Below are 69088 nucleotides of genomic sequence, written 5' to 3'. Positions count from 1 at the left end.
ATCTATATAGTGCTTTCTGGCACTATGAACGCCAGACAATAAGAAGAGAGCTTCTAATTAGCTTAGTCGCAGCATGATTTCTTGATGTCCTGAACCAAAGCGTGTGGTGTCTTCAGCAATGGGACTGTCACATCTGGTTCTGGCATGCAACCGAGAGCTGTGTGGTAGTGTGGTTTGTGGGGCCTCAGACACTTTCCTAACAACCTGTAACGAGGCAATTCGGGCTTGGTTTGTAAACATGGACAGAAGAATATGACGTTTTAAGAAAGTACCACTTAGGTGGGTGTGGTGGCCTGGGGGGGGCACACCCTTAATGCCAGCCTTTGGAAGGAAGAGGCAGGTGGATCGCTGTGAGTTCCGGGTTACCTTTATCTACATAGTGTGTTCCAGGCCAGCCTGGGCTACAGAGTGAGACCTTGTTTCAAAAAAAGAAAATGTTAGCAACAATCAACACAGGGTGAAAGATCCCAACGCTTGTATCAGTTGTTTCTTCAGAACAGCAACATTAGATATAGTTGCATGGATAGGAGACACTAGCCAGCCCATCTAGTCCTCCATAAGCCATGCAGCCATCCCCCACCACCACCTGTGGGCACTCCAGTGCTTCCACGGCGTCTTCTGTGCACCTCCTGGCCCCAGTGGGCGAGGTGGGGCAAGCTTGCCCTTGCCTGAGTGGCAGGAATGAAAACTGTGTGCTCTTGCTTGCTGTACCTGCTGCTCAAGCTGGCTTCTCAGGTATGACAGGCCCTGGGCTGGTGCTGTGACTCCATCAGCCACACGTGGCCTTTGATGGGGCCCTGGGCTGAGTACATTCTTTCAGGGGAGAAATGCGCACAGCATACTCTGAAGAAGTCACTGCTTCCTCCTAGGACAAACGTAGTGCTTTTCACCTACACCAAGGTATCATTCACTCCTTCTTTCACACTATTGGTGTGCGTGTGGTGGTAGGTCAGGCTTTCACACCTCCCAGAGACTCTCAAACACACAGCTGGCTGTCAGTTTTCTCCCCGGGAACTCTGTCTCAATCCTGCCACATTTGCTTTGAAGTGACTGTGACAACGATGAAGACGAAGACGAGGGCCCCACTGTCTGCTTTAGCACCTTTCAACCTAACTGACACGCTAGCCTGTCATTCAAATCTTGAGCACCTGTTGGGAGCATAGCACAGAGGTCCTTGCACCCACAGATCTCCAGAGAAACCAGGAATGTTAAACATACAGGATTGTCTTTCCAGTGAGAAAGATGAAAAACCTGTTCTTCCATCCAGAAAGCGTAGAGTCGGAAGTGATTAGCAGTCTGGTGATCTGTGTCATCTGTTGGGCCAGGTCATGTCAAGCTCCTACAACCAGGACTGGAGGTGACTAGTAATCTAAATGACCCTGATAGCCAGAGGTTCCCCCAAGCTCCCCCAACCCAGACCAGAGGTGGCTAACAGACCAAATGACCTCCGTGCTATCTGTATGACCGAGACCAGGACAGACCCTTAGGCCTTAAGCTAGAATAGGTAGCCTATCTAGAACCAGTCTTCTTAGAGGGAATGACATGTTCCCTGAGTTGAGTTTCAACGTAATTATGTTTCTTTGTGCACCACAGATTGTATTACACCAGGAAACTTTTTTGTTTTTTCAAATTGTACTGAACTAAATACATTGGGAATAAACCGCCTGTTATTAGACTCCCTGAAGTTTGATCCAGGTTGACAAAGTCACTCTGCACCAGGTTTTGTGGGGTTCACTTCCCTGTATGACACCTGCAGAGACCCCCCGACACAAGCACCTTTCACTTTAATTGACTGTGCTAGTCTGTGTCATTTAGATCTTCCATAACCTCTCCTACCTCATGAAGAGAATGTTTCACCAGGAGCTCAGCAAAACCTTCATCTCAACCCAGAAGTTCCTGCTTGTATTAGTCAGGGTTCTCTAGAGTAACAGAACTTATAGAATGATACATATATCTAGCTAATGCAACAATGGCTGGATGTGAACAGAAAGTCCAAGAATCCAGTAGTTGCTGAGTCCACGAGGCTTGGATGTCTCAGCTGGTCTTCGGTATACTCTGGAATCTCAAGGAAGTAGGCTCTAATTCCAGTAAAGAAGTGGACTTGTTGGTAAGGTGAGAGCAAGCAGGCAAAGAGCAAAAGCTTCCTTCTTCCATGTCCTCACATAGGCTTCCAGCAGATGTGGCCCAGATTAGAGGTGTGTCTTCCCACCTCAAGGTCTAGATCCAGATTAAAGGTGAATCTTCTCCCAACTCAAAAGATCTGGAGTAAAGGTGTGTCTTCCCACCTCAAGACCCATAGTGGACCTTCCTACATCAAATTAAGCAAAAATCCCTCACAGGTGTACCCTGAATTAATTTTTTCCTTAACTTTCAGGTATGCACAGTCCCAGCTGCCCCAGTGAACTGAGCAGCACACACAGCCTGTCCTTCCGGTATTGACTTCCAGTCCCTGTCATCCGTGGGGACCTTAGCCTGCAAAAACCCACCTCATCTGAGCCAGGCCCTCAGTGGATTGGTTTTCTGTAGGACCCTAGGCCCCGTTTTGGGTAGCTGTTGCCTTGCTTGCTGACCTTGACCTTGATGTCCTCCCTATGCTAATTCCCTGCCAGTTTCCACCCTCCTGAATGCTGAAGGGAAGTTCCTAGTTTGTGTATCCTGCCTATTGGTCGTTAACAGCTTAGATGCAAGATTGTAAAACATCGGTAGGAACTTCTGCCCCCCAGGGTTCTCCCATTGTGCTTTAAGCCTGTATTTAAGGCTTCCTCCCTCCTTCAATAAACGGCATTAGGCATTCTGCTGAGGCGAATGACCCGTTGTTTCTTGTCTCTGTTTTTTTTATCTACAGCCCCTCCCTCGGACATGGTGAATGGGTGGTGGTAGCGCAGGCGTTACCGCTACTGTTTTCTTCATATTGCCTGAGTTTCTGCAACCTTTGTCTCAAGGAGGGATGGGTGCTTCTGTCACCCAGTTCCTGTGCTTCTGTGCACTCAGAGTCCACCAATCCCCTATTCCACAACCTCACACATCAGGCTGGAAGAGCATCCATTCCTGTTAAAATGCCTTCCCCAATTCCAGCAGCTCAGCCGCTGAGCGTTCCTGTCACTAGGTAAGAGCTCCACCCACGTGCTAAACCATGGGTTTTCCCTCCCTCTGTCTTAAAGGTTGGACCTGAGGGATATCTTCCACACTTTTAGTTTGCTTTCTGCCTCCTCACTGTCTGACTCTCCCCACGGGTTCCAAGTTTTTGTTTATGTGTGTGCATGCTTTGCTGTGTGTGCACCATGTAAGTGCAGTGCCTGTGGCGACCGGAAGAGGGTGTCAGATCCCTAGAAGCTGGAGTTACAGGAGGTTGTGAGCCACTGATGTGGGTGCTCGGAACCAAAGCCAGGCCCTCTGTAAGAGCAGCAAAGAATCTTAACCCCTAGGCTGTATCTCCAGCCCTGATAAATGTAACTTTTAAACGTGGCATTGTATGAGAGGATGTATTGTATGAGAGAATAAATTTTTTTTTTTTTTTTTTTTTTTTGGTTTTTCGAGACAGGGTTTCTCTGTGTAGCTTTGCGCCTTTCCTGGAACTCACTTGGTAGTCCAGGCTGGCCTCGAACTCACAGAGATCCGCCTGGCTCTGCCTCCCGAGTGCTGGGATTAAAGGCGTGCGCCACCACCGCCCGGCTGAGAATAAATTTTTAAAAAGAAAAGAAAAAAAAAGTTAAAGTGGCCACCATGCAGACCAAAGACTGAGAGGTGGGCTCCATTAACCCTGGGCGGGGTTGGGGGAAGAATTGTTCCCAGGGACAGGTGCAAAAGGGAGGGGCAGACATATAAGGAGACAGCGCAGCAGCCTCCCATCAAAGCCCAGACAGACTGTTCCTGATGTCCCAGCAGAGGGCACTCTGGACACACCAGGAACATCACAGAGTCACAGAGGTCAAGAGCTGGGAAGAGGAGCATAGAGCCAAGGAGCCCACCTGCAGTTTTCAATGCACCCCAGGACCTAGTTTTAGGGTGTTAAGATCCAGGAACCCATCAGCAACCCGAGGAGACAGAACTCCATTCCTGACCCTACCCATGAGCCAGAATGTCCCTAGCCTTAATACTGAGGTCAGTTCCCTGTCCTTGTCAGGGTTAGTCTTACCCTGGTCCCTGGACTTGCTAATTGCTTGGGAAACTGCCGGCTCTCATGGGAGGGACCCAGCACATGACCGATGGATGCCTCAATCTGGAGGCCTCAAAGCTGACACCTGAAGGCAGCTAGGTAAAGAGAAAGATTATAGCGAAAATTATCTCACAGATAGGAAGAAACCATGAGTACATAGATATCCATTGCTGGGCAACCAACCATCAGATATGATGACTTCATACTGCTGTTACAATAAATATGCCTTTAATTTCTAGTTACTATTTTACCTGCCACATTGACCCATCAAGAGACAAGCTCCAGGGCTGGAGAGATGGCTCAGAGGTTAAGAGCACTGAATGCTCTTCCAGAGGTCCTGAGTTCAATTCCCAGCACCCACGTGGTGGGTCACAACCATCTGCAATGAGATCTGGCACCCTCTTCTGTATACATAATAAATAAATAAAACTTTTTTTTAAAAAAAGAGAGACAAGGTCCTGCTATATAACTTGGGGTGACCTCATACTCACAGTCCTCCTACCTCACACCCCCAGGACTGGGATTACAGGTGTGCACCACCTTTACCAAAAGTACTAGTTACTTATTAATTCCTGAAGACTTCTGATTTGGGGCAGACACCTCCTTCTTGCTCTGAACAAACTGGATAGCAGCCCTTATAACTCTGGGTCCACAGTCACCCAGCCTTTATTGACAACTACCACAGGGGCTATCAAAGCTGGGCCTGTGACTAAGCTGTGTTCAGACCTACACTCTCAGGAGGCCTGGGGGAGGCTAAGAATCGGCTCTGGACCCTCAGCCACCATGATCATACCCTAGCCCAGCGGGAGCCTCAACCATAAGAGGTGTCTCAGTTCAGGAGAGGGGGAAGTGTGTCCAGAGCTCTATCCGCTCCATCTTGATAAAGGGAAGGTCAAAGTTTAGGGTGGGGCTGCCTGGAGGTGTGAGGAATCCCGAGAAAGCTGTTCGACTTTTACACAGAAGAGAGGGTGCCTCCGGGTGTGAGTCCCTGCCAGAATACAGGGTGAGGAGAGGAGACAGAGATCCAGCATGGTGGAGAGGTGCTGTCCTTCACAGAACTGCGCTGGGCTAGGGCAAGGGACGGCCTCATACAGAAGTACAGCCTCCACTATCTCTCCTACAGAACTAACAGGACCATCGAGCAAATCGCATCAAGCAAATCCCATCTTTTCCTCTCAACCGTGTTTCTGGGGGACCTCAGAGTAAACTGACTCTCCTCATGTGAGAGTCACTCATGTTTGGCAATTAAAGATGGAGTACCAACACTAGCTTGGGAACTGTTAGCCAAAAAAAATGATGCACAGGCCCAGAGGTGACCTCTAAATAAAAGATCCTTGCAGTCAGGATAAGGACAGTGACCCCCCACTCAATCCAGAGTGAAGTCACCCCACTGGTGTGAAGTGATGTTTTTTCGTGGGTTGGTTCGTAGTTTTTTCCTTGATGACTAAGGAAAGATGCCGTGTTTGTGGGACATTTGTGTAGCTTCAGGCTAGTGTCTGTTCGAGTACTTTGCCCTTGCTTTGGTTTCTTTGTTTATTTCAGAGCTGGAGTTGTTAGGTAAGTATCCCTTGTTCTGGGAGCTTGCCACCCTGTACAGTCACCTTATCTATTTTTTTTTAATGGGGTTATTTGTTTTTCCACTAGTGAGTTGAGAGAGTTCTTTATGTTTGTGAGTCTTGGTTAATTAATTAACTAACTAATTAATTAATGTATACATTCATGTTTGTGTGTGTTTATATGTGTGCAGGTGCAATGTACATATGTGCTCATACATGTGGGGACCAGAGGTGCTCCTCAGGAGTCGCCCATCTTGTTTTGTGGTTTGTTTGGTTTTTTGTTTGTTTGTTTTTTGTTGTTGTTGTTTGTTTGCTTGTTTAATTTTCTTTGTAGGGCTGGAGAGATGGCTCAACAGTTAAGAGCACTGACTGCTCTTCCAGAGGATCCAGGTTCAATTCCCAGCACCCACATGGCAGTTCACAACTGTCTGTAACTCCAGTTCCAGGGCTTCTCACACCCTCACGCAGACACACACACGCAGGCAAAGAACCAATGCACATAAAATAAAAATAAAGTACTAAAAAAATATTTACTTTGGTGTGTGTGTGTGTGTGTGTGTGTGTGTGTGTGTGTGTGTGTGTGTACCTGAGAAATCCAGAAGAGGGTGTCAGATACCCTGGAGCTGGAGTTACAGATGGTTGCGAGCTGCTGAAGGTAGGTGCTGGGGACCAAATTTGAGTACCCTGGAAGAGTAGCAAGTGTAGGGTTACAGGACAGCTTTTGGGAACTGGTTATCTCTTCCCATCAAGTCAGACCTGAGAATTGAATCCAGGTCTTCAGGCTTAGCAGCAAGCACCTTTTATCCATGGAGCCCAGAGAAACAGTCTGTTTAGGGCTTCCTCACTCCTACTCCTTGGGCCCTGAAGCCAGAAGAGAAACATGAGGAAACCAGAACGTGTGCCTCTAGAGTATGAAATTTATAGTGATACGCAAATATATCTGGATCCTGACACTGGACAGTCAGAGTTACCAAAGTCCCTGGCCAGATGTCCCCCAAATCCCCATGAGGTCAAATCTCCTTCAGAAATCCCATCTGAACTTCCCGGGTAGGTTGGAAGGTGGGTTCCACCCACTACAACTTGCAGCCTGCCCCTCCCAAGCCTGACTCTTTACCTGTCCCTGCCTCACCCTCCAAGGGACTCACTGTGTGTCCTGCCTCACCCTCCAAGGGACTCACTGTGTGTCCCTGCCTCACCCTCCAAGGGACTCACTGTGTGTCCTGCCTCACCCTCCAAGGGACTCACTGAGTGTCCTGCCTCACCCTCCAAAGGACTCACTTTGTGTCCCTGCCTCACCCTCCAAGGGACTCACTGAGTGTCCTGCCTCACCCTCCAAGGGACTCACTGTGTGTCCTGCCTCACCCTCCAAGGGACTCACTTTGTGTCCCTGCCTCACCCTCCAAGGGACTCACTTTGTGTCCCTGCCTCACCCTCCAAGGGACTCACTGAGTGTCCTGCCTCACCCTCCAAGTGCTGTAGCAGGAGGGTGGGGCAGCTGACCACAGGCTGAGAGGGAGTGGAGCAGACACTAGCCTCCTCAGAGCATAGGAAAGGATGACTAGGTAGCTGCTCTGCCTCCGAAGTATCCCTCCCTCCTACCTTATAGAAAGTGCCTGTGCCTGATGGTACAGTTGCAGAGTCCCTGCTAGTGGGTCTGTGGGGTTCCTTCCTGACTATGGAGGCTTCAGTGGGGGCAAAGAAGCAGGAAAGCCTTCTCCTGTGCCTGGCTTCCAAAGGGTTAAATAGCAAGGCTGAGCCTGTCTAGGTATTTCTGTGCTGTACCTAGTGGGAATGCTGACCAGTCAGGAGAGTGGTGTAGAATCCCCATCCTGGTGGGGAAAAAGAGAGCCCAGAAAGAGAGAAGGTCATGCCTGGAGGTATGTGTTTACTAAGGGAGAGCCATACTGTATGAAACAGTGGCTTCAGCCTGGGTCTTGCACTGGCCACCTCATTTCACAACGCAGCATTTGGCTTCCCTGTGAATGCCAGTGCAGAGGCAGGAGGACTCAGCTCCTGGATACAGACACCATCCTGAGGTACAGGCTGATCAAAGTAGATGGAGATGGGACAGGGTTCAGTGGGTAAAATGCTTTCTGAGCAAGCACTGAGGACCTGAGTTTGGATCCCCAGAAACCCAGTAAATACCAGGTCGGCCTGGTGACCCTGCTGTAATTCCAGCCTCAGGAAGCAAAAACCAAGTATCCCCCAGGGCAAGCTAAGGTTATCAAAACTAGCCTTACCAGTGAGCTCTGGTTTTGATTAAGAGAGTCTGCTTCAAAGAATAAGGTAGAAGAGCCATGAGTCCAACACCACCCTCAGGCCTCCACACCACATGTGCGCAGCAGGTGTGCCCACACAAATGTGCACTCATACACGAGAAACAGGCATGCAAACATGAAAATGGACAGAGTCGGCCTGGAGAGATGACTCAGTGCTTAAGAGCACTGCTACTCTTCCAGAGGACCCAGGTTCAGTTCCCAGCACCCACATGGTGGAGGCTCACAGCCACCTGAAGGTCTAGTCCAAGGGGAATCCGATGTCCTCTTCTGGCTTGGCTCTGAGGCCAGTCTTCTCTGGTTAGGGCATCCCTGAGAGTTGAGACTGACAGATTCTTCGGCCCAACCTCGCCCCCAACTTAGAGAAAGTGAGGACAAAGAGTCTTGATTCTGTCTCCTCCATTTCCCAAGTATTCACCAGAGAGTGTCCACAATCTGTGGCTTCCAACATGACAGAAAGCCAGATCACCTTTGATCCTGGGCTCTTTGTCCCTTGGGAATCACGAATGGGCCACACTAACATTATCTTTGTGCTCAGCCTAAGGCTGGTTGGAGAAAAGAAACAGACCCCTGTTCCAAGTTCAGATGGGGAATAGAAGGGGTAAAAGAAGTTACAAAATGAGAGAATGACCCTTCCAGGTAGTATGAATACTAGTTTTTGTTTGTTTGTTTTGTTTTTTTTTCTTTTGGAGACAAGGCTTCTCTGTGTAACAGCCCTGGCTGTCCTGGAACTGGCTCTGTAGACCAGGCTGGCCTCGAATTCACAGAGATCCCCCTGCCTCTGCCTCCTGAGTGCTGGGATTAAAGGTGTGCACCACTGCCACCATGCTTACTTTTTCTTTTAAATTTATTTTATTTTACTTATTTATTGTTATTATTCAGGGTCAGTATGTGTGTGTGTGTACACGGCCTGAGGATGGTAGCCAGACAACGACTTTCAGGAGTCAGTGCTCACCTTCCATCCTAGGTTCTGGGGATCACACTCCCAGGTTCAGGCTTGTTTTTGCAACAAACATTTTCTCCTACCGAGCCATCCGGTCAGCTCAAAACCAGTACTAAAGAGTGCTGTGAAATATTACTTTAACTATGTAAAGATGTGTTACATTTGTTTATGTTGTAGAATATTAATTTAACTATGTAAAGGTATGTTACATTTGTTTAACAATGTAAAGATGTGTTGCTTTGCCTGCCTAAGGCACCTGATTGGTCTAATAAAAAGCTGAACGGCCAATAGCTAGGCAGTAGAGGGACAGGCGGGGCTGGCGGACAGAGAGAATAAATAGGAGGAGGAATCTAGAGAGGAGAGAGAAGAGAGAGGAGAGAACCAGTGAGAAAGAAAGGGAGGCACCTGGGGCCACCAGACAGACAGACACAGAGTAGGACACACAGAATGAAAGAAAGGTAAAAAGCCCAAGTCAAAGCGTAGATGGAGAGAAACAGGTTAATTTAAGTTGTAAGGGCTAATGGGACAAGCATAATAAGCTAAGGGCGAGTATTCATAACTAATAAGTCTCTGTGTCATGATTTGGGAGCTGGTTGGCAGTCAAAAGAAAGCCTGATACAAAAGCGTATAAATGAGAGGGGCTAGCCTAGGGTAGCGATCAAGGTGCCCTACTAAAGGTGCCAGCTGGACTAAATCTTGAAAAACTGATGAGACTTCTCTTTGGCTAAGAACTTCAGAACCAGAGCAGCCAAGGTCCTAAAAGGGACCAGATGGATCAGAGAGGGGGCTGAAGTATCTGTTTCACACAAATGCATGTGTGTGACCCTGGAGTTCTGGGAGTGGAAGGATGAATCTGCAGAAGGCAGCAGTGCTTCTGGAGGACACTGGGGGTCCTCACAGCTCACACGTAAGGATCCCCATGTACAGAGCCAAAGTCCAGGCTCTAACTGACCTTGGTTATTGGCCCCTGGAACAGAGGTCTCCTAAGGCCTGGAGAAAGGGAATGCCAGGAAGAGGCGATCCCAACCACTGACAGGACTGAGGAAGACAGAGAACAGAGTAAAGGTCACACGTACCTGTGTAAAGTGACCCAGCAAGGCTGTCCAGGCCTGATAAGGACACTAAAAGAGGTTTCACCATCTAGAGGCCTGATCAAAGAAGAGCAAGAAGGAGCCAGAGCTGGTCAGCGAGGAGAGGGAACTGTAGAGGACAGGAGGAAGTGAGCAAGGCCTGTAAACTGGGGAAGGAGCGAATATGGAGGCTTAAGGGCTGGGTGAGTTGGGGAGGAGGGGTTGGCCTTGGGGAAGGGTGTAGAATCTTGACTGTAGGGCAGACGGGATCCAGAAGCACCTGCAGCTTTTCCACTGGCTGTAAGAACAGAACTAAAGTTCCAGGAAAGGCGCAAAGCTACACAGAGAAACCTTGTCTCGAAAAACAAACAAACAAAAAGAACAGAACTAAAAAAAAGGCCAGAACCAGTTTCCTGGCGCAGCTGCCATCAAGGTACTCCCATCTCTGCTAGGAGAAAGATGGGCCAAGGACATCGCTGGTGCTGAATATCCCATGCAGAAGCAAGGGAAGGAAGTTAATGAAGCCTTCATTCTGCACATAGGCTCACACCCTCGCTCACACATCCTGAGGCTGTCATGGATGGGATACCCATCTTGGCAGAGCCCCTGGGGTCCTCCATGCAGGGAGGAGGTTTAGAGCCTGAAAGAAGACAGCTTAGGGTAGATCCAGTTTAGGCTAACTGTGCCATGAACATACACAATGTGTTTGTGTCTTTCCACGTTATCAGAATGTGTTGACTGTTCACAGACTCACATACAGTAACAGGGTCATTGACTTTACTCCTGGAGTCAGCTGGATTCTTGACCACACCAATTCTAAGTCCTTCATCACACTCCAGTGTTTGGGGTGGCATGGGGCCCACACGTGCCGCAGCACTCAGGTGGGTGTCGCAGGACAGCTTTAGGAGTTGGTCCCGGCCCTCTATTTTGTTTTGAGGCAGGATCATGTCTGCTGCTTCTCCAAATGCTTCAGGCTAGCTGGTCCCCAACCTTCTGCTTCTGGGTAAGCTTTCTGTCTCTGTCTCACATCTGGCCACAGTTTGAGTGCTGGGATTACAGATGTCCACTTTTGTTTTTAATTACATTTATTTATTTGCATAGATACAGATCAGAAACAACTTCTGAGAGATCAATCTCTGTTCTCCCTTTCTTCCATGTGGGTCCCAGGGGATTGAAGTCAGGACAAATCTCTGTCACCCGCCAGTCCCACAGCCGCTCAGACCCAACCAAGTAAACACAGAGACTTATATTGCTTACAAACTGTATGGCTGTGGCAGGCTTCTTGCTAACTGTTCTTATATCTTAAATCAACCCATATCTATTAATCTATACCTTGCCATGTGGCTTGTGGCTTACCGGCATCTTCACATGCTGCTTGTCATGGCGGCGGCTGGCAGTGTCTCCCTCCTCAGCCTTCCACTTCCCAGAATTCTCTCAATTCTCCTCTCTGTTAGTCCCGCCTATACTTCCTGCCTGGCCACTGGCCAATCAGTGTCTTATTTATTGACCAATCAGAGCAATTTGACGTACAGACCATCCCATAGCAGAAGTCATTGGTTTTGGCCATAAGTGTTTTTACCCTCTGAGTCATCTTATGGGTCCAACATTCAGCTTTTTAACTTTGTATGTGGCTGAGAAGCAGTTAAGAGCACTGGCTGCTTTTTTAGAGGACCCAGGTCCAATTTTCAGCAGCCACATGGTGCCTGACAACCAGCTGTAACTCTAGTGTCAGGGGTTCCGATGACACCCTCTTCCAGCCTTCAAAGGCAGCAGGCATGCAAGTGGTATGTAGACAAAACACCCATACACATAAAATAAAAATAAATTTTATTAAGAGACCAAAACAAAGGCGTGGGGGGGGGAGGGGAGAGAGTGTGAGAGAGAGAGAGAGAGACTTGGAACAAGATGCTGAGTCATTCTACCTTAGCTTTTTTTTTTTTTTAAAGATTTATTTATTTATTATGTATACAATGTTCTGTCTGCATGTATGTCTGTCTGCAGGCCAGAAGAGGGCACCAGATCTCATTACAGATGGTTGTGAGCCACCATGTGGTTGTTGGGAATTGAACTCAGGACCTCTGGAAGAGCAGTTACTGCTCTTAACCTCTGAGCCATCTCTCCAGCCCCTTTTTTTTTTTTTTTTTTTTTTTTTGGTTTTTCGAGACAGGGTTTCTCTGTGTAGCTTTGCGCCTTTCCTGGAGCTCACTCTGTAGACCAGGCTAGCCTCGAACTCACAAAGATCCTCCTGCCTCTGCCTCCCGAGTGCTGGGAGGTATGTGCCACCACCGCCCGGCTGCATTATTTTTAATTGTGTGGGATGCTGGTGACTGTGCCTAGGGCCTCACACTGCTAGTCACGTAATGCACCCCTGAACTATATCTATCTCCAGAGCCTACTTTAGCATTTTTACTCCAAATTTTGGCTCTGCGCAAAATAGAGAACTCAGAGCAGGGCATGGCCTGCTTCTCTGTATAGAACTGTTTTAAAACTCTGGGGTTGGCTGGACTCAGTGGTACAGGAGGCTGAGGCGGAAGGATCATGGGTGAACGAAAATTCCAAACCAGTTAGCCAGACCCCAACTCAAAAAAAAAAGAAAAAAGAAAAAGAAAGAAAGAAAAAAGAAGAAAGAAAAGGAAAAGGAAGAAAGGAGAAGAAATGGGATGAATATGGAAGGCAGTAGAGGGAAGGAGGAGAGGGTTTCATATTTCCGTGTATGTGTGTGTAAGTGTGGGGTGCTCAGAAAAACGCCCTTCACAGGTAACAGGATTCAGCATAGCTCCATGCAGCCTGACCCTTGATCTTCAACACCCCGTAAAGGAGCGTCGTAAGGTAAAAGGTGGTTTCCAAGGCCTCTTTGCACCCTTCAGGTCCCGTGCCCTTGCTGAGCTGTGGCGTGTGCCCTCTGCACCAGCTTGTTCACTGGTGGTGAACTGGATTGATCCTGTGGTGTGCTGAAAGGCGGTGCTGCTATGAAGGCAGCTTAGTCATAGACGTTTGCAGGTGGATCCATATCCACTTGGGAGACACCAGGACGTTACTGGCCCCTGGTCCTCTCCTCTCAAGACAGTTATCAAGGGGTTTAGAAAGTGCTGCCTGCCAGTTTCCAGGTGATGTAATAGCTAGAGAGAATTCCACTGACCTACCTGTGCCATTGGTCACTGCCCGCCCCTCCCCTGCAGCTTTCCGCCACCTCCAGCCAGGCTGTCCCTGGGAAGTGGGTGAAAGGAAATGCCAAGGCCAATGCAAAGGCCTCTTGCCACCTCCCAGGGGGCGGTGCCCCTCCTTGATGCTTGGGGCTGGAGCATAAGGAGGAAGCAGTTTCAGTCACCCAGGCAGGGTGGCAGGTGGGCTGAGAGAGGGCTGGCAGCGTGCCAGCCACAGGCTCCGTTCTCTTCCCATCCAGGCTGTGGTCTCAAGGTGGCAGTAAGGCTGTGGCGATACGATCCTGGTAGCTGAGAATGCCCCAGGCTCTGGAGCAAGCAGATGGCAGATGGGCCTGGGTAGTCCTGCTGGCCTCCCTGGTGACCCAGGCCCTCACCGTGGGCTTCCCTTCTTGCATTGGCGTTTTCTTCACTGATCTGCAGCGTGACTTCCAGGCCACCAACAGTGAGACCTCATGGTTTCCCTCTATCATGGGGGCCATGATCCACGGTGGGGGTGAGCAGCTTGAACAGGGGGTGAAGGAAGAGGGATGAAGGGTCTGTTGGGGGCCCTGGGTGGGGGTGCGATCTTCCTGACTCTGAGGCCATCGGCTTCACCTCCTGGATACATTCCCGAGATTTACTTGATTTGATCAGGGCCTGACACACCGGCTGGGATCCAGCTGCCCTGAGTCCTGTTCCTTGAAGTCTGGGCTGCATTAGCGATGGGAAAGCGGAGTGAGGCACAAACCAGGCAATACTCCAGAGTCCTCTTAGTGACTGATCTGAGGCATTCAATAACAGGTTGAGTGACAGCTGATACTGGGACCAACAGACCCAGGTTGGGCCATCTTTCAGGACCTTTCCTTCCCTAGAATAAGGAGAAAACAGCTAGCATACTGCCCAGCTCCCACGTGATGTGGCAAGAGAGACCTCATGGGTCCTGGAGCTAGTATGATCTAGAAAACATATGGGGCTGTGGATTATTAGTATGTTAGAGATCCTCACTGTAGCTTCAAGATAGGAAAGGACAAACCATAAGCAGGGGGCACAGGAAAAGCCCCATCTCTCCCTGAGGGTCCACCGAAGAATCTGGAGCTTAGAGAGAAGACAGATCCCACCCTCCCCTTCTCCTTGCTCTCCAGGTGGCACCAGTGATCTCTCTCTAGCACCTGAGAGGGTTACTGGAGAGACAGGGACCTCAAAGGAGGCTTGATCAATGAAAGCAGAGCCACTATCCGCAGGGACACACACACACACACACACACACACACACACACACACGCGCGCGCGCGCGCGCGCGCATTTGTTTGCCTCTGCTGATCCCAGCTCCCTGGCAACCTTTCTGCCGCTCCCTCCACCGGCCTGAAGGTTACTCTAGATATTTCCCTCACACTGAGAAAAAGGAAATTCTGGAGGGGTGGGGGATTATCAGAATCCATGATGACCCCTGAATTGACCACAGAAGTGTGGACTTAGGATCAGAAGGAAAAGCCAAGTCTGGCCTAGAATGTGTGGCCTCTGGCCTTCAGGGCTAGAGTTCTGTACAGTGGAGATCTCAGATGGATCTTTGTCATGCAGGCTGAGGAGGGACGTGGATTAGAGACTGGAGACTAGGCATCGTGTGGAAACCCCAATTCACCAGCCGGCTTTGGTCTCACTGTCCTGTCACAGACATACCTGCAACTTCTGTGGTGTGAGCGTCCCACCTGTCCATCTCCTCACCTACATAAGTGTGTTAAGCCTGTTGCTTACCCAGAGTATTGGAGAGTAGAGGGAAGCCAGCACCAGGTGCAAGGCCCACAGACACTGAGGAGGGATCTGAAGGCAGGAACAGTGCCCGGCTGGGCAGAGGGTACAGGCTCAAGATCCCCACCCCAGCTCCACTCCCTCCTCATCTGTGACTCAGAGCTCTTCCCAAGGTCTTCTTCCTGAGTCAGGAAAAGTCCCAGAGGTGGGGAAGACACATGGGCTGGCAGTCACACCCACTCAAAGCCTTTTACATTCTGCAGTGACAAGAGCAGGCTGCTCGGCAGCCTTGGCATGACTGTATGCGAGACTGTAGACCAGACCGTTGCTCTCTCTGTTGTTCTCAGACCTACACTTGCTCACACCACACTTCCTCCCAACAAAGATACACACACACATGTGCTGTGTGCGCACACTCTTTCTCTGCCCTTCGGGAAAGTTACCACAAGAAACTCCATCGAATGTGTTTCCTGGGGGCAGGCTGCTCAAAGAATGTGGGCCTGCCAGATCTCTAGGAACAGCTGGCCAGTCTGGCTGGTTTCTATTTGCCAGGATGTGGAGCTAGTGAGAAAGCAGCTGGGGGTGAGACAGGTCTTTCTCCATGTGGAGCCGATTGTTGAAGTATGGATTCAGGGAGCTCCAGGCTGGATTGCTTTGGGGGGGTCACCTTCCCTCCTTCCTTCCTCCCTCCTCCCTCCCTCCTTCCTCCCTTCTTTTTCTCTCCGTGTCCTCTCTGTATCTCTCAGACTCTTCCGGCTTCCAGCCTCTCTGTGTGTCTCTCTCTCCCTCTCTCAATATGTCTCCCCTCTTTCAATCTTTCTCTCTCTCCCAATCTCAATCTCTCTCTCTCTCCTCTCAATCTCTCTGTCTCTCTCTGTCTCTCTCTCTCTCTCTCTGTGTCCAAAAGAAAGAGCCCAAGGGCTACATGCTGAACATGCTCTCTCCCCCTGAGCTGCATCCCCAGCCCTAGGTGCATGGATTGGGCAGTGGCTAGAATCATTGAGAGAGGGAAGAGGGAATCTGGCCTGATTTTCTCCCTAACACTCCAAAGGTCAGAGCAAGGAAGTGCAGAGTAGTCCAGGACCCCAGTGAAATGCAGGAGGTTGGAAGGAGAAGGGTCCGATCTTCCAGAAGACCGTGGGGTGAAAGTGAGGACTGGAGGTGCATGCTGAGATCAAGTGCTCTAGAAGGGTTCTTTCTGGGGCAAACCCCAAGCAAGGGTGTGATGCTCGCATAGATCATGATCCCAAATGATTAGACCCACATGGAATTGTTCTCTGCTTGGGTAGTGAAGGGCTTTGTTTGCCCTTTAGACGTCCTCACGGTGGTCACACATCACCTAGTCTAACCCCTCATTCCATAGGGGAGGAAACTGAGGCAGGAAGGAGTATCAAGCCTTACTGGGGCCACATGGCCAGACTGTGGCAGCATAGAGACCAGAGCCAAGCTAGCAGGTTTTAGTTATCTCTGAAGCCCGGTGGCTAGTTCTACTAGAACCCCTCTCCCAGCCCTACTGTGCCTGACTGCAGACCTCCTCACCCAGTGCCACTCGTCTTGTCTACAGGACCCCTGTGCAGCATCCTGATAAAACGTTTCGGCTGCCGAGTGACCGTGATGCTGGGGGGCATGCTGTCCAGCCTGGGCATGGTGGCCAGCTCCTTCTCTGGCTCACTCAGCCAGTTCTTCCTCACAGCAGGATTAATCACAGGTAACTGTCACTCTACGCAAAAGTGGCAGGGCAGGTGGGATTGCTTGCAACCAGAGGAGAAGACAGACAGGGGACAGGTCCAGAGAACACTTAAATGGACCGGGCAGTGGTGGCGCACGCCTTTAATCCCAGCACTTGGGAGGCAGAGACAGGCGGATCTCTGAGTTCGAGGCCAACCTGGTCTACAGAGCAAGTTCTAAGACAGCCAGAACTACACAGAGAAACCATGTCTGGAAAACAAAACAAAACAGAAATTTCTTTATTTTAATTTTATGTGTACCAGTATGTACATCTGTACATCATGTTCATGCCTGGTACCCTAGGAAGTCAGAATAGGGCATTGGATCTTCAGTTCCAGAGGGTTGTAAACCACTATGCTGGGGCTTGAGCCCAAGTCCTCTAGAAGAGCAGCAGTGCTCTTAACCACTGAGTTATCTCTCCAACCTCTAGGCCTCATGTCTTAAAGCTATCTCGTTGCCAGCAGCACTGTGTTAGGGACCAAGCCTTTGCTTTGCAAGCTGTTGGTTTACTTGGTTGGTTGGTTGGTTTTGTTTGTTTGATTGATTGACTTGGTTTTGGTTTTGTTTTTTCAAGACAGAGTTTCCTGTGTAGCCCTGTAGACCCAAAAGACATTTGCCACCACACCCAGCTGCTATGTGAGCTTTTTAGGGACACTTATTAGAACCACAACAAAATCAAACGATGGAGGTAAGAGAATGGGCAATGAAGCTCTCTGAGGAACAGCATTTTAGGTAGAAGGAATAGAAAGCGTAAAGTTCCTTGAGGCACAGGGCCGTCGGTAAAGAACTTGCCTTGTGGGCATGAGGACCTGAGTTCAATTCTCCAGAACTCACATAAAAAAGCCAAGTGTGGAGGCCCATCTTCTACTCCCAGTGCTGAGGAGGTAGAGACAGGCAGATCCCTAGGGTTCACTGGTTGGCCAGCAGAGCCTACTTGGTGTGTTCCAGGCCAGTGAAACACTGTCTCAAAATAAAGTACATGGCACTAAGGGATGACTCTTAAGAGTTACACATACAGACGGGCGGTGGTGGCGCACGCCTTTAATCCCAGCACTCGGGAGGCAGAGGCAGGCGGATCTCTGTGAGTTCGAGGCCAGCCTGGTCTACAGCGCGAGATCCAGGAAAGGCGCAAAGCTACACAGAGAAACCCTGTCTCAAAAAAAAAACCAAAAAAAAAAAAAAAAAAAAAAAAAGAGTTACACATACACACACACACACACACACACACACACACACACACACACACACACGGCACAAAGTGGTCATAGACTAGAGATATAGGAACAAGGGGCCAAGAGATAGGCTGGAGGCTCAGTGGGGACTTAATTCATCAATGGTTTTGTCCTGAGATAGGAAGCCACCTGAGTTCAGACAGAGGGATGAGTGACATTATCTAAGAGGCTAAAACATCACTCTGGCTCTGGTGACTCTAGGTGTGAATGGCCAGGGGCAGGCAGAACACAGTCCCAGGGATTCATGGTTTGAACAGGGTGGAACAATGTGGTACAGAGGAGGCAGGGCTCAGAATGAAGGGGTGAGACACCCCAAGGCTCAAAGAGTCAAGAAGATGCCCACAAAGCCGATGGAGTCACCATCAGCTGTGATGGGGAGACAGGAAGAGTGGGTTTGGAGAAGGTGTGAATCTTGGGCTTAGACAGGCTGAGGTCCCAGGAGAGGAACAGATGGCTCAGGACTCAGGGGACAAATGGAAACAAAATCTTGAGATGAGGATGCCAGTGGTGGGTGGTGGTGGCGGCGGCGCACGCCTTTAATTCCAGCCCTCAGGAGGCAGAGGCAGGTGGATCTCTGTGAGTTTGAGGCCAGCGTGGTCTGAGATGAGGAAATCTCTCTGCTGGCTCTGAGGGAATGAGGGTAACAGTTGAGGAGGGATGAGCCTGGACAAAGGTCAGCCAGAAAGAAGCTGATGGTCAGGTCAGTTTTCACGAAGATGAGTGAAGTGTGCTGAGCTCTTGAGGGGTGGGATGAGTCATGCTTGCTCTTCAGCATTGAGACATTGGTAAGAACAAGCTCCATTAAGTGTCAAGGCATGGCCGGACAGTGGTGGCGCACGCCTTTAATCCCAGTACTCGGGAGGCAGAGGCAGGTGGATCTCTGTGAGTTCAAGGCCAGCCTGGTCTACAGAGTTAGTTCCAGGACAGGCTCCAAAGCTACCCGGAGAAACCCTGTCTCGAAAAAAAGTATCAAGGTATGGAAGGAGAAAGTTCAGTTCGGCTGCAAACAGAAGTGATGGAGAATGTGCTAAGACATGCCGAGCCTTTTTTGATCCCCACTACTGCCTGGAGGGAGAAGTGAAGAGACAGAGAGCAGGCACATGAGAGGACCCAGCATTCCCCTCTCTCCCTGTCGGCCTCTCTCCCTGTCTGCCTCTTTCCATCCTTTCCTCCATCTTTCCCCCTCCCTTTCTTCTTCTTTTTCAGCTTCTTCCATTCCTTTTGTTGGAGGGGTTAAAACAAGGTCTCACTTATGTCCTTCAGCCTTGCCTGAACTCATAGCAAGCCCTCTGCCTCAGCCTCCTGAGTGTTGGGATGACAGGTGTGCACCACCATGTCCAGTCCCTTCCCTCTCTTTTTTCCTTTTCTTCTTTTCCTAGTGCTAGGGATTAAATCCAGCACCGTACACAAACTACGCGTGCATCCTGCCCCTGGTACATCCCCAACCCTTGTTTAAAAGGAGCAGAGAAACAGACTAGTAACTAGAAGTTGTGGCGTTATGAGAATTTATTTATCTATTTGTTTGCTTCCTTGGAAATTTTTATTTGTTTTGCTTATTATTTGAGACAAGGTCTTTTTTTTTTTTTTTTCTTTTTTCTTTTTTGAGACGGGGTAGCCCTTGGCTAGTTTGGAACTCTATATGTAGACCAGGCTGGCCTCAAACTCATAGAGCTATGCCTGCACAGTCTCCGGAGTGCTGGGATTAAAGGCATTTACCAAGAATAGCCCGGGAAAGAAGGGGGAAGAATAATGTAAAATAGAGGGATTACCGTAGGAGTGTCTCAGGAGACAGGTCAAAGGGCAGAAATAGAGCTAGCCGGAGGGAGGGCGTGGGTGAGCCACTGCACCATGGACCACTGAGTGAGGCTTTAGGAACAAGGCTTTGGACTGCCGAGAGGGAGAAGCCTAGAGTGCCACCTAGAGGGCAGGTGAGGGACTGAACATGTGGGGAGAGGTGAGCTAGGGGAGGGGCTTTTTGTTGGGAGATTTTGCTTCAGCACTGACCACTGTGGGACACATGAGGTACAGAAGCAGGGGGACCCCTCTGGGGAGGTGGTGCCTCAGTTAAGTGGAGCATATTCTAGGCAAAAGACATGGCCCTGGCAAAGATCATAAAGATCTTTTTTGATGTCTAGAGGAGAAGGAATCTGTAGGGTGTCATCCTGGTGACTGACAAAGAGGTGGCTTGAGATGGATCCCTGGGTTTAGGCCAAAGCCAAACCGCAGTCTTCCAGGGCAGAAAAAACACTCAGGATGTTTTTCAACTGTGACAGGAAGTCTTTGAGAGGCGTTAAAAGTTGAAGTTTAGGGCTGGAGAGACGGCTCAGAGGTTAAGAGCACCGACTGCTCTTCCAGAGGACCTGAGTTCAATTCCCAGCACCCACATGGTGGCTTACAACCATCTGTAACTCCAGTTCCAGAAGATCCTATGTCCTCTTCTGACCTCCACATGTATCAGGCATGAACACGGTGCATATACATACATGCAGGCAAAACGCTCATACACGTATAATGAGTAACTCTGAAAGAAAAGTTTTTGAGACAAAGTCTCACTATGGAGCCCTGCTACCCCAGACTGGCCTTGAACTCATGGAGATCCACCTGCCTCTGCCTCCTGAATTCTGAAATTAAAGTCACTCACCTTAATAATACCTGGAAAAAAAATTATCGTTATTGTAGTGCTGCACAGAGGGGAGCTGGGAAAAAGAGCTTAGTGAGATGTTTATAGGCAGGTGGTCTGGTACCTTCTTCCACCATGGCAACTTGGAAGTGTATCTGGCCTAGGGCCAAAGGAGACAGACATCAAACATGAGCCAAGACCCTACTCCATGTGGAGGTAGAAAGTCCTTGAGTGGGGCTGGAGAGATGGCTCAGAGGTAAGAGCACTGGCTGCTCTTCCAGAGGTCCTGAGTTCAATTCCCAGCGATCACATGGTGGCTCACAGCCATCTATAATAAGATCTGGTGTCCTCTTCCGGCCTGCAGACAGAACACTGTATACATAATAAGTAAATCTTTTAAAAAAAAGCAAAGAAAGTCCTAGAATGTCCCTGAGCTGATGTCCCCTCTCGCACTACAGGCCTGGGCATGTGTTTCAGCTTCCAGTCAAGCATCACAGTGCTGGGCTTGTATTTCGTCCGCCGTCGGCCACTAGCCAACGCACTGGCCTCCATAGGCATCTCTATAGGCGTCACCCTCTGGCCACTGCTGGCCCGATATCTTCTGGAAACCCTGGGCTGGAGAGGTGCCTTCCTCATCTTCGGTGGCATCTTTCTCCACTGTTGTGTATGTGGAGCCATCCTGAGGCCTGTTGCCACCAACGTGGTCCCTGAGCCCAAAGAAGATCCCCCTCTTCCTCCCAAGACACCTACACGCAGCTGCCTGGCAACATGCATCTCAACCATCCAGTACCACCTGGCCTTTGACATCCTTCGGCACAATATGGCCTTCTGCATATATGCAACGGGTGTGACGTGGATGATTCTGGGTTTCCCACTGCCGCACATCTTCCTGGTGCCGTACGCTATGCACCATGGGGTGGATGAGTATCGGGCAGCCATGCTCATGTCAGTCATCGGCTTCTGCAACATCTTCTTACGGCCAGTGGCAGGGCTGCTGGTAGGCAAGAAGAGCTTGGCTGCCTACCGGAAGTATCTGTTTACCACCGCGATCCTTGTTAATGGGCTCACCAATTTAATATGCACAGTGTCAGCGGACTTCTCGGTGCTCCTGAGCTATTGCCTGGTGTACAGCCTGTCCATGTGTGGTGTTGGGATCCTCATCTTCCAGGTCCTCATGGACATTGTCCCGATGGATCGATTCCCCAGTGCCCTGGGCATCTTCACTGTCCTATGTGGTGTGGCTTCTCTCATCTCTCCACCATTGGCTGGTGAGAGCCTGGGAGGGAGGGCAGTCAGGCATGCCCAGGTGGAGCCTGTATGGGTAGGGCATAGGGGGTAAAGCAAAGGACAACAACTGGACAGATTTGAGCTCAGTCTACCTTTGTCACAAGGGACTTAGAACCTGTGGGTCCTCCCCTTTTCTCAGCAGCTCAGGGACCACTTTTCTTCTTGGAGCTATAATGCCAGCTACAAAGTGTGGAAGAGAGCATGTGCCGTTACCATCCACCCAGAGCAGTCACAGAGTGCACCAGGTCAAAACCTTGCTCTTGGGCCTTACCTTCAAGAATGGAAGCAAAGGGACACGTGGGGACAGATGCTAGGAGGAAAACAAGCAGAATTTGTAAGATGAGACCCATAGGGGAAGGCTACTGCACAGCTGAGAGATGGAGCTTCAGAGCGGGTGGGAGGAGGCTGGTCCTGGGGGTAGTCAACACAAGTGCTGTGGCAGTTACTATGGTACTGTGCTCAGACCCTGAAGCTCAGCTCAGTGAGTTGTTTTTGCTGTTGTTGTTTTGTTTTGTTTTGTTTTGAGGCAGGATTTCTCTGTGTTGCCCTGGCTGTCCTGGAACTCATGCTGTAGACCAGGCTGGCCTCGAACTCATAGATTTACCTGCCTCTGCCTCCTGAGTGCTGAGATTAAAGGTGTGCGCCACCAACACCCAGCATCAGTGAGTCTTTTTCTCCGGTGTGAGTTTCAGTTTCCCAGGAAGTCCTGCAGGCAAATGAACGCCTAAAGCGGTCCGGTTAGGGCCGAAGGCGGGATTGTGGCTGGGCAAACAGCTAGGAGTCCACTAGCCCTTCTCCCTGGTTTCCCTGCCCCAAGGGTAAAGGGCCCTTAGGTTCTCCTGGGAAGGACACCTGCCTAGGCCGGAAGCCAGGTGTTTCCCCCCTCCTCTCACTCCACACATCTACTGTGCACTTCCAAGGTGCTAGTCACAATTTCTTGTTGAGCGGAAATGAATCTAAAATCTCTACCCTCCTCAAATGCACAAGTTAGTTGGAGGACCCCAAAGCTTCCATGGTGGAGTAACTTGTTCTCTGTCCCCCAGGACTCCTGCTGGACATGACCAACAACTTCAGCTATATTTTCTTCGTGTCAAGCTTCTTGCTCATCTCAGCCTCTCTCTTCATAGGAGGAGGCTTCTACGCCGTGGAGAAGAAGCAGCTGAAGCAAAATGGGCCAGCCAAGGTGGAGGACACCATCTCAGAGATTACCCCAATGCAGGGTCTCACTTCAGAAGACAAGGATGACACCAAGAAGCGACTGTGCCCTGAAAACATGTACGTGACCACTGTCTGAACTCCAGAAGTCACATGTGACCTGCCTCAGAGCTCTGAGGTCCATCAGGGACCTTCTTCCAGGAAGGAGAGTATAGAAATGGGCCTTCCTGACTTTCTTCCCTGGGTCCCAAGAAGATGGGTCTGAGTCCTGTTTGAAGCAGTCATAGCTAGCTAGCCTGGGCTGGCTTCTCACAGCTGCTCCTACAGCCCAACACTCGGGGTCTTCCCACCCAACCTTCCCATTTCGACGCTCTCTGTCCTTGGCAACTCTGCAGACAATTCTGAAGAATTCGCCTTTCTTCCAAGAACCTCCTCCCCTCTTCCCACATAATCAGCCCTGACCCCTTAGGTCAGGAAGATCAAGGGTGCTGCTTTGCAAAGCTGAGCCTCACGCTGACTGGAGCCATAGGAGAGGCAGAGATGGAGGGCCAGGATGAGAAGTCTGCGTCGGTACAGGATGGGACAAATTGACTGTTTGGTGGAGTGCTGGTCCTGCTACCTCTGCAGGGAGCAGGAGAGGAAGCTGCTGTCCTGGAGGGGGTCCTCCTGCTTGGGTCTCAGAATTTATGAAGTCTGAGGAGTCTTCTACCATCACGCAGGGCCTGAGCCAGCATGTTCTCTCTTCCCCTACTCTGTATCCATGTAAGGGAAGGCAGACATTTGACTGACCAGGAGACAGGAAGGCTGGCCGGCTAGGTAGCCTAAGGAACATTATGAAAATTGGGTTTGTATATGCAAACGGTAGCCTGAGCTCTGTTCTTGGCCTTCTGAGGTTCTCCTTTCTCCAGGATGTGTTAGAACTATCAACCCTGAGGCAGTAGTTGGCTAAATCAGCAGCTGCTGCGAGCCTGAGTGCATGGTCTGGAGCTATGCCCATGCACACACTTCTGGTGGTGCCCTCTGAGGTCATCACCCAGGACTAGCTGTCATCAGCCCAGGCTTGTCCCAACAGGGCACTCCAGGGAATGGGAAAACAGACTGTTTGAATTATATACAAAAACATTCCCTGCAGCGGGTCATAAACTCTGGACTAATAAAGCAGGAAAACAGGCCTGAGTAAATTTCCTCCACTCTCCCAGCTTGGCAGAGATTTCTTGGTCTTGTTTGTTGGTTCTGGTTCAACCAGACTCCAGCAAGAAAACCTTATCAGGAAAAATGATTTTATTTTCATGACTGACGCCAGCCTTCCTCCTCCGCATATCCATCTGGCATGAATAAGCATCTTTAGGACTAGCCCATCTCTGCTGAGATGCAGTCAAGAGTGCCCCCTTGGGGCCAAAGGAAGTACTGCAGTGGTGCATCTGCTGTGTGGCTCTGGGCTTCCTGCTCACTATCTCAAGACCTTGGGTGGAGTAGGTAAAGGCACTTGCTGCCAAGCCTGACAATTTGAGGTTGACTCCTGGGACCCACATGGTGGAAGGAGAGGCCCCACTACCACAAGCTGTCCTCTGGCCTCCACATGTGCCCTGTGGCACACACACACACACACACACACACACACACACACACACACAAAAATAAATGTAAATTTTTTCTACAGTTTCGTCTGCATAAGATAATGTCACCTTCAGATTGAAAAGTCTGCCTCTGTGTCTAAACCCCACTGTTTTCCTGATCCCTACTTGGTCCTGAGCTTGGCCACCAGGGATAGCTTGTGCTCTGAAGGGAAAATGCCAAGACCTTTTTTTCCCACCCTAATGGAAAACAGAGTTGGACTGGCTAATGGGTCCACTTCCAGGAAACATTTAAGTGAAATGGTATCCGTGAACCTCCAGCTAGGAAATTTTCATCTCACTTGCCCATTGGTAATAATGGTATTAATCTATGGGCAACAAGCAAAGAAGGAACGAGGTAGGAATGTAGCTTAAAATGGTAGTGTGTACCAAGCCCTGGGTTCAATCCCCAGCCTCAAATAAGCCTAGAAGTGTTGTAATCCCAACACTCAGGAGGTAGAAACAAGAGGACGAGAAGTTCAAGATATTCTTGGCTACATAGTAAGTTCAAAAGAAAAAAATCTCTGGGCAAAATCCCTTTAATAAATATTTATTGAGCATCTACTGTGTTCCAGGGCTTGGGTGGAGAGAATAAGTCCATGTTACTCTGCCCTTGGCACAAAACCAAAGGCTGAGGCTTCTTTCCCAAAGGAAGAGCTGTAGTGATATTTTGTTTGTGCTCTAACAAATAAAGCTTGCCTGAAGATCAAAGTGCAGAGCTAGGCAATAGAGAAGCCAGGCAGTGGTGGCACACACCTTTAATGCCAGCACTTGGGATCTCATGCCTTGGATCCCAGTACTTGGGAAGAGGAAACACTTCCACCCAGGAAGTGTATGGGTGGGCAGAGAGAGGAAGTGATAAGGTGGGGTAGAGACAGGAGCAAAGGCCCCTTTCAGTGGGAAGATTCAGTAGAGGTAAGAAGTGGCTGTGGCTTGCTCCTTTGTCTCCCTAATCTTTCAGCATTTACCCCTATATCTGACTCCAAGTTTTTATTATTAAGACCAGTTAGGATTTGTGCTAAAAGGACCCTGAAAATGAGAGAGACTGAATGGTCTTTGAGATTCCAGAACCCACACTTTGCTCATCCCCTCAAAATCTTCTAGGGATGGTCTGAGGCAGTTCCTGGCCACAAAAGGGTGGAGCTTGCTTCCATATTGTCCCCAAGTCCTAGGTTCCTGGTCCCCAGGTCTTTGATGCTCTTTCTAGTCAGAGGTCAAAAAGACCCCTGGCCATCTAGAGGTGAGATGTACTTTCCTAAGCTAGACAGGTTCCTCAACAAAACCCAGAGTTCTCATGGAGAAGCCTCGGTACTCAAACACACACACTAAGGTCAAAACTCTTGTCCCGGTCTGGAGAGACGGCTCAGTGGTTAAGAGCACTGACTGCTATTCCAGAGGATCTCAGTTCAATTCCCAGCACCCACATGGCAGCTCACAGCTGTCTGTGACTCCAGTTCCATAGCAAAAAACCACCAATGCACATGAAATAGAAATAAATTAATTTAAAAAAAAAACCTCTTGTCCCAGGTTGGCACTGGGCAGGGATTAACCACAGACTTGAACCCCAGAAGTGGGGGCCAGGGAAAGGTAAAGTACATAAGCCCTTCTGCTGTAATTCAGGCCCCTGGTTCCAAACACGGAGCTAACTAAGTACATGACCCTTGACCCTTGCCCTAAAAAAACTCACTGCCCGCATCCTCCACCTCCAAGGCGACAGCATGGCAAAGCTGCCTCCCTCCCTGACGCTCCTTGGAACCCTTGTTTTGGGTCTGGGAGGTGTTTTGTTTTGCAGCAGGGTCTTGCCATGTAGCCCTGGCTTGCCTTGAACTCTGGCTGTTCTCAAACCCATAGAGGTCCTCCTCCTGCCTCTTCCTCGAGTGCTGGGACTCAAGTACCACGTGCCTAGACGACCATAAGGTCCATCTATCTGTCAGTCCCATCCATCTTTCCTTCTCTCCCTTTCTCCTCTTTCCTTTCCCCTCGCTCCACACATCCCCGCAGCAGCACAGCGGACGCCCAAAGCCACGAGCTCGAGAAATCGCGCGGGAAGTCCAGGGCACGCTCACTAGCCACGCCCAATTCCGTGCTGGTCCTGCCCCTTCCGCTCCCGGAGACGGGGCTAGAGCGATTTCCGCCCTGAGCCCGGAAGCGGTGTGGAGAGCGCGGTGAGGGTTGTGCCTCTGGTTCCAAATCGCCACAGCTTTTTGTCACCCGGCTTAAATTCGGTGTTCAAACCGGCTCTGACAGGATCCTGAGATCCCTACCCATCCCCATATCTCATCTCCAGCTGCCAATCACTGCAGACTCCGAACCCAGGACCGGACAGAGTTTGCCGCCTGCCGCTCGGTCGCCCCCGGGACAGGTCAGGGTGCCGGCGAGGGTTTCGCGCGGCCTTGTGGCCTCTTCCTTCCCACCCGTCCTCCCGGCTCCTTCGTCAGTCCAACCATGGCACAGAAACCCAAGATAGACCCCCACGTCGGGCGGCTAGGGTACCTGCAGGCGCTGGTCACTGAATTCCAGGAGACGGAGAGCCAAGGTGGGAGGTGTGGGGTGGGCACGAGGGACCGGGAAGGGACCGGGAAGGGCCCCGACGGCAGCAGCCGCACGGGCCCGACCCCAGTACCGCTTCCCATTGCAGACGCCAAGGAGCAGGTCCTCGCCAACCTTGCCAACTTCGCCTATGACCCGGGCAACTACCAGTATCTGCGGCAGCTGCAAGTGCTAGACCTATTCCTCGACTCGCTGTCAGAAGAGAATGAAACTCTAGTGAAGTTTGCTATTGGTAAGGGTACTGACTAGATACTGACTAGAGCGACATCAGAGATTTAGAAGTGAGTCCTTAAGCCAGGCGTGATGGCACTCGCCTGTAAACCCAGCATTAGGAGAGGCTGAGGCCGGAGGATTGCCGTGACTTGGAGGCCAGCCTGGAATACAGAGTAGGACACTGTTACAAGGCAAACTAGTCTTTAGAAAAGAGATAAGCAAGGAAGTGAGTTGAAACTTCTTTGAAAGAAGTTTGGAGCTTGCTCTTATATATCAAGAGACGCAATGGTGACTTGAAATGTATAGCTTAGGACTCCTGGGGTTAGATGACCGTTTGAATTATTCATGATAGATTTTTTTAAACTGTGTGTGTGTGTGTGTGTGTGTTTGAATGAGTGTGGGTATGTGCACCACAGTGTATGCATGAAAGTCAGAGGACAGTTTTTCAAAAGTCAGTTCTCACTGAGTATGGTGGCATATGCCTTTTATCTCAGAAGACAGAGGTGGGTGGATCTCTGTGAGTTCAAAGCCAGCCTAGTCTGCATATTGAGTTCTAGATCGCCTAGGGCTACATGGTAAGATGGCTATCTCAAATGAATAGGTAAAATAGTCATGGTTATCAGTTCTCTGCTTCCAGTTTGCTGAGGCAGGAGCTCTTGTTTCTTCTGTGTAGTAGAGCAGCAGCGTACTCCATAGCTGGCCCATGAGCCTCCAGCCGATCCTCCTGTCTCAACCTCCCAGTCTCTCCTAAGAGTACTGGGATTACAGGTGATCAACACTGCATCTGAATTTTTTTTAGGTAGGTTCCTGGTATTGAATTCAAGTTGTCAAGTTTGAATGGCAAGCTCTTTTAACCACTGAGCCATCTCCTCTCCCCAATGATAGAATTTTTGGCTTTTTCGAGACAGGATTTCTCTGTGTAGTTTTGGTGCCTGTCCTGGAACTCACTCTAGCCCAGGCTGGCCTCGAACTCACAGAGGTCTGCCTGGCTCTGCCTCCCGAGTGCTGGAATTAAAGTCGTGCGCCACCACTTCCCGGCTCAATGATAGATATTTATTACTGTGTGCTACATAAGGAAAGTACTGCTCCAAGTTCTGGAGAGATGGTGAACAGGTTGGGGAAAGTCTTTGCCCTAAAGGAGTTTGTTTTCTAGAAGGGGAGCAAGGTGGTGGACAAGCAAGCAAGATGGAAATAAACAGCATGATTGGTGTAGCAACAGGAGGCAGCACTACTTCAGTTTTAGCCTTCATGGATGCAGTGTGGACAAAGGCCCTAAGCAGGAAGTTGTTAGAGGGGACGTTTTTTTTTTTTTTTTTTTTTTGGTTTTTCGAGACAGGGTTTCTCTGTGTAGCTTTGCGCCTTTCCTGGGACTCACTTGGTAGCCCAGGCTGGCCTCGAACTCACAGAGATCCTCCTGCCTCTGCCTCCCGAGTGCTGGGATTAAAGGCGTGCGCCACCACCGCCCGGCTAGAGGGGACGTTTTTTAAGTGAAGAGGAGGATGGGATAGAGTGAAGTTAGACTGATTAACACGGGGGCTTTAGATCTGGGTCATGGGAAGAAGTTTAGAATTTAAGAAAAACAAAAATTCTTCCAGCACATACTTTTTGTTTGTTTGTTTTCAAGACAGGGTTTCTCTATGTAACACCCCTGGCTGTCCTGGAACTCGCTTTGTTCCAGGACAAGCGAAGTTTTGTTCTAACTCATGGAGATCCACCTGCCTCCTGAGACTGGGACTAAAGGCATGCGCCACCATTGCCTGGCAAGCAACTTAAAAAATAACATTTCCCCAAAAAAAAAGATAATAATAACATTTCCAGGCTGGAGAGATGGCTCAGCAGTTAAGAGCACTGGCTGTTCTCCCAGAGGTCCTGAGTTCAATTCCCACCAACCTACAGAGCAAGATCTGGTGCCCTCTTCTGGCCTGCAGACAGAACACTGTATGCATAATAAATAAATACATCTTTAAAAAAAAATAATAGCATTTCCCCATGCAATATGAAAGGAACCCTGCATACACTGGGAAAGAAACCCTTAGTAGGAATATCTTCAGGCCTGGAATGTGTTCAGTGATGGAGCACCAGTATAATGGTGTCTGTACCCACATGCCTGAGACTCTGTTAGTCAATCCTCAGCATTGGAAGAAGATAATTCCAAAATTGTTTAGTATTTAATTATGTACATTTCTCTAACAATACTCTAAATAACTTTTTTACTTATGGGAGAGGGCAGGGCATGTGCCAGGTCAAAGGACAATTTTGTGATTGTTTTTTTTTGAGACGAGATCTCACTATGTAGCCCTGGTTGGCCCAAAACTTGACTGCCTCGTGGATGCTGGGATTAAAGGTGAACCACCATCCCTGGCTTTCAGAGAACAGTTTGTAGAGTCAGTTCCTCTACCATGTGAGTCCTAGGGATGGAATTCCGGTCATGAAGCTTGGTGGCAAGTGCTTTACCCACTGAGCCATCTTGCAAGCCTAAAAGGACATTTTTTGTTGGTGGTGGTTTGTGTAAACGAGGGTCCAGCTTGGGCCCTGTACATTTTGTCTGACTGTGTCCTTAGAGAGATCTCTTTCTCTCCCAGATAAACTTCATTTTAGAACAGGTTGAGGAAACTTGAAGAGGCTGGGGTATAGCTCAGTTGGTAGAGTGTGTGGTGGCCGCTGCTCCTGAGCCCAGCACTCAGGAGATGGAGACAGGTGAATGAGGAACTCTAGCACATCTCCAGCCGCATAGCAAGTCCAAGCCTGAGCCCCTCAAGATTCTTTCTCAGCAAAGAAGAAAGAATTCCAAATATAAAAATTCCCACATAGCCACACCCACTTTTTCCTATCTTAACTTCCTCCATTGTATGGTTTGTTTGCTATAATTAATGAGCTGATATTGATACATCATGACTAGCCAAAGTCTTTATATTAATCAAATATTCTTCATTTTTTCCTAATACCCTTTTCTGGCCCAAGATCCCACATGGCATACATGACTTGATCATGTCTTACTTGGGGCGGGGGTGGTGGTGTTTTCTGAGACAGGGTCTCACTGTGTAGCTCTGGCTGGCCTGGAACTCCCTATGTAGATCACCCTGCCTTTGCCTACCTAGTGCTGGGATTAAAGACTTGTGCCACCATGCCTAGCATGATGTTTTTCTTGTGTTTTCCTATGAAAGGAAGGTGCTGTTTCTACCATATCATGTTAGGAGCATTTAGTGCCAGTATCGATCTCCTGATACTACCTTCATGGCCTGGCTGAGGGAATGTTTGCCCAGACATCTCTAGTGTGGAACTGCTTCCTTCACCCTTTCCACGGTGCACTCTTGGAAGGGAGTTAGTATATAGATTACCTTCAGTCTCTTTTCTAAAATCCTTTCCATATCTTTCACATTTATTTAATGTGTCTCTGTGTTTGTGTGTATCAGGATGGGAATGTGGAGGTCCAGGGACAACATGCAGGAGTCAGTTCTCTCCTTCCACCTTGTGAGATCAAGGGATGAAGCTCAGGATGTCAGGCGTGGCAGCAAGTGCCCTTCAATCTCTCTTATATCTGTATGTTTGGGCGAGTCTTCACCAGCGGAGATGGAAACAGTATCTGTGCCTTCTGTAGAGCACAGCAGCAACCAAAATACAACTTGGGCAGCCACTGCTTACAGAATGGGGTGACCCCGTGGCAGCTGTGCCACCAAATAGACTTGCCCCAGCACAGGATGACTTCGCCATAGATGGAGTCCCTACCCCCTCAGGAGCTTCCCACCATCTATAAACTGTAGCACCTCCAAGGCCCCAGCGGTTAGGGCACAGTCACAGCGACTGAGAGGTATAGGAAGGAGCCCCTAGAATCTTGAGTGAGGGCCTAATGGCTCTCCCTGTCCCCTTCTGAGGGAGCATCAGTAGTCAGCAAGTACAGCGGGAGTGTCTCCTGTAAATAGTCACAGTTGTACTGATGAAATGACAGCTGTCGGTCATGTGCAGTGCCACGTGCCTTTAATCTCAGCACTTAGAAGGCAAAAAGAAAATGGCAGCATGCTTCATGTTTGGAGGGTAGCGATTACAATTCCTCAAAAGATGCTCTTTCCGTAATGCTGATTGTTGAATGGTCTACACCATGTCTATAAGGTGGCCCACCTTCCTGTGTGTCTCTTTCCTCTCAAGCATATCATTTAGCTCAGGGCTTCTTAACCTTTTCCCACGCAGAAGCCCTATTTGCCTGAAAAAAATGGGGGGCCAGGGGGTGCAGTTCAAGACAGGGTTTCTCCATGTAGTCCTGGCTGTCCTGGAACTCACTCTGTAGACCAGGCTGACTTCAAACTCAGATCCGCCTGCCTCTGCCTCCTGAGTGCTGGGACTAAAGGCCTGAACCACCATCACCTAGCTGTCTTGAGAAGATTTTTGCATATATATACATTACACCAAACAAACATTACTATAACAAATAAATATAGCTCTGGCATTTTAAGGGGGGCGGAAGCAAGAGAATCAAGAATTTAGGGTGATTTTCAGCTAAATAACTTTGAGGCCAGTAACAAATGGTAGATATATGTTTAGGGCTGGGATTAAAGTTGTACACACCATACCCAACTGGCCAGCTGTTTCAGGATTCCACATTCAGTTATATAACCTCATGTGTGGTGGTGACTTACAATATAAGAAGGGGTGATTTAAGTCGGGCAGTTGTGGCGCAAGCCTTCAATCCCAGCACTCCCGAGGCAAGCAGATCTCTATGAGTTTGAGGCCAGCCTGGTCTACAAAGAGAGTTTCAGGACAGCCTGAGCTACACAGAGAAACCCTGTCTTGGAAGAAAAAAGAAGCAGCAGCAGCAGTGATTTAGCTTGTCCGTCTGTCTCCTTCGTTTCCTGTAACCTAGAAATTCGATCTAATAGCATAACAATCCAGTGACACCTTTTATTCCTGAATACATTGGTATTTAGAGATACCCAGCAAACATCTTCTTGATGTTTGCGATCCACAGAGCTGGCATACAGGTCCTCTGTCTCTTTTCACTGTGCGGGAGCTCCAGAGCACACAGAAATTCCAGTTGTACTTATCCTCCACAAGCAACCGCTCCATTAAGTGTGGTGCTGAGGAAATTCCCCTAGCAGTCAGGACCCAGAAGAGGCCTGTGGAGCTGTAGGCACACTGGGGATTGAACCTCACGTGCAGGGGGAATGGTGGCGCTCTAAGTCTGCCTACGGGTCTTCAGAGCACTCCTATGGGGCCTCTATAGTTGGGCTATGGCAGGAGCCCAGTTGTCTAGATATTGTTAGTTCAAGCCAGCTCTGTTCTAGAAGAATGTTATACTAGATAAATAGTCTAAAAATTGGCCCCAGACTGCGAGGAAGAAGGATCAGGAGTTCAAGGTCAGACTCAGCTACATAGTGAGTTTAAGGCAAGCCTCAGTTTACAAAACTTTGTCTCAAAAGTCTCTAGAAGCTCATGCATACCATTAGTCCCATTAGTCCCAGCACTCAGGAGGCAGAGGCCAGCTAGGGTGTACAGAGTGAGACTTCATCTTAAACAAAAAAAACCCTACAAACAACCGTTGGTCTTTAGATGTGTTCCCAAGTGCCTCCATATGCACCTCTGCCTCACTACTGTTGCCTTCTGAATGGGGACAGTGGCCATGCTTCCACCTGGGAGCCATAGAGCTCCTCTAACGTAGACTGCTGACTCCAGAGAAAAGGACCCAATCACAGAGCAGCCGTTCCTCCAGGTTCAAACAGTGTCTGTCCTGCTGGCTCCTTGCCCCCGTAGGAGGCAGTGTTCTCAGCCCAGGACACATGAGATCCTCTACCAACTTGGAGGCTCCATGGGAGACTTGGGCCTGACCTGGGTCTACTCTCCGGGCAGCTCCACTGAGTGGATGACTGTGTCCTGTCCCTCCTCAAGAACTGCCAGTGTCATCTCATTTCCTTCTTTCCAAGCACTTAGGCCTGGCCATCTTCACCTGGTCCAAGGCTGCAGTATGGAGTGCAGCTCCAGCTCTCAGCCTTGAATCTCTGGGACGCTGTGCAGATTAGATTGCTCTTGTATTTATTATATGCAACAGAAAAGGAGAGTCCCAGTGGGACCTAGAAGATTCAGTGGTTGTCATCATTCCCCTTCCTTGGAAGCCTCTGGCACTGGAGGGAGCACTGCCAAGCACCCACACTACAGCCCGGAGCACTGTGTCCACCTTGGAGCTTCTAGTCTTTGTCCCTGGCGGGAGCTCGAAGAAGGCGATCTCCCTGAGAAGCAAGCCTGGCTGTGCTTATCTGCACTTGAAGGAGGCTCAGGTCTTTTGGCCTGAGGAGGAAGATGGAAGGAGAGGGTTGGAGGCAAAAGAGATTCTTTCAAAAGGATGCAGTCCTGTGACTTGATGCAGAGGCCTTATGAAGGACTGGTTCTGAAAAAACCAGGCAAGAGATCAGGGTGTGGTGTCACACACCTTTGATCCCAGGTAGAAGCAGGCAGATCTCTATGAGTTCGAGGCCAGCCTGGTCTACAAAGTGAGTTCCAAGACAGCCAGGCAGGGCTGTTACACAATGAAACCCTGTCTTGAAAAACCAAAAACAACCCCCCACCCCCCCCACCCCCCAAAAAACAAAACAGGCAAGAGACAAGCTGAGTCAGATTGCCCATGGCGATGTCTCTCAGAACCCAAACCAATGTCTTTGTTGGCAAGTAGCAAAGTGAGTGTGATATGAAGGAGCTGGGCTAGGGGATCAGACAGCTTGGATTCAGTTACCATCTCGTGTGATTTCCCTTGGTTACCTGTCAGGGGAATTGTAAGTAGCTACTTGAGGGAATTAACTGGCCTTTTCAGGTCATTGCCTGCAACTATAGAATCCCCTAGGCCTCCGCCCATAGACCTGAATCCAGATGGCTTTAAAGCTGATATCTCTCTTCTCCCAGGTAGGATAGGACAGTATCCCATCAGGGGAACCACCCTTCTGCTCAGGAATTCTCACCCTCTAGAAAAGTAGGAGCAGTAGGAGTGTGGATCCTTAGCTTGCCAGCCGATGCCTAGGCAGTGTTAAGTGAAGAAAGGCAGTCCAGCATGCTGGTTGTACTCTACCCTGACCACCAGACCATAGCTGTCAGCTCCTGCAGTTCACTAACGTGCAGTGAGGGAATGCTGTTCAGTGTGTGTTGTAGAATATTATTTCAAGGTGTGTTACTTTTGTTTGTTGCATTTGTTTAACTGCGATGCTGTGTTACTGTGCCTGTCTAAAACACCTGATGGTCTAATAAAGAACTGGCCAATAGCAAGGCAGGAGAAAGGATAGTTGAGGCTAGCAGGCAGAGAGAACATATATAAAGAGAAATCTAGGAGGAGAAAGGAGAAGAGATGGAGGATTGAAAAGAGGAGCCAGAGAAGGAAGAGGACATCAGGGGCCAGCCACCCAGCTACACAACCAGCAATGGAGTGAGATTGACAGAAGTAAGCAAACGGGAAAAGCCCAGTGGCAAAAGGTAGATGGGATAATCTAAAGTAAAGAAAAGCTGGCTAGAAACTAAATCACGCTAAGGCCAGGCGTTCAAAAGTAAGAATACATCTCCATGTGTGACTTATTTGGGAGCTGGGTGGCGGGCTCCCCAAAAGAGTAAAATACCAATCAACAAGTGTGGGCCTGCTCTGTCCTTCCCCGGTGTTGTTGCCTCTCACCCTGGAGACACGCTTATTGTTAGCTAGGAGCTGCAGCAGGACCTTGTTCCAGTGGAACTCAGGCTGGTGGGCTGAGGGACCTCCACCCACATAAACCTGTGTCCTTGGAAAGAATTTCAGGATGAGTCAGAGTGAAGCAAAGTTAGTAGAAAGGAGATTTTCCACCGTGTAGGTCTAAGTGTGGGTGTCAGAGAGGTGGGTACTTAAGAACAATAGTACACACCCAAGACGTGGGTGCAGGTGAGATGATTTTATGGTTTTTGAAGTTACATTGCATAAAGGGTCGCACAACCAGGTTCAAAGTTTAAGTAAAGCTTAAGGACCAGTTTAAAAATGAAGTGAAAGGGACCAGTGAGATCGCTCATTGGGGAGAGGCTTTTGTTGTCAAACCTGACAACCTTTCAGTCCCCAGGACCCACATTGTAGGAGAACACTGACTTCCCGAGCCGTCCCCTGACTTGGACACATGCCTTTCTGCCTCTCTGAGACCAGGAGCCTGAGATCTGCTGGAGCATCACTGGTTGCCATTATCCCACCAGCTGTGGTGGGGCTCTGAAAGACACAGTAGTCCCTTGCCACCATAGCCTGGACTGGCTGTCATTTCCCAGGAAGGGGGAGGTGCTGTTTTCCTGTGCCCAGCAAGTGGGACTAAACCCTTGTATATCAGGAAACCTCTCCTCAACAAGGTTGACTCCCACTAGTTGTGATAACTAGAGTTATCTAGTAACTGTAACTACTATTACCCTAATCTTCAAGGATCTGAGTTCTGTGTCCAATGGAACCAGCGGGCAGAGCCCAAGCTCAACTCCAGGGCTTCATCTTCCCTTGTTTGTTGTGTCTACTCCACTGTGTCTCCTCTGCCACAGTTAGGAGTTCGCTCTGGTGCGAAAGCATAGGTGGTCCCCAAAGGCCAGGGGCCACATTTAATCACAGAGGAACTAACAGCCACCAGGCAGTGGCTTTAGTCACACAAAAGCTGTCCATGGCTGGTGGTGGCGGCATACACCTTTAATCCCAGCACTTAGGAGGCAGAGGCAGGGGGATCTGAGTTCGAGACCAGCCTGGTCTACAGAGTGAGATCCAGGATAGCCAGGCTACACAAAGAAACCCTGTCTCAAAAAAAGAGTTGAGCTGAAGCCCTAGTTAAACACATCCTGTACATCTGTCTGTACTATCCTAGAAGCAACCAGGACATACAGAGCAACGAGATGAGTATCTTGCTTCTATGAAAACTGATTGATTCTTAGGGCCCCACAGGGTTTTAGCAGTTTTGTTGCTAAAGCTAGAATCAAGAAATGGCTTCTAGCAGGACTGTGATGGCACATGCCTTTAATCCCAGCTCTTTAATCCAGAGGCGGAGGCAGGTGGATCTCTGTGAGTTAGAAACCAGTCTGATCAGAGTTGCAGGACTTGAAACCACACCCCCACCCCTCACCCCACATCCCCACTCCACACCCCCAAAAAAGCGACCTCTGAGAATTCAGGTTAAATTGTCTTCCTATATCTTGCAATACATAACGATGCCACCAGGTGGTGGTAGTGCTCAAAGGCTAAGTCTCCAGCTTCTTTGGAAAGCAACAGTGTATTTCTCTTGATTTAATTAGATGTCTTTGGCATTTGAAAGAGTTGTCTTTTTCTTTTCAAGTAAAGTACAATCGGAGTATAGTAGCATGCACGCACAGTCCCAGCTACTTGGGAGTCCTGGGCCAGAAGATCTCCTGAGCCCTCTAGTTTGAGACCAAGCAGGCTTGTTCTAGGCATAAGCAGTTGTATGTATCTTATTTATGCGACACACAACTGGCCAGCATGGTATAGAATTTACAGAATTCAAGAGTGAAATCCCAACATGGTGGTACACAACTGTAATCCCATGACTGGGAGACAAAGGCAGGAAGATCTCCAGAAGTTCACTGCTAGCCTAGTCTACATGGAGAGTTCCAGGCCCTCCAGGGCTACATAGGATGCCTTGTCATGTGCATGCATGTATACATCATAGTGTACCACCTTTTCTTTCCTTTTTTTGTTCGTTTGTTTGCTGTTTGTTTGTTTTTAGATAACGTCTTACTATGTAGTACTAGCAGGCCTACAACATGCTATGTAGACTGGGCTAGCCTCAAACTCACAGAGATGCCTGCCTCTTCTTCCCAGGTGCTGAGATTAAGGGTGTGTGTCACCAGGCCGTCCCCCCTTTCTGTGGTTGTTGCTACTGTGCTAGGGTGTGGACTCCAAGGCCTCCTGTGTGCCTGCCAGGCACTCCACTCTGCTCTATGGTTTCCAGCCCCTTTGGTAATGCTTCCTACAGCTAGCTTCTAGTATATTCTCCAGAGATATTTTCTGGATTTATAAATCCATATGTAAGTATCTATGTATAATTTTTGTATAATCTATGCATGAGGTAGCCTGTATCTATGTATGTATGCTTGTGTTATTGTTTAAGACAGAGTCAAACTCAATAACGCAAGATAGCTTGCAATTCACTGTGTAGTCCAGGCTGTCCTTGAACTTGGGGCAATATCCTGCTTCAGCCTCCCAAATACTGGAATTGTAAGTGTGAGCCACCACACCCTACTTTAGATTTGTTTTAAATATAGTTATATATCTTGGTATATATTCTTGACCTGCAATATCTTGCCAGTCTGACCAATATAATGAAAAAAAAAAAGCAATGTCATACACCAAGAGTGGTTATACACACCTATAATTCTAGCACTTGAGTGACAGAGTCAAGAGGACCATGAGTTCAGGAACAGTATGGGCTACACCATGAGACCCTATCTATTTAAAAGAAGGGAAGGAAGGAAGAAAAGAAAACTAATATCACAAGGTACTTTCAGAGAAGCCTCGCCCCACTTCTGTCCTCATACCGATTCCTGTCTCCTACAGCCAGCCGGTTTCCGTGTTGTTTCATGGATGTGAACATATACAGGCATGTGTATTTTCCTTTCTCTTACAGGTGCTGAAGTAAAGCCCTAGAACAGACTGGTCCCCAGTGAAGCTTTCTGTTTATTTTTTTAAACTCTATTGTACTATTATTGTATGTGTGATGTGTAAGGGATGCACATACATGCCATTGTGTGCATGTGGGGGTCAGAGGACAACCTTATAGAGTCAGTTTCTCTGCCACCTTTCTGTGGGTTCCTGTGGTTGGTTGGGCTCAGGTCCCACCTAGGCTTGAGTACCTTTACCTGCATCTCCTGACCTGGTCTTACATTTTTTGAGTGAAGGAAGATCTTACTATGTTGTCCAGATTGCCCATGGGCTCCTGAGCTCAAGTGATCCTCCCTCCTCAGCTGCCCTAGTAGCTAGGACCATGAGGGTTTGCCACCTCATCCTACCCCGAGGAAGATTTGACCACAGGCCCGGTCAGCCTTGTGCCCTGGTGTGGTCAGATCCTTAAGTTGAGGTAACATCTTGGATCTCATCAAGGAGCGCTCACCCAGTCAGCAGGTGCCCAGCGCTCTTTTAATCCCCAGGACAGTCCTTTGAAAGCCCTTCCCAGCACCAGTGCCTGCTTTGTGGCTCCAGTTCTTCTGCTTCTGCAAATCCAGCTCTCCCTTTCAAGTTATACTTGGGATTTCCTCTCCTGCCTCTCAGGGGTTTCTATGGTTACTGGTGTCCAGCAGAGTCTTTGCCTCCTGCCTCTAGCTGTTTTTTGGTTTTTTTTTCCCGTCTTTGTCCAAAGCAAATTCTTTGGCTAGTCAGGACTTGCTTTTCTCTGTTTTGTTTTGGTGGTGCTGAGAGTGAACCCAGGGACCTAGGCCAGCCCTCCACCACCAAGGCACACCCCAGTCCGCTCCTTCTTGTACATAGGATGAATGTACAGTAAAATGCACATAAGTGGCAGTTTAATTAATCCTTAAATTCATTAAAGTATGTGCCCTTCCATGTAATGGCATCTCCATCAAGATGTGGCTTGTTTCTCCATGTGCCCCATGCAGGCTGCACAGCTCTGACCTCTGTCCCCATGGGTTGCTGTTACTTGGTCTTGGTCTTTATATAAGTGAGATCTTTCGAGATCCATCCTAAAGCTGGTTTCTTTTTTTTTTTTTTTAATTTTGTTTATTTTTATTTTATGTACATTGGTATTCTGCCTGCATGTCTATGTGAGGGAGTCAGATCCCCTGGAACAGGAGTTACAGACATGTGGGTGCTGGGAATTGAACCTGGGTCCTCTTGAAGAGCAGCCAGTGCTCTTAACTGCTGAGCCATCTCTCCATCCCCTAAATCAGGTTTCTTTAAAAAAAAAAGTAAAGGGTTGTAGGGAGGCATGATAGCACAGGACTTTAATGCCAGCATTTGGGAGGCAAAGGCAGATTACTCTCTGTGAGTTCAATGCCAGCTTGGTCTACATAGCAAGTTCCAGACCAGCCAGAGCTGTAATGTGAGTATCTCTCTCTCTCTCTCTCTCACACACACACACACACACACACATTAATTCTTTCTATGTGTGTGTGTTCCTGAGTGTGGAGGCCAGAGGTAGATCTTTCTCTGTGGCTCTCCACTGTGGTTTTTGGAGACAGAGTCTTTCACTAAATCTGAAGCTCACCAAACACACACACACATTCTCTCTCTCTCTCTCTCTCTCTCTCTCTCTCTCTCTCTCTCTCTCTCTCTCCTGTCTCCCCCCCCCCCCCCATAAAGAGGCTACAGACCCACACAATCATGTCTGACTTTATGTAGGTGGTAGGGATCAAACTCAGGGTCTCATCTTGCATGGCAAGTACCATCTCCCCAACCCCAAAATTTGTATTTTTTATTTTGTTTATTTTTAAGATTTAAAAATTTTTTATTTCATGTATGTGTATGTATGTGGCAGGGGTGGAGGTAGGGATAGGTCCATGTGGGCACAGGTGCCATTGGAGGCCAGAAGAGGACATCATGAACATCAGGTAATATGGAGCTGTAGTTAGAAGTGATTGTGAACTGCTTTATGGGAGCGCTGGGAACTGAACCCAGGTCTTCGGCAAGAGCAGTATGTGATCTTAACTGTTGAGCTTTCTCTCCAGTCTTTGGTTTTTTGTTTTATTTTTATTTCATGTGCATTGGTGTTTTGCCTGCATGTATGTCTGTGTGAGGGTGTTGGATCCTGGAGTTACAGACAGTTGTGAGCTGCCATGTATGTGCTGGGAATTGAACCTGGGTCCTCTGGAAGAGCAGTCACTGCTCCTTTTTTTTTTTTTTTTTTTTTTTTTTTTGAGAAAAGGTTTCTTTGTGTAGCTTTGGAGCCTTTCCTGCAACTCACTCTGTAGCTCAGGCTGGCCTTGAACTCACAGAGATCCACCTGCCTCTGCCTCCTGAGTGCTGGGATTAAAGGTATGTGGCACCACTGCCCGGCCCAGTCAGTGTTCTTAATTGCTGAGCCATCTCTAGCCCAAGAAGTTTGGAGAGGGGAAGCCCAGGTAGAGCCTGTGCTCCAATTTTTGGGAACACAAGCTGCTTCCACCATTTTTTTTTGGGGGGGGGTGTCCTGGAACTTGCTCTCTAGACCAGCTAGTCTTGAACTCACAGAGATCCGCCTACCTCTGCCTCCCAAGTGCTGGTGTGTGTCCCACCACCTCCTGGCCAGTCCTTATGTCGTTTGTTTTTATTCTCCCCCCGCCCCCCGCCAGGGTTTCTTTGAGGCCCTCACCCTCTTCTCATCTTCAAGAGATGCTGCCGGCTAGGCAGAGGGGCCTAGAGCCCTGATGGCAGGAAGCTGAGTTAGTGAGAACAGGAAGTCAGCTTCCTGCATTGAGGAGCCAGAGCTAAAGCAAAGTGTGCCCCTAGAAAAGGTAGCATCTGTCCCCAAGGCCAAAGGGGGCCTAACCTGAGAATGGAAGAAGGGACCTGTGCCCATGCAGGTTTGGGTCTTTATGGCCGTGTTTGTATGTACATGCACTCCATGCATGCCTGGTATCCATAGAGACAAGCGGGCATTGGAGCCCCAGGAATTGAAGTCACAGGTCATTGTGAGCCACCGTGTAGGTGCTGGGAACTGCACCCCGTCCTCTGGAAGATCAGTAAGCACTCTTAACCTCTAAGCATCTCTCGACAGTCTTTTTCTTTTTTAAATAAACGTATTTATTTATTTTACACACTGGCTGCAGTTCCTCCTCCCAGTCCCTCCACCGAGTTTTTTTAATCTAGAGTCACTGGTCTCTCCCTCTGGACTTTCCTACTCTCCAGAATTCTAGTAACAGTGAGGCATGGTGTTGTGTCCACTTGACTTGGGGATAATAGTGGCAGGCTGGACTTCCTGAAGTCTTGAGAGAAGACTGGGGTGTGGTGACTTTGCAGTCCTTGTCCATAGACAGACTTTTCCACAGGCCTGGGCATTCCCCCAAGACTCACTAGCCAGAAAGAAGGAGAGATGAGAGGAAGCCAGGACCACAGCACCCCGCTCATCCTTGCCTTTCTCCAGGGGGCCTCTGTAACCTGTGCCCGGACAAGGCCAACAAGGAGCACATCCTGCAGGCCGGAGGCATCCCGCTCATCACCAACTGCCTGTCCAGTCCTAACGAGGAGACGGTGCTGTCTGCTGTCACCACACTTATGTACTTGAGTTCACCCGGCACCAGCCCCCATCCCGAGCTCACCTCCTTGCCCGTGGTCCAGTGCATGCTGCGCTTTTCTCTCTCAGCCAACACAAGACTCCGGAACCTGGCCCAGATCTTCCTAGAAGACTTCTGCTCCCCAAGCCAGGTGGCTGAGGCCCGCAGCCAGCAGGCCCATTCAGCCCTAGGTATCCCACTGCCAAAGACTGAGGCCCCACAACAGCCCTGATCCAAGGAGACCCCAAGACCCTATCACTTTCTGTCTGAGATTAGTCCTGTCATAGGCATAGGAAGCACCTTGAGCCCATCTTGCCCAAGGGATGCCTGGTTAGCTGTATGCAAGGTACAGTCTCTGAGCATGGCGGGTATTTTTGGCTAGGAGAAGCCATAGGAATGAAGAAGCCAGGCCTGAGATGCTTAGAGGAGAAAACCAAAGTTGGTATGGCCTTCAAGGAGTGGCACTGCCAACAACTGCAGACAGCAGACACCTCTGGTGCCCCAGTGCCCAGCTACACCTCATGTAAAAAGCCTTGTGAGAGTGGCCACTAACATGAGTGTCCAGAGTGACGTCAATGACTAGAGATCAGTTGGCCTTATTAGCTGGGAAGGTGCTGTGGGGTAACTCCTCTAGCACTGAGGCTGGGCATTTGGGCATGGCAGACATTGACTTGGACAGCTCTGTAGCCCAGAAACAAATGTCTACACAACCCTGCCTGGCACCGTGTGAGGGATGCAAAGATTAAGTCTTTGCCCTTGGGTGTCACACTTGAAGGACTAGTAACCAGATGGCCATCAGGCATTAGTTCAAGGCCCAGGAGTTGAGCGCAGAATAAAGATGGGACCAGGGGTGGAGGTGCATACCTTGTCCCTTTGGAGAGGCCCTACATAGATCCTAGGACATGGTCAGAAAGACAGCGACTTCAGCTCCCCTTGTGACCAGGCTGTGGACCCCTCATGTACCAGCTGCCAACTGTGGCATCCCTGTCCCTTCAGAAAAGTTGCTCTGGCCCCCTCTGCCTGTGATCAGATCTTCTGACACTGGAATAGGAGCCCTGGATTTGAACCCTTCATGGCTATCCAGATCTGCTTCTCGCCGTTCTCCAGGAACCACCAGCTTCCAGGGCAGCTATCAACCCATTAGGACTTCAATAAAGACACCTAGAACTAGATGCCAGAGGAGCACAGTGGCTCAAACCTGTAATCCAATCACTTGAGAAATGGGAGGTAGTCATAAGTTTGAGACTAGCCCACCTAGTGAGTTCCTGGCCAACTTGGGCTATGGCCTGTCACAAAAGGAAGAAGCAGGGTCCCAATAATGTCAGAAGGACAGCAAGATCCTGTAACTGGTGACTCCCCCCCTCCTGTGCCAGTGAAAGAAAAATGAAGCTGGGGGGAAAGTGAAGAGGGTGGACCTGATGGGAAGTTGGGGTTCAGGAAAAATGGGGGTCCCCACTAGATGGGCAACTAAAAGCTGTGTTAGAGGGAGGAGATCTACAAGGGTGTGGAACTGGGGCTGTCTGTACAGCCACTGGATGAGGGAAGGAAGAGGCCTCTTTATCAGAACCACCGTTCTCTACCCCACCCCACCCCCGGGCACGGGCCCTTTCCTCTCCTAAGAGAAGGGTCTTCAAAGAACCAAAGACTTGCTTTTGGTTTTCATTTTTATTAAAAATCTCCAGATTTTCTCGTTGTATTTCTGTGCCAGCCCTGCTCCTGGGTGCAGCCATCTTGAGAAGGGCCAGATGGCGAGTTTGTTCAAGTGGAGGTTACAGTGGCTCCCTGCCTGGAGAAAGTCACTTGTGCGTGCAGGTTCCTGTTGACACACCTCAGGGTCCTTCACAGGCCGGTTCGCTTGCTATCTATGATGCCCCTCCAGTTATCACTCCAGGAAAGCAGCCGTCTCCTGGTGGGGGGCAGGGCCAGGTGCTGATTGTGGCAGCAGGTGAACAAGATGTGCTCCCAGCTTGGGGTCTCCTCCAGGCCTGCAGCAGGAAAGGCACAGCATGCGGTCTGTAATCTGGTTATTTTTACTCCTCTCCCTAATCCCAACAGGCCAGGTGCCTGGAGGTTGTCAAGATTAACTGGCCCAACCTTGAATGGTGTCTTTGTCATCAATGAGCAGGTCCCCCATGACTACTGTCTTGTCCCTAGTCAGGATAATCCGCTCCACAAACTCAGGCCCCAGGTTCTGCTCTACCCAACGATACTGTACAGGAGGGGAAAAAAAGGCAGATCGGCCAGTGAGTGGGCTTGCTAGACTCTAAATGCAGGGTCAGTGAGGCGTTGGGTTAAGTGGGACTAAGCCTGAGAAGTGTGGTACTCCTTCCCCTCAACCCCCACTTTCTGTGGTTTATTTTTAAAAACCAAATTTGGAAAGCTAAATCTGCGCAGGCGCCGGCACCTTCTCGCCCACACAGTGGTCGTACTTCCGCAGTGGGCTGGTGCAGATGAAGACCTCGGTGCTGCAGAGAGAGGGGACAGTTAGGCCTGGGGCGCGGGCTGACCTCCCGCCGCCCCCTCCCCACCCTCCTTACTCTTGCAAGTCGTTCATCTCTCGCAAAGCGTCCACGGCCCCAGGGACGGGCTCCAAGTTTAGGAAAAAGCCTGGAGCTTCATACACACTGGCCAGTTTCTCCTGAAAGAGACAGACCTCATCCCGCTCCTGTCTTACAGCAGGGGGAGCCCCAGAGAGGACCCACACCAAGCAGCCCGAGTCCACACGGGATAAAATGCTGGAGGTGGGTGAGCGCTCTCAAGCTTTCTAGTCAGGGGTGAACTGTGGATTCAGAAGGTGGGGTGACTGGAGTAGAACCCAGATGGCCCTGCCCAGGGAGGGCCTCCTACCGCTAGGTCCGGCCGCAGGGCTCGGTACTGCTCGCTGGCGAGGAAACCGCGGCGCTGCTCCAGCGGCACGTGCGGGTCCCCGGGGAAGCGGCGGCGGAAGCCCTGCAGGAGGCCAGACTCGAAGTCGGCCAGCACGCCGTCCATGTCCACCAGCACGCGCACTGGCCGCCGCCGCACCGCCATGGCCGCGCGCGGGGTCTCTGCCGAGCAGAGCAGCAACGCAGAGGATGCCAGTCCCGGAAACAAGCTTCCGGGACGCGAGCAGGGGCGGGGTTCGACCCAGCTCATTTGCATCGTGTCCAGGGAGGTACCCAGGATGGCCCTGCGTTCCTTACTTGGCCGCCACTCCTGTGTAGTTTCAGTATCCCGCTCCCCCAGACCTCCCTGAGATCCTTGCAGTGTGGGACCTGCTCCACATGCTGCATGCGGACTGTCTCTCCCTTGCTTGTCCAGGTTGAAGGTGGACAGGAGCCCACCGGGACCCCAATTCCCAGATCATGAGGCTCCCAGTTCAAGAAAGGACCCCTTAAAGACAACTGTGGGCATGAGATGGGCTCTCAAAGAGATGGAGTCATAAACCAGAGTTGGTTTGAAACAGTAGCGTTGATTTCAATCTGAGTCCACTGCTTCTTCTCTGCAGCCAAGGTCTCTGGTAGAATTAAAAACTTCCAATTCCTTCTAGAGAAAACGTTAAACGTTAACACACACCTGCTTTTGTATATTTCACAAAGTTCATGGCTCTCACAATGATTTACCAACCTATAAATGCAGATGAGTGAGCCCTCTTTTTTTTTTTTTTTGGTTTTTCGAGACAGGGTTTCTCTGTGTAGCTTTGCGCCTTTTCCTGGGACTCACTTGGTAGCCCAGGCTGGCCTCGAACTCACAGAGATCCGCCTGGCTCTGCCTCCCGAGTGCTGGGATTAAAGGCGTGCGCCACCACCGCCCAGCTGAGTGAGCCCTCTTGATGGCTGTTCTTCCCTATTTAATGACTGCCCCTCCCCCTCACAGGGGGTTTCTCAGTGTAGCCCTGGCTGTCCTGGAATTCACTCTGTAGACCAGGCTGGCCCAGAACTCACAGAGATCCACCTGTCACTGCCTCCGGAGTGCTGAGATTAAAGGAGGGAACCACCCTAAAACCGTCGTGGTAGAAGCATCACAAAGCAGAGCCTGACATCTCACTTGAAAAGCCAGTTTAAAACAAGTGAGCCAAGTATGGTGGTGCACGCCTTTAACCCCAGAGATCTGCCTGCCACTGCCTCCCAAGATTCTGGAGGTAGAAGCAGGCAGATCTCTAAATTCCAAGACAGCCAGAGCTACATAGTGAGGACCCTGTCTCAAAAACAAAAATGTAAGTCTTTACTTTGTGACTGAATTTTCACTAAGCCAGGCAACTCAGACAAACTGAGTTAAAAGGTTCATCTGCAGGTGTGTTTCTCCTGCCCTTTGGGTAACTTTTAACAATATTTCTATGCCAGACAGTGGGGTGGTGGTGCTTTGTTTTGTTTTGTTTTTGTTGTTTTGTTTTGTTTTTGTTTTTTCAAGACAAGGTTTCTCTGTGTAGCTTTGCTCCTTTCCTGGAACTCTGTAGACCAGGCTGGCCTTGAACTCACAGAAATCAGCTTGCCTCTGCCTCCCAAGTGCCGGGATTAAAGGCGGGATTAAAGGCGTGCACCACCACCGCCCAGCCTAGTGCATGCTTTTTTTAATTTCAGCACTGGGAGGCAGTGGCAGGCAGACAGATCTCCATGAGCTGGAAAGCCAGCCTGGTATATACAGCTAGTTCCAGGACAGTCAGGGCTACACAAAGAAACTGTCTCAAAAAAAACAAAACAAAAATTACTTTAGAATTCTGTACATGTATACAATGTATTTTTACCCTATTCACCCTAGACTTCCTCCAACACCTCCTGGACGCGCCCCCCCCCCTTTTGCAACAGGATTTTATGCACCCACGTTTGCCTCAAATTCACTATGTACCTGAGGCTAGTCCTGAACCCCTGATGCTTCTGCCTCCACCTCTCAAGTGCTTGGATTAAATGCATGCACCACTGCACTCCACATTTTAAACTAGATTTTATTGTTTTGCCCACATGTATGTGGGCCACAAACATGCAGTGCCTGGTGCTTGCAGAGGCCAGCAGGCTTCAGTTGGGAGCCAAGTGGGTGCTGGGAACTAAACCCAGATCCTTCACAAAAGCAGTGAATGTCCTTAACTGTTGTTAAGCAGTCCTCCCAGCACATCAACCCCACCATTTTAAAAAGTTTGAAGATCATATGACTTCATAGATTCTTTTCTAACTTGGGGTGCTGAACCCCCTCCCCTCCAGCAAGTTTCCAGTCCAACAATCTGCCCCAACAATGCTGAAACTGGCTGAACAGCCAGCTGCTCCCTCGAAACACCTGTGACCAGGTGCTTATCTCGCTAATAAAAGTTAAGATTGGGCCGGGCGGTGGTGGCGCACGCCTTTAATCCCAGCACTCGGGAGGCAGAGCCAGGGGGATCTCTGTGAGTTCGAGGCCAGCCTGGGCTACCAAGTGAGTTCCAGGAAAGGCGCAAAGCTACACAGAGAAACCCTGTCTCAAAAAACCAAAAAAAATAGCCGGGCGGTGGTGGCGCACGCCTTTAATCCCAGCACTCGGGAGGCAGAGGCAGGCGGATCTCTGTGAGTTCGAGGCCAGCCTGGTCTACAGCGTGAGATCCAGGAAAGGCGCAAAGCTACACAGAGAAACCCTGTCTCGAAAAACCAAAAAAAAAAAAAAAAAAAAAAAAAAAGTTAAGACTGGGCTGGAGAGATGGCTCAGAGGTTGAGCACTGGCTGCTCTTCCAGAGGTCCTGAGTTCAATTCCCAGCAACTACATGGTGGCTCACAACCATCTACACTAAGATCTGGTGCCCTCTGCCTGCAGGCATACATACACTGTATATGCAATAAATCTTAAAAAAAAAAAAAAAAAAAGTTAATGAAGCTGAGAAAGATGGGTACAGGTTCCCTCCCTGTAAGACTCATGGTAGAAACTCAGGCCAGTAAAAGCCATGTCCCTATGCAGAAGGCTAGCCTGTTTCGGGAGACTGGGATAATCCTGGGCTATCCAGCTGTCAATTCAACATTATGTGAAATGCTTTCTAACCACCTAGTAGTCCCTATGCCTTTTAAAAAGACTCTTCTGTGTGTCCATGCCACATGTGTAGCGGTAGAGGTCAGGACATTGGATCCCCTAGAGCTGGAGTTACAGACAGTTGTGGGCCACTGGACATGGGTGCTTGGGAACTGAACTTTAGGAGCAACAAGCAGTCTTAACTGCTGAACCATCTCTCCAGCCCTGTAATCCTTATCCTCAAAGATACTCCTAGTAGCTCCAAGGTCTCACTTTGCTAATAAGGAAGTAGAGGTTCAAAAGAGGTGGCAGGAGACCCAGCCTGTCACACAGGTGGATCTACAAGCCAGGTCTTAAAGCCAAATTTGGACACTGCACATGACACCTTGAGTTGATCTGAAACTTCAAGTAACCAACAGGGTGCCCCCAAATGAGGTGGGTTAGTCAAGCCCACCTCATTTGGGGGCACCCTGTTGGTTACTTGAACTCTCCTTTGGAAGTTAGCCACATGGATCTCAAGGTTTGGTCTCTGGAACTGGGGGTGGGAGCACAGGATGGGAGAGGATGACAGTGATGGCCAGAAGGGAACAAAAGTGACCTCCACAGAGAAAAGCTGCAGAGGTTCAAAGTCAGGGCCTTTTAAAGTCCATCCCGGCCATCTCTGGTGGGACACACCTGCACCTGGGTGAGGCTGAAGTGGACTCAGTGCCAGCCAGAGCTAGAGTGAGAATGTTTCAAAAGAAAAAAAAATCTAACCTGTACTTTTTTAAAGAAAATTCCACTTCCCTTTGGACTTTTGTTATACTGCTCAACTTCAAATGCTTTATCAAACCATTGGACAGGATTGTTTCTAGGAAAAGAAAGGCCCAGGAAGGACATTCCAACACTGTCAGAAAGCCAGGACTGGGTGAGGCTCCATTGAAAACGAGCATGCAGGAAACCCTGGGTGGGTTCTGTCCCCAGCACTGCATAAACTAGGTATGCTAGTGCGTGCACTTGAAGGTGGGATCAGGAGTTCAAGACCAGCTTCAGCTACACAGTGCGCTCTCTCCCCTCTCTCTCTCTCTCTCTCACAGACACACACACACTCAAGTGCACTCACAAACACACTAAAAAAAAAAAAAAAAGACAAAACACAGTGCTTCAAAAGGTGGGCATTGTTTACTTTAAGCAACAGTCCAGGACTGAGAAGTACAAGTTTCAAGGATGAGACTGTCTTCATAGTCAAGCACCAGCGTCATGCACTTGGCATTGAGTTATTCCATTAGGATGTCCCTGTGGGACCCGTGCGCCAGCCCCACTCTGGGACTGCCTCCTTGTGTGCTTCACCGTGCAACTCCAGGCAGCTTGCTCACACACCTGAAGCCTTCCTCTGCACCTGATGGCTCTGCCTAGCAGCTGGCCAGTCACAGCACTCTGGCTTCTTTCCTTTTGCAGGCAGCAGGGTGAGGTGCGGGTGCTTTTATCATTCCACATGGCACAGGAAGGTGCACTTAGCCAACGACACTGTGATGGTGGGGTGACACCAAGGAGCGTGCATCACAGACAACTGGTACAGGGGCTGCAGGACTGCAGCTGCTGTCTGTCCCACCACAGTAAGCCATGTACAGCATCAAAAGCCCTGGTACAAAAGCGTCTCTAACAACATCAAGAACCAGATCATTTGTTCTTAAAAACAGTCTACTACTCCAGTCTACTACTAGAAAACACTCATGCCATGGCCCACAGACCCAGAAGTCAGACAAGAAAAAGGAAGAGAGAAAGTGGGAGAAGGGGGGAAAAAAAGGACAGCAATACATAAAGTGCTTCTCTTTTAATGAAACAAATCCAAAAGATGTACAGTCAGGCTCACGTTGTGCAGTTCACAAGCATGGAAAAACAAACAAACAGGACAGAGTTCCAACAGAAGAAGCTAACCCAAGACCAGGCTGGACTTGCCACCAGGGGGGTTTCTCCTGGATGGCGCTGGGGCCGGGGCCACTGGGCTGGGCACAGGAGCAGCAGGCACAGGCTTCTCTTCCATCTGCCCCAGGTTGGCTTGGAAGTCTGTGTCCGCATTTTCTAGGAAGAAAGAGTTTGAGAATGGTTCACACAAATGGAAAAACCATACAAAAGACATCGACAGTCAACTGAAGTCCTAATCCTGAAATGGACCTGTTAATTTATCGCCTACTTGTTTTCTGCCTTTAATCCCATGTGGTGGAGGCAGGAGAATCAGGAGTTCAAGGTCATACTTTGCTACTTTGCTAGAATATTCAAGGCCAGTAAGAGCTACATGGTGACATCTTTTCAGAAAGATAAAATGTCAGGCATGGTGGTGCTCGCCTTTAATCCTTTAATCTCTGTGAGTTCGAGGCCACCCTAGTCTACAGAGCTAGTTCCAGGACAGCCAGAGCTGTTACACTGAGAAATCGTGTCTCAAAAAAACCAAAAAATAAGTAAATAAATGAAAATAAAACAAGGAACCAGGGGAGCTAGAGAGACAGCTCAGCAGTTCAAAGCACTGGCTGCTCTTCCAGTTCAGTTCAGTTCCCAGCACCCACACAGCTGCTCACAACCACCTCTTACTCCAGTCCCAGGGGATCCAAGACCCTCTTCAGGCCTCCTTGAACTACATGCACACACATGGTGCAGACCTACAAGCAGGCATAGAGTATTCTCCACAACAGTTTGACAATAAATGCCAGTGTTCAAACTGGTAATTCTAAAGACGACTACTTCACAGCAACCCTGAACATCAAACCCAGGCTTTGTACATCAAAATAAACACTGTATATACTAACTTGCTTTAGCCCATGAACAAAATAACTAAACAAAGCGGCTAGTGGTGCAGAGAAAAGAATGATTCACAGTAGGCTTCAGGGTCACGAGGGTCACGGCTGCCTCTATCTTTTGGGAGGCAGGAAGACTGCTGCTGTAATTTCCTTTCTCCCCCACATACATCAGTTTTTACTTTTGCAAACTGAGTTGTAAGCCCAGGCCACTCCCTTGCTAAGGCCAAGGTCACCTACCAGTGGGCCTCATTCTCTCCTCCAGTCCCTGCCGCCCCTTCCTCCTTTTTCCCTCTCTTTTTCTCAGACAGGGTTTCATTCTACATCCCTGGCTAGTCTGGAACTCACGGAGATCCTCCTGCCTATGTTACCCAAGTGCTGGTATTAACGACTAAAGACATAAACCAGCACATCCAGCTCATTAGCTAGCTCACCTCCCAGCCCTTCCCCCTCCCCACTTCCTTCAGCCTATAGCCTGTAGCCCAGACTGGGCCTTGACTTCTTGTCTTCACTGTCCTGCTCACTTTCCAGTGTGCTGGGACTATGGATTACAGGGCCACCAGGCACAGCCCTCCCCTAAGAGCAGCTCCAAATTCCTCCTTGGATCCATTCTTGTATCTGATTGCCTGAAAAGTCGTGACAATTTGCCTTCTATCCAAACAAAGACTATCTAATTTAAATATGTTCAGCACATCCTCCCTTGAAGCTAACTGAAAGAAATGCAGTTGTCCCTTTAATCTACCAAGTCATATTAGTTGTACCCAGGGGACATATGACGATTTAAACAGGACTGTACATGAGTTCAGGCGCAGCTTCCCTGTAGGACATACAGCTGAGCTACGGCAGGAGCAGGGAGGGACCGGTACTAAGACACACCGCTTCTACCTCCAGGGCTCTCTTATCTCCAGGCTTTCCAAATCTTCAATGACACTTGCCCAAATCAGATTAGCTGGCTAGGGCCACAGCTCGGTGGTAGAGGGCTTGCTAGCAGTCACAAGGTGGTGTGCTGTGTGAGGGTGGGGCTGTTTTGGGCAGGTTTTGTTAAGTATGGGCTAACAGTGGCTGTGTTCTGAACTGCAAAGCCTAGGAGGGCTAGGTGTGGGGACCAGTGCTACCCCAGATTCCAGGAGGTCCCAAATCCAACCCCTGTGCTGCCCAGACAGACGGACAGATACACACACACACACACAATTATACTCGCCAGGTAGAGTGACACATGCCTTTAATGCCAGAACTCAGGATTCTGGAAGTTCGAGGCCAGTCTGTTCTATAAAGTGAGTTCCAGGCCACAAAGGACTATATAGTGAGACCCTGTTTTCTAAAAAAGTTTGGGTTTTTTATTTTTTTTAATTTTATTTTTTGTTTGTTTGTTTGTTTTTTGATACAGGATCTCTATGTAGTCCTGGCTGTCCTGGAAATTGATATATAGACCAGGCTGGACTTGAACTCGCACAGATCCTCCTGCCTCTGCCTTCCAAATGCTGGGATTAAAGGCTTGTGCTACTTGACTTAAAATATATATTTGGGTTTGGTTTTAGTTTTTTAGTGATTTATTTTTTATTTTTTTATTTTATTTATTTATTTTTTTTTTGGTTTTTCGAGACAGGGTTTCTCTGTGTAGCTTTGCGCCTTTCCTGGAACTCACTTGGTAGGCCAGGCTGGCCTCGAACTCACAGAGATCTGCCTGGCTCTGCCTCCCGAGTGCTGGGATTAAAGGCGTGAGCCACCACCGCCCGGCTATTTTTTATTTTTATGTGCATTGGTGTTTTCCCTGCATGTATGTCTGTGTGAAGAGGTTGGATCCTCTGGAACTAGAGTTACAAACAGTTGTAAACTGCCATGTGGGTGCTAGCAATTGAACCCAGGTCCTCTGGAAGAGCAGCCAGTGGTTAAGAGTACTTGCTACTCTTCCAAGGAACCAGGGTTTTGTTTTTTTGTTAATGTTGTTTTGGGTTTTTTGTTGTTGTTGTTTTGTTTTTTATGACAGGGTTTCTCTGTGTAGCCCTGGCTGTCCTAGAACACACACTATAGATAAGGATGGTCTCAAACTCAAGAGAGCCACCTGCCTCTCCCTCCTGAGCATTGGGATTAAAGGTGTGCAACACCACCTGGCTAAAGAAATATATGTTTCAATAAGTAAAATAAATGTGGCCACACTGACTACTCTGAGGCAGCTCCATCTTCCCTTCCTCTCTAGGGTATGTATACCAGCCCCTGAAGCACACTCAGGTCTCTTTCCCTGAGACACATGATTTGAACGTTAATTCAGACCTTTTTACAGCATTACAGGAACAGGGATCAGCACTCAGATGTACTCACCATGCATATCACCTTCTCTCTGGAAAAAAAAATTTCAAAATTAGTTCCTGTTTAAATTCTGCAATGCACAAAACGGTGATAGTTCAGAGCAGCTAACCCAGGTGAAATTAAATGTGAAATTCCATTTTGGTAAGTACAGGATCCAGCAACAAGTTCGATACAATCTGGGGCAATGCTATGCAACTGTCCTACATAATAAACAGCCCAACTGCCGGACGGTGGTGGCGCATGCCTTTAATCCCAGCACTTGGGAGGCAGAGGCAGGCGGATCTCTGTGAGTTCGAGGCCAGCCTGGTCTACAGAGCGAGTTCCAGGAAAAAGGCACAAAGCTACACAGAGAAAGAAACCGTCTCAAAAAACCAAAAAAAAAAAAAGAAAAACCAAATAAATAAATAAACAGCCCAACCAATGCCAGTGAAACACACACCTAGGCACGCATGCAACCTTTCTCAAACAGAGAATGGCAAGCCTAGACTACCTCCCTTTCTCCTTCTTCTATACGTAGATGCTAAAGGGCCCAGTCACTCCACAGCTGCTCAACAGCCTCCCCACTCCTAGATGTTGGCCTCTGGGGTACTCTGAGGTACCTAGATGGAAGACTTCCCAGACACACACCCACGGGGCTCACTGGGAGCTCCATCTGCAGATATACCCCACTGTGACATCAGTGCTACCATTTCCTGGAGTTCAATGCAAACATTCACATAACTGACATAGTCTTTCAACTCCAAGATGCTAGATGAGGCTCAAAGGAAGGGCGAGGGATTCAGAAGGCCCCAGAGTTAAGGCTGAAGGGCCTAAGACTAACCTAATGGTGGATCAAGCCAGGTAACTCACTCACCTGACTCCCCGGCCTCCCTTAGGCTTTTGTTTGGATGAGGGTCTCGTGTAGCTCAGGCTGGCTTAGAACCCTGTCTAGCTGATCTTGCTGCCTTCACCACCCAGGTGCTGGGATTATAGGCATGAACCACTAAATTTTGGTCTCATGTGGCAGTGCTAAGGGGGTGGGGTCCAGGGCTTCTGGCAAGCTAGGAAACCATTCCACCAACTCGCCTCCATCCCCAGCCTACTTGTCTGGCTTTTTGTCTGATTTTATACTTTGATTTTCATCACCAAGGTGGTGATTCCCTTAAGGAGGACTGAGCAATTAAAAGATACATTTTTTTCAAGACAGGGTTTCTCTATGTAGCTCTAGCTGTCCGAGAACTTACTCTGTAGACCAGGATGGCCTTGAATTCAGAGATTGCCCACTTTTGCCTTCTAGGTGCTGGGACTAAAGATGTGTGACACCACCCCAGCCTGGCTCGCCACCAAGCCCACCTTGTTCTCACACTGACCTTGAGGTCTAAGAAGTCTCCAGAGCTTGCTTCAGAAGAGTTACTTCTCTGTGCTCCAGGCGACTCCGAATCTTCCCTGCCACCACTAGACTTGGCACCTAGAAACCAATACAGACAGAATATAACAGAAGGGACTAGAGAGATGGCTTAGCCATTAAGAGCATGGGCTGACCCAGATTCCTTCTTAGCACACCCACATGGTTCACATACATACACACAGGCAGACACTCACACACTTAAAATTAATCATTAAAAAGAGAATATAGTAGAAGAACAAAAGCAGACACTCTAAGAAGACATGCTCCAAGGCAGGCTAGCTGAAAACTACTGGGGGCCACACTGCCTCTGACCCTTATTCCAGCCGTCATATAGAAGTAGACTCTCGAGGGTCCTGGGACCTACCACAGAATCCCCAGTCACCCTGCCTGAGTCTACCAAGATTACAGGTGTGATGTGATGCACGCCCAGCCAGTGTTGTACTTCTTGCCTCTTTGGGTTCAGCCTTTGCTAGTCAGTACCAAATCCAGCTGGATCAGTGACTTTAAATAGGGTTTACCTTGTAAAACCAGTACCTGCTGCTGGGTGTGGTGGTGCACGCCTTTAATCCCAGGACTCAAGGGGCAGAGGGTAGAGGCAGGTGGATCTCTGTGAGTTCCAGGCCAGTCTGGTCTACAGAGGGAGTTCCAGGACAGGCAGGGCTACACACACAGAGAAACCTGACTCAAAAAACAAAAACAAGACAAACAAACCAGCACCTGCTGACTTCGCCCAAGACGGAGGGTTTTCTTCAGGTGTCCCAAAGATGCTAGAGGCCATCTTGTTCTTCCTCACAGGCTGTTCTGATGGCTCATCAAAGCCTAGTGAAAAATTGGACCCGCCACCTGGAGGCCGCAAAACCCTGAAAACAACAGTAAGATGTTAGATCACACTGAAACAGTCCTTGGCATATGTATGTCCAATACCGTCCACGTCCCTAACCCTTCTCCCCCTCCTCCAAGACTGCTGCTAACAGGAAGGACTCATCTAGGTAGAAACCCACTGCTGGGGACCCGATGTCAACACTGCTTTATCCTCTGCAGTAAGGTCATGATCCACCACACCCGAAATCTGCAACATCGCTATCAACCAGGTAATAGATTTGTGTCCCTTTCAGAAAGGGTAAGAGGCAGAAAGGTCTCTCTGGGTCTAGCTGAATATATTTGCAAAGAAGTTAAGAAGAAATCTTGTTATTTATTCATTTGGAAAGCATTTCTAACTTGGACAAGGCAGCACACACCTGTGATCAGACCTTGAGAGACAGAGGCAGGACTGCCAGCCCCCATGGACTAGAGCATCAGATAGTCACCGAAAAGAAGATAAATAAAATTTTTTCTCAACTAAATGAAAAAAAAAAGATGAATATACATATAAAAGTTGCCTTGAAGGTAAGCAAGATGCTCAGCAGACAAAGGTGCTTGCCTATTCAGCCTGAAGACCTAAGTTCGATTCCCAGTACCCATGGTAGTTCACAACTATCTGTAACTCCAATTCTGGGGAATCTGACATTCTCTTCTGGCCTCCATGGGTATCAGGCAAGTATATACATGCAGGCAAAAACACTTCTATACATAAAATAAACTCAATCCTTTTTAAATATCAACAAATGTTGCTGAAAACCCTGAATGCCCACATCTATAGAAACTAGATCTCTATTGCTCACCTTTTACAAAATTAAAATCAATTTAAAATTACCAAAACCTTAATGTAAGGCCTAAGATTCTTGGGGCTGGAGAGATAGCTCAGAATTATGTATACTGCTTTTACTGAGGGATCCAAGTTTGGTTCCTAGCACCCATACTGGAGCACAAGACCACTTTAACTCTAGCTTTGCACACTGCATTCACATGCAGCACACACAGATATACACTTAATACAAAAATAAAGGCAGGAGGGAGGTAATGGTGGCGCATGCCTTTAATCCTAGCTCTTGGGAGGCAGAGGTTGGCAGATCTCTGTGAGTTTGAGGCCAGCCTGATCTACAGAGGTCCAGGACAGCTTCCAAAGCTACACAGAGAAACCCTGTCTTGCAAAAAACAAAACAAAACAAAACAAAAAAAACCCTTGGCACAATGACTCCGTAGGTTTAAAAAAAAAAAGCATTTGCTAAGCTAAATCTAATACCTCCAGTTACCCAACTCAGAGATCCCCTGCCTCTGCCTCCCGACTGCTGGGATTAAAGGTGTGCACCACCACCTCCAGGCTTAAAGGGCAGACAAGTTACAAGAGCTGGTTGTCCTCTTCCGTGTGTGCCCCTGGGATCTAACTTGGGTGGTCTTGAGTCCTGGCAGCAGGGGCCTTACCCACTGAGCCAGTGACCAGCTCCTGAAGAACTCTATCTAGCATCAGCGTTCTACAGAGATACAGGAATGCCCACTGTACTGCGGCACTGTTCACAGCAGCCAAGTGAGATGAGCCTAGTGCCCCACCACAGACAAGAGTGTGCCATACAAGCTCCACGGAGCTTTCGTCAGCCACACAGAGGGCGGGAGGGGTGACTTGCTAGAGAACAGTTGTAACTAGAGGTCAGAGTATTAAATGAGCCAGATACAGAGAAACAAATGTATTGTGTTTGTCCTCATTTATGAATCCTAGATTGCAGATACATAAAACCATTTATATTTTGCCATAAAAGCAGAAGGGAGACCAGCAGGGAAGAGGAGAGGGGTATACTGGAAACACAAAATACATTTTTATATCTTTATGAGCTAGGTGGTGACTCAGACGGTAATCCTTGAATTTGGGAGTTGGAAGACTAAGAATCAAGGAACTCAGGGTCATCCTAGGCTGCACAGCAAATTCAGGCCATTCTTGGCTACCTGAGACCCTGTCTCAAAAAGAAAAATATATATCCTACTGAAACCCATCAGTATGTACAATAAACATACGCCAAAAAAAATTTTTTTTGGGGGGGGGGAGGCTGGAGGCTCAGAGATTAAGAGCACTGGGTGTTCTTCCAGAGGTCCTGAGTTCAATTCCCAGCAACCACATGGCATCCCACAACCATCTGTAATGAGATCTGTCTCCCTCTTCTGGTGTGCAGGCAGAACAATGTATACATAATAAATGAATAAATAAATAAATCTTAAAAAATTTTTTTGTTTTGTTTTGAATTGGGGGCTGGAGAAATGGCTCAGTGATTAAATGCACTTGGTGCTCTTGCAGGGGACCTCATTTGGGTTCTCAGCACTCACATGGTGGTTTCACAACTATTCTTAACTCAGTCCCAAAGGGTCAGACAACCACTTTCTGACTTCCAGGGACATAGGCATGCATCTGACTGCTCTTCCAGAGGACTCAGGTTCAATTCCCAACACCCACAAGGCAGCTCACAACTGTCTGTAACTCCAGTTCCAGGGGACCTGACACCCATGGCAAAACACCAATGCACACAAAATAAAACTTAGGGGCTGGAGAGATGGCTCAGGGGTTAAGAGCACTGACTGTTCTTCCAGAGGTCCTGAGTTCAATTCCCAGCAACCACATGGTGGCTCACAACCATCTGTAATGAGATCTGGCACCCTCTTCTGTGTACAAAATAAATAAATCTTCAAAAAAAAAAAAAACTTAAGAAAACAAAAAAGACACATAAAATTGTTGAGTGATATTTTGTTTGTGTTCTGACAAATAAAGCTTGCCTAGAGATCAAAGGGTGGAGCTAGCCACTAGTTAACCATAGAGGCCAGGCAGTGGTGGCTCACACCTTTAATCCCAGCACTAGGAAAGTAGAGATGGGATCTTGGCCCCCTTTCTTTTTGAGGATTTTATAGGGGTAGGAGCTCTCTAGTGGTTGCTACTCTGCTTCTCTGATCTCCAGGCAAGCTTTATTTGTCAGAAAACAAAATATCACACAACATAAAATCTTAAAAAAAAAAAAAGCGTTTTTCATTTGAATGGTTAGAAAAAAAAAAAAAATGATTGCAACTAGGTTGGCATGGTGGCTCATGCTGTGAATCCCCAGCACTCAGGAAACTGGGGTAAGAAGAGTTCTTTCCAGGCCAGCCAGGGCAATAGAGTGAGAGCCTGTCTCAAAATACCAAAAAAATAGTGTATTTGTTTCCAAAAGCCTTTCTAGTTTATTCATTTCTAGCTGTAAAGTCAACAGATAGACAAAAACATGCTGTGACAAGAATCCTTTGAAATTTGCCTTACGGCTTAATTAACATGTTCAATTTTATAAAGTCATGTGTGCTTGAAGAGCATATTCACCAGCACTTGCTGAGTCTGTTAGATCCAGATCCTGCTTGTCTGACAGGCTTGTGGCTATGCCTATAATCCCAACACTCAAGAGGCCTAAGCAGCAGGACCAGAGTTAAATTCAAGGCCAACCTGGGCTACACAGACTGTGTAAGAGAGAGGCTAGGTGTGGCAGCAGACAATTGTGATCCCGGCACTAGGGAAACAGGAGGGTAACCATGGGGGGTGGGGGGTGGAGTGAGAAAGGCTTCTTAGGCACAAGATGAAAGCCAGCCCCAGCAGTAGAAAGTTAACAGAAGATAGTACCTCGAGTATACAAAATGCTCTTCAAGATTCTAAGAAGCACAAATGAAAGGTGCCCATACTACTAGGCAATTTAAAACAAGTTTCAGCCGGGCGGTGGTGGCGCACGCCTTTAATCCCAGCACTCGGGAGGCAGAGCCAGGCGGATCTCTGTGAGTTCGAGGCCAGTCTGGGCTACCAAGTGAGTTCCAGGACAGGCGCAAAGCTACACAGAGAAACCCTGTCTCGAAATACCAAAAAAAAAAAAAAAAAAAAACAAGTTTCAGCCTCAGAGCTGGGGTGGTGAGCAAGTCCAGCAGCCTCAGCTACTTGGGAGACTAAAGGCAGGAGAGTCGGGAGTCAAGTGTTGTTAGCTATGGCGTTATTATGTTCAGGCCCTTCTGTCACTGCCCTGCTACTTCTGCCACTGTGGTGCTAAAATAAACTGGGTCTCTTTTCTAAACAAATTTGCAATTAGTTCTATGTGTGTGTTGTGTTTTATCTGCATGTATGTCTATATATATGTGTGTGTATGCCTGGTGACCGGGGAGGACAAAGAGGGTGAGCATCTCTCCTGGGACAGAGAGAGTCACAGACAGCTATCAGCCATCACATGGATGCTGGGAATCAAACCAGGTCCTGGAAAAGCAGTCTGAGCCATTTCTCCAGACCCAAAACAAAACTTTAAAAATTGAAATCATGTCCCAGCTACCTTAGTACTGGCCACAAGGACATTCACTATGGAGTGGGAAGACAAAACACTAAGAGCAGCTGGGTGTAGTGGCACACGCCTTTAATCCCAGCACTGGGGGTGGGAGTGGGGTGCAGAGGCAGAGATCTCTGTGAGTTCCAGGCCAGCCTGGTCTACATAGTGAGACCTTGTTTCGAAGGGAAAAGCAAAACACTGGTAGAACATTTGTCTGGCTTGTGTGAGGCCCTAGGTTTGACCCACTACAAACCAGAAAGAAAGAAAGCAAGGGGGGGGGGGGGATGGTGTAGGGAGGGGCCACACTGCAGGGCAGAAGCAGCAGGATTAACACTATTCCATGTCTGCCTGGGCTATATAAACATTTCACCAAAATGAGACCGAGGCAGAAAACCTGCTGTTTCCTGACCCAGTCTGTTAAGAGACTTGCACAAGCTCCATGTTTTGAGACAGGGTCACAGGTAGTAGCATAGGCTGGCCTGGAACTCTTGGATTTTCTTGCTACAACCCCCCTTGTTTAGAATGTGCCTTTGTCCAACCACATTACACAGCTTCAATCCCACCTGTGCACAGAGCAATGCCATCTCTGTGAACACCCAAAACGGAGTTAGGTGCATCAGTACATGCCGTTAATCCCAGCACTCAGAGCAGTTTCTGAGTCCTAGGCCAACCTGGTCTACATAGTTGAGGTAGCTGTGTAAAGGTCCCTCCCTACCTCAAAGAAACAAAGCACAGGAGAGCTTCTGGGTAGTTGAAACTGGAGGTTCCTGGAGGGGAAACACTTGTGTTGGCCATGGAAGTCCAGCCCCCTTCTCTCATACTTTACTCTAAACCTAATTATACCCTTCAGGATACACCCATAAATCTAAGAGTTTCCCTGAATTTTATGACAAATTAATTAAACCTAAGGACAGGTTATAGGAATCCTGATTTATAGCCAGTTGGTCAAAAGTACAGGTTAAGAAAAAAAAGGGGGCCGGGCGGTGGTGGCGCACGCCTTTAATCTCAGCACTCGGGAGGCAGAGCCAGGCGGATCTCTGTGAGTTCGAGGCCAGCCTGGGCTACCAAGTGAGTTCCAGGACAGGCGCAAAGCTACGCAGAGAAACCCTGTCTCGAAAAACCAAAAAAAAAAAAAAAAAGAAAAAAAAGGGGGGGTGAGGCTAAAAGCCAGACACTGTATCTCATGCCTATAACCCCAGAATGCGGGGTGCTGAAAGAGAAGGATCGGTGTGTGATTCGAAGTACAGTCTGGTCGAAAGTGAATTCAGGGTTATCTAGGAGAGAAATGAAATCCTGCCTTTAAAAAAAAAAAGACTACAAGTGTAGTTCATCGGGAAGAACATTCGCCTAGCATGCATGAAGCCTTGGGTTCAACTCCCAGGACTACATAAACTGGGCACAGTAGGCACACTCAATGTGTGAGCTGCGCTATCTCCAAGTGTCATACTCACTTAGAGAACAGCCAGCAAGTGCCTGCTGTGGCAGTCTATCTACTACCCATGCCACATCTGTTGGCTGGTGAATGCCTCCTCACACCTGAAGTGAAGGAATCTGCTGTGGTTTGAGATCAGATGGAAACACATGGTTAGTTTGTCCTCCTCAGATGAGACAATGAATGTAATTTAAAACAAAAGGATACACCATTTACTTGTTAGGGGGAAATAGCATGAAGACATACAAAGGTATAAATTTGAACAAACCTTCTCAAATGCACAAAAATCCTCCTTAGCCCTGAGTGCTGAAATTACAGAAGTGAGCCACCTTGTCCAGTTCGGTACAAACATTCTAAGCACACAATGTGAGTTGCCTAACCTCTCCATGCCTCAGGTTTCTCCTCTATAAAATGAGGGCAGGCAGAAGCATCTGTCCCATCAGACTGTTATTATATATAAAATCTGGAACATGGTGATCATGTACATAAACTATTATTAAAACCATCTACATGTCACCACGATGCTTCAGGGGTGTTCCCTCTCATTAATGGATTTCAGATTAATTTTAATGTCTTCCCATTTTTCTATATTTCTGTTAACCTAAATTTCTTTTAAAGACTGCTTCTGGAGCCAAGCAGTGATGGTGCACATCTTTAATCCCAGCACTCCGGAGGCAGAGGCAGGCAGATCTGAGTTTGAGGCCAGCCTGGTCTACAGAGCAAGTTCCAGGACAGCCAGGGCTACACAGAGAAACCCTGTCTTGAAAAAAAAAAAAAAAGTGCTTCCGGCCTAGTTGGATGGGTAAAGGTGCTTGCTGCCAAGCCTGACAACTTGAGTTAGATCCCAGGAACCCACAGTGAAAGGAAAGGACTGACTCCCCAAAGCTATCCTCTGACCTCTATGCACATGCCAGAGAAAATGCATGCTCAATCTCTAAAGGAAAGGGGCAGAGAGACGGCTCAGTGGAGAAGCAGGGGACCCGAGTTCAGTTCCTGACACCTACGTCAGGCAGGTCACAACGTCCTGTCACTGCTACTCTCCAGGAGATTGAAGAAGGGATGGAGTAATGCTAATGGAAATAACTATAAATAGACTAATTACTGTCTTTGAGAGTAATATTAGATCTAGCTGACTGGAAGTCAACTGTAGTGATTGATTATACTAAGAAAGCATGATCCTCATCAGTAAATGATACATGTAGGAAGAGTCAGACTATGTCTACAAAGTGTGACCATCATGCTGCTGCAAAGCCAAAGTGATGTTTGAATGTAAAGTGGAATTTTAGTTGTCACAGAAGACATACTTCACAAGGAATGTTGATTCAGTGATTACATGGAAGCCGTGGTATCCAGTTGCTATAAAGAATGTGGACCCATGCCGGGCGGTGGTGGCGCACGCCTTTAATCCCAGCACTCGGGAGGCAGAGCCAGGCGGATCTCTGTGAGTTCGAGGCCAGCCTGGGCTACCAAGTGGGTCCCAGGAAAGGTGCAAAGCTATACAGAGAAACCCTGTCTCGAAAAACCAAAAAAAAAAAAAAAAGAATGTGGACCCATAAATGCCGTCTGAGATACAGAATCAGGTTTCAAAGTATTCTGAGGCTTGAAGGACTGTGAAGTAGAGTCCAAGCAAGATTGTTATTAGTAGAGCTTGGTTTATATGGTTCCATTTTCCTTCTATGGGATTGTGGTGGGCTCATGTGATTGAGATTCCTCATGTGTTCAGTAGTGGGACTTCAAATGGTTAAGGAATAATTCCTGTAGGTGGACAACAGCCTCCTAGGTCACGTGTGGTTACAAGACTAGAGTAGTAGAAACCACAGAAGAAGCCCGAGGGCAGTGGTGGTGCACGCCTTTAATCCCAGCACTTCGGAGGCAGAGGCAGGTGGATCTCCAGGTGTTCCAGGACAGCCTGGTCTACAAAAGCAAGTTCCAGGACAGCCGGGACTATCACACAGAGAAACCCTGTCTCAAACCAAAAAAAGAGAGATAGAGAGATACCATAGGATTATTCTGTAGTAAAGCCCTTTTTCAACTCAATGCCCTCTTCTGGCCAAGGCCACCTGCTTTGTACATACCCAATTTTAAAAATGAACGGGCGGTGGTGGCACACGCCTTTAATCCCAGCACTCGGGAGGCAGAGCCAGGCGGATCTCTGTGAGTTCGGGGCCAGCCTGGACTACCAAGTGAGTTCCAGGAAAGGCGCAAAGCTACACAGAAAAACCCTGTCTCGAAAAACAAAAACAAAAAAAAACAAAAACAAAAAAAAATGAACATTTAAAAAAAAAAAAGATTGCTTCTGAGGTAGGCATAGTAACAGAGACAGACCACAGAGAGTTTGAGGCAGCCATGGGCTATACATACAGTAAAGGCTGTACTACAGAATGAGATTCTGTATTAAATACTCTTCCTCTCTTCATAGGATCTAACTATATAGCCTAGGCTAACCCAGAACTTTCCATCCTGCTTTCTCAGACTCATGAGTGCTGGGATTACAGATGTGTGCCATCAAGCCGGACACCAGTGTTTCCCAATAACACTTTCCCTGCTGTCCACACTGGATCCCTAGAGAGAAATCCTGGCTCCTCAGCTCCAGGGTAGGCTGGTTCCTGCCCTCCCTTACTGGACTCACACACTGCCCACTTCTGCAGTAAATGGTGACCCCTGCCCTCTGCTGCCTTTTTAGACCCTCTAGTAACATGGCCTCATCTCAAACAAACCAAGACGGTTCTAGCCACCTTCCTCTCCCCTTCCTTCGCTGTTGCATGCATCTCCACTTGGAGCCTTTCCTGGCCTAACTCTACTCTGGCTGGAACATGCTCCACCCTTCCCCTGAGAGCTATTTAAACTTCAGCCAATCTCTTAAACCTGACTCCCACACCCTGCTTCCTCCAAGAGCTCAGGAGCACAGCCAGAACACAGGGAGGACTGGCAGGTTAGTGCTCCTGCAAAGGGAAGCCACCAGTCCTTCTGGATGTCTTCCTGAATCTTCACTGCCCTGCAGCACACAGCACAGAGGTAGCCATGGAGCACAGACTGAGTGTGGCAGTCAGTCTGCAACACATCGGACTTGTAGACACTGCAGCTTTACTGTCGGGACTTCCTCAGCCATGTCATCTTGGTTCCCTCCACCACTCACCAATACAAAAACTGCTCAGAGTTCAGGCCCCATAAAGCCAGGTGAGGCTGAGGGCGGAGGCTGCCAACAGCACGCGGGGCTCTGTTCTCTGCAGGCTCCTAGCAGCATTCACTGACTGACAGCACGACTGCAAGTCCTGAAGCCTGGAGGACTCGTGGCCAGTGCTCCCAGTGCATCAAAGGCCAATCAAACAACGCCATGTTTGTCTTCAGGGACAAACCACGGAGCTATTTTAAGGTTTTGTTGTTTCTAGCCTTGGACTCTTTTTCCGTAGGTCTTTACCTTCTCCCTGGAATGTGATATTAATGTCTCACTCAGCTAAGATGCAATACTCAGGCCTGGAGAGAAAGCTCAACGCTTCAGAGAGCTTGCTGCTTTTGTAAAGGACCCTTGTTCAGCTTCCTGCACTCATGTCAGGCAGCTACAGCAACCTGTAACTCTCCAGGGCATCCAACGCCTTCTGGACTCTGCAGGTTCCCTCTCAAAACACATAATAAAATAATTTTTTTTTTACAAGAGGAATATGAGCTGAAGAGATAGCTCAAAGTTTAAGAACACTGGCTGCTCTTCCAGAGGACTCAGATTCAATTCCCAGCACCCATATGATGCCTCACAATCATCTGTAACTCCAGTTCCAAGGGATTTGACACCCTTTTCTGGCTTCTGTGAGGACCAAACACACATGTGGTATCCATACATACTTTCAGGCAAAATATTCACAAAATTATTCTCTTTTTTTATCTTGGTTTTTCAAGACAGAGTTTCTCTGTGTAGCTTTGGCACCTTTCCTGGAACTCACTCTGTAGCCCAGGCTAGCCTTGAACTCACAGAGATCCATCTGCCTCTGCCTCCCAAGTGCTGGGATTAAAGGCGTGCGCTACCACCGCCCGGCTCACAAAATTTAAAAAAATATGAGGGGAGCACAAAAAGATATCAACTAGAGGAAATAAAGATGCCTCAGAAGTTAAGAGTAATTGCTACTCCAGCAGAGGGCCTGAATTCAGTTCCTTGGACCCATATCAGGTGTCTCACCTTCTGTAACTCCAGAGGATTGGATGCCTCTGCCCTCCACAGGCACCTGCACTCATGTACCCACACTCAGACATGCAAACACATAATTTTAAAGAATACTCAGCTGGATATGGTGGCCATGTGTTAAATCCCAGTATACCAGAGGCAGACAGAGACAAGTAGATTTCTGTGAGACTGAGGCTAGCCTGTTCTACACTTTTGAGTTCCTGGCCAGCTGAGGCTACACAGTGAGACACTGTCTCAAAAAAAAAAACAAAAAAAACAAAAAAAAGGAAAACATCTAAAACTATGTCTGCACAGAAGGAGGAGATCAAAAGTTGAAGGCTAGGGCTGGAGAGATGGCCCAGTGGTTAAGAGCACTGGCTCTCTTCCAGAGGACCTGGGTTCAATTCCCAGCACCCACATGGCAGCTCACAGCTGTCTGTAATCCACTTGCAGGGGATCCGACACCCTCACACAAGTAAATAAATAAATATATTTTAAAAAAAAAAGTTGAAGGCTAACCTGGGCTACATAGTGAGTTCAGGCCAGTGTAAAGCCACATGGTTGAGATCCTATGCCAAAAACATAAAGAATTATGTCTCAGACATTAAATACACCCAGAGCAATTTCATTATAAAATCCAGATAAATGTATCCAGGCATATATTTTATAAAGGTAATCCTTACATTTAATTAAAAACCTCTTTGGCGGCAGGGAATCACTACACAGCTATGGCTAGCCTACAGCTTGACTGAAGCCACCCTCCCACTTCTGACTCTCTAGTGCTGGCTCACACCCCCTCATCCAGGTTCCCAGATAATTAACCTGTTCAAATTACTACTAGAGGTGTACAGAGATTCTGGGGTGATTTGGGGGGTGAAGGGAAATGGGAGCTGCTGAGGATGGAACCCAGGGTCTTGTCCAGGCTGTGGACCATGAACATGCTAAAGGCACATCTCCAGCCTTACAGGTTCTTATTGGCTGGGGTTGTTTTAAATTTTTACCTTAAATGACCAAAGACACTTGGAAATATCAGCGTGCCTCTTTGTCCTCTCTCCCTCCTTCCCCAGGGAGCGGGGAGGCTTTCTTCACTAAGTGTAATTAAAACCTCATGAAATTCTTCAGAACCATAGTAGACTTATAAATATTTTGAGCCATGAAAAGACAAGTGTGGGGGGGACACTAGCACCCAGCCAGCTTAGAAACCTGTCAAAGCTCTGTCTAGTCCAACTTTTACTGGTCCTGCCATAGCAGGTACTACCTCCCCGATGACGTCAGTGTTGTAGAGACCATCTGAAATACAGAGCGGTTCCCAAACAAAGGATTTGCTTGCAAGACAAAGTACTTCTGCTTTGGTTTAGACTCTTTCCTTCTGAACCGTATCTACGGTAACCGCTTCAGGACTGCCGAGTTAAGACCCAAAAATGTTATACCACAGATAGCAATTTAAAAAATAGCTGTTTCCTTCCAATCCCGAGTCCCTGTCACTCTACCACACCGTATTCACACATCACTGGGGAAGGAGGTGAAGAGAATCGGGAAGTTAATAAAGACCAAGTCATGGACGCTGAGCAACAATCCGGAGAGCAAGTGATGACAAAGGTGGCCGGAAACACATGTCAAACATGCATGTACAGGACCTGGGCTCTGCAAGGCTTTACAAAGCCTTGAGATGAACTTGACCCCCCAAAAGGTTACACATTATCACACCAGTAACCAAGGCCTGACCACAGAAAGTTGGCCCTCGTCACACAAAACAAAATCCAGGGCTCAATCTGTGCCCGTGTCCTCTGTAACAAATTACCTCACTGGAAGGGTGACAAGAGGGAGTGACCACGTCCCCAAGGTCTCCACGCCCCAGTTCTGCCCCGCCCTGCAAGCGTCCCTTTAGTTCTCTTCCATCCCTCAGACCACTTCGTGAAACTGAAAGCAGTGACTGCCATGGCCGTCCCTCCTGGTGCTTCCTCCTAAGACTACTCTGAGGAGGCTGCTTTTTGTTGGCAAGTTGTCAAACCTCTGTGAGATACTGCTATTCCACGGCTGTCTTCTTAGCCCCACAAAATGGCTCCCTTTGTGCCACTTGGCCAGGACCCCAAGGCTTGGCCACACACGACTACGGGTCATCATCAATGGAGAATAGCTAGATGGCCAAGGAAAGTGGAACCTAAGCTTCTTCAGAGCCTTTAGGAAGATCCCAGGGATGCCTCAAAGCCGACTTTAAAGGACTGTGTGCAATTAGCTGAGACGATGTGGACTCCCTTCACGGAACCCAAACCCTCCCATCAAGTTAGTGAGGTCTCCCGGTCCGGACACCCCCGCTCCTTCCCAAAATGCAGTCTACTTGGTGGCAAGTAAGGTCCCAGCATCCAGGAGGGGACACTACATACTACTGGAGAGACAATGGATGGCTCCATGGCCCCGCCCAAAAACAGACAACCTCCTCCTCCAAGGGAAGCCTGCTCTGGGGTGAACTCATTCGGCCAAAGTCAATGGGAGAAGTGAAGGAGGAGGCATGGAAGGGCTGAGGTCCGAGGGTCTGAGCGCAGAAAACCCACTCGAGTCGGCTCGCAGCCCCGCGCACTCGGAGGTGGGCGTGGGGAGGGGGAGGAGACCCGGTCTCTCCTTTGTTAGGAGCAGGGAGGCACTCCGAGAAGAGGACCGTCACTCGGATCCTGGGCTGGAATTCCGTGAGGGAGGCGATGACCAGCCCCGCCCTAGCAGAGGTGCACCTGCTGCGCGGACCCGGGGACCCAGCGAGTCACCACCAGGACAGGAGCTGCAGACCCGCAGGAACAGGGCTCAGATTGGCTCGCTGCGCCCAAGGCCGGGGCCAGCACACTGCCGAGGCCAGAGGCAGGAGCGCGTGGCCCGCGGGTGGGACAATGGGCCCCGGAACCAGGGCCCTGCAGGCTTCCTGGGCTCCGGGGAGACCAAGCCCACCATCCTGGATCGGACCAGTATCGCCGCGGGCGGCCGAAAGCCGATCCTCCCGCACACTCTCGCGGACTTCAACCTGCCGTACTGCCATAGGGCCGCCACCCACGGTCCCCTCAGCCGTCGCTCCGTGGGAGAAATGCACAGAGCCGCCCGACTGGGGCGGGGCCACAAGCCGAGGCTGTCCCGCCGCACAAAGCGGCGCCCACTCCTCGCTCTGCCACCCGCCGAGGCGGGAGCGCGGCGCCCCCGGCCCGTTACCGCCAACGCCCCGCGGTCCCCACAAGCCTCGGAGAGCTCGAGCCCGGCCCCGTCGTCTTACCGAGAGCTGTTCCTGCTGTTGGGGTCCACACCCTTGAAGGTAGTGGTAGTGGTCATGGCGCCAAGGGGCGAGGTAGGCTGGCGCAGGGAGACCGCCGAGGGGACTGGGACCAAACGGCGTAGACCGCTCCGCAACCGAGACCAGCCGCGCTCCACGAGCCTCTGCCGCTGTGGGGCTCGCAGGACCCGCACTTTATAGGGCTCCTGAGGACCCACCCTCCCTATGTCACCATTGGTCAATTTGAAAAGATCTCTTCATTTCTATTGGTTCCCTACAGTGCTAATCACAGCTCGGCATGAAGACGGGCTGCGCCGGCCACGGCTCAGTCTAAGCCCCGCCCCCTTCCTGTACAGGGACTGGCCGCTATAGTCTCCCCTTCCCCCACCCGACAATCCGGTCCTGCTCCCCACAAGTGTTCACTGTCACTTTTACAAGTTACTTGAGGGGCTGTTGAGGTAGCTCAGAAGGAAAGGCGCTTGCCTCCCAGCATGACAACCTGAGTTCGCTCTCCAAAGACCCAGAAGGTGGAAGAAGAGACCCAACTCCTGAACCTCTGGCCTCCAACTGTGTGCCCTGAGGCACACACACACACACACACACACACACACACACACACACACACACACACACACACACTACCTAAACAAAATGAGACCCAACTCCTGAACCTCTGGCCTCCAACTGTGTGCCCTGAGGCACACACACACACACACACACACACACACACACACACACACACACACTACCTAAACAAAATGTTACCTCAGCGGGATATGGTGGCACTTGCTGTAATGCCTTCACTTGGCAGGAGGATCACTTTGAGTTTGAAGCCATCCTGGTCTATACAGTGAGACCCTGTGTCAAAAAAGAAGAAAGTAGGGAGGGGCTGAAGTGGTTTTTTGTTTGTTTGTTTGGCTTTTGTTGTTTGGGTTTGTTTTTTGTTTAGGTTCTTTGCTTTTTTTTTTTTTTTTTTTTTTTTTTTTTTTGGTTTTTCAAGACAGGGTTTCTCTGTGTAGCTTTGCGCCTTTCCTGGAACTCACTTGGTAGTCCAGGCTGGCCTCGAACTCACAGAGATCCGCCTGGCTCTACCTCCTGAGTGCTGGGATTAATGGTGTGCACCACGACCGCCCAACCTCTTCTTTTTTTGTTTTGTTTTGTTTTTAAACAGGGTTTCTCGCTGTGTAGCTCTGGCTGTCCTAGAAACT

The 69088-nt window shown here is 48.9% G+C and overlaps 4 protein-coding genes across 9 annotated transcripts; 2 read left to right on the top strand and 2 right to left on the bottom strand.

Moving 5' to 3' along the window:
* The first annotated feature begins 13251 nt into the window (after positions 1-13251).
* On the top strand, positions 13252-23051 carry Slc16a5 (solute carrier family 16 member 5). Of its 2 annotated transcripts, XM_052759779.1 has the most exons (4): positions 13252-13658; positions 16455-16598; positions 20929-21738; positions 22801-23051. In XM_052759779.1, the coding sequence occupies exons 1-4, from the start codon at positions 13460-13462 to the stop codon at positions 23049-23051; spliced, it is 1404 nt and encodes a 467-aa protein (XP_052615739.1). In that variant the 5' UTR covers positions 13252-13459. The 2 variants fall into 2 exon arrangements, with proteins under 2 accessions (XP_052615739.1, XP_052615740.1); XM_052759780.1 differs by lacking the exons at positions 16455-16598; positions 20929-21738.
* A 3613-nt stretch (positions 23052-26664) lies between these two features.
* Positions 26665-53865, top strand: Armc7 (armadillo repeat containing 7). 5 transcript variants are annotated; one of them, XM_052756072.1, is made up of 3 exons: positions 26665-27061; positions 27164-27307; positions 53752-53865. In XM_052756072.1, the coding sequence occupies exons 1-3, from the start codon at positions 26971-26973 to the stop codon at positions 53772-53774; spliced, it is 258 nt and encodes an 85-aa protein (XP_052612032.1). In that variant the 5' UTR covers positions 26665-26970; the 3' UTR covers positions 53775-53865. The 5 variants fall into 5 exon arrangements, with proteins under 5 accessions (XP_052612032.1, XP_052612031.1, XP_052612035.1 ...); XM_052756071.1 differs by lacking the exon at positions 53752-53865 and adding an exon at positions 41325-43150; XM_052756075.1 differs by lacking the exon at positions 53752-53865 and adding an exon at positions 41325-41465 and having other exon boundaries at positions 27164-27243.
* Nt5c (5', 3'-nucleotidase, cytosolic) lies at positions 43128-44610 on the bottom strand. Its single transcript, XM_052756070.1, has 5 exons — positions 44302-44610; positions 43992-44092; positions 43859-43919; positions 43549-43663; positions 43128-43439 (listed from the first exon to the last, which is right to left on the bottom strand). Exons 1-5 carry the CDS (start codon positions 44593-44595, stop codon positions 43294-43296), a joined length of 717 nt encoding a protein of 238 aa, XP_052612030.1. The 5' UTR covers positions 44596-44610; the 3' UTR covers positions 43128-43293.
* On the bottom strand, positions 49196-68058 carry Jpt1 (Jupiter microtubule associated homolog 1). The gene is made up of 5 exons (XM_052756076.1): positions 67884-68058; positions 54580-54722; positions 53825-53922; positions 52488-52506; positions 49196-49458 (listed from the first exon to the last, which is right to left on the bottom strand). Exons 1-5 carry the CDS (start codon positions 67937-67939, stop codon positions 49310-49312), a joined length of 465 nt encoding a protein of 154 aa, XP_052612036.1. The 5' UTR covers positions 67940-68058; the 3' UTR covers positions 49196-49309.
* Positions 68059-69088: the final 1030 nt, after the last annotated feature.

The sequence above is a fragment of the Peromyscus californicus genome, unplaced genomic scaffold (assembly GCF_007827085.1).
Source record: "Peromyscus californicus insignis strain IS unplaced genomic scaffold, ASM782708v3 Scaffold_3__1_contigs__length_106647218, whole genome shotgun sequence".
NCBI classification, from domain to species: Eukaryota; Metazoa; Chordata; class Mammalia; order Rodentia; family Cricetidae; genus Peromyscus; species Peromyscus californicus.
The sequence above is the reverse complement of the archived record's forward strand: the minus strand, read 5'-3'. Positions and strand labels throughout refer to the sequence as shown.

Coding starts and splice junctions, on each gene's coding strand:
- Slc16a5 (XM_052759779.1), top strand. CDS start 13,460: ATGCCCCAGGCTCTGGAGCAAGCAGATGGCAGATGGGCCTGGGTAGTC. Junction 13,659..16,454: donor GGCCATGATCCACGGTGGGG/GTGAGCAGCTTG, acceptor TCTTGTCTACAG/GACCCCTGTGCAGCATCCTG. Junction 16,599..20,928: donor CACAGCAGGATTAATCACAG/GTAACTGTCACT, acceptor CTCGCACTACAG/GCCTGGGCATGTGTTTCAGC.
- Armc7 (XM_052756071.1), top strand. CDS start 26,971: ATGGCACAGAAACCCAAGATAGACCCCCACGTCGGGCGGCTAGGGTAC. Junction 27,062..27,163: donor CCAGGAGACGGAGAGCCAAG/GTGGGAGGTGTG, acceptor TTCCCATTGCAG/ACGCCAAGGAGCAGGTCCTC. Junction 27,308..41,324: donor TCTAGTGAAGTTTGCTATTG/GTAAGGGTACTG, acceptor GCCTTTCTCCAG/GGGGCCTCTGTAACCTGTGC.
- Nt5c (XM_052756070.1), bottom strand. CDS start 44,595: ATGCAAATGAGCTGGGTCGAACCCCGCCCCTGCTCGCGTCCCGGAAGC. Junction 43,664..43,858: donor ACCACTGTGTGGGCGAGAAG/GTGCCGGCGCCT, acceptor CCTCCTGTACAG/TATCGTTGGGTAGAGCAGAA. Junction 43,440..43,548: donor TGACAAAGACACCATTCAAG/GTTGGGCCAGTT, acceptor TTCCTGCTGCAG/GCCTGGAGGAGACCCCAAGC.
- Jpt1 (XM_052756076.1), bottom strand. CDS start 67,939: ATGACCACTACCACTACCTTCAAGGGTGTGGACCCCAACAGCAGGAAC. Junction 54,723..67,883: donor AACAGCAGGAACAGCTCTCG/GTAAGACGACGG, acceptor TGTTGTTTTCAG/GGTTTTGCGGCCTCCAGGTG. Junction 53,923..54,579: donor GTCTTGGGCGAAGTCAGCAG/GTGCTGGTTTGT, acceptor ATTGGTTTCTAG/GTGCCAAGTCTAGTGGTGGC.